We start from the raw sequence: 52067 nt of genomic DNA on the forward strand, positions 1-52067 counted from the left end.
CTGTCTTATCGCTTGACATTGTCTTTCACAGAGCAGAAGTTTTAAATTTAGTGAAGTTCAGATTGTCAATTATTTCTTCCAGGGATCGTGCCTTTGGTGTTGTATCAAAAAGTCATCATTGTCACATCCAAGGTCATCTAGGTTTTTCTCCTATTTTTCTCTTACCTTCTATTTTTTTAATCTTTAAAAATATATTTTTATTGATTTCAGAGAAGGGAGAGGAAGAGATAGAAATATCAGTGATGAGAGAGAATCATTGATTGGCCACTTCCTGCATGCCCCACCGGGGATCAAGCCTGCAACCCCCCAGCATATGCTCTGACTGGGAATCGAACCATGACATCCTGGTTCATAGGTTGACACTCAACCACTGATCCATGCCAGCCAGCCGCCTACCTTCTATTTTATCCTGTTATCTTATGGAAGTTTTATAGCTTTGTGCTTCGCATCTAGGTCTGTGTTCTATATTGAGTTAATTTTTGTGAAGGGTGTAAGGTCTATGTTGAGATTAATATTTTTGTCGATGTCCAGTTGTTCCAGCATCATTCGTTATAAAGACTATCTTTGCTCCATTGTATTACTTTTTGTACCTTTGTCAAAGCGCAGTTGACTATATTTATGTGGGTCGACTTATAGGCTCTTTATTCAGTTCCACTGATCTATTTGTCTAGTCTTTCACCAAAATCACACTGTCTTGATTACTGCAGCTTTATAGTCTTGGTGTCAGATTATGGCAGTTTTTCAATTTTGTTCTCCTTCAATATTGTGTTGGCTATTCTGGGTCTTTTGCCCCTCCATATAAACTTTGGAATGAGTCCATTGATATCCACAGAACAACTTACAGAGCTTTTGATTGGGATTGCATTAAATCTATGGATCAAGTTTGGAAGAAAAACTGAAATCTTGATGATATTGAGTCTTTATCATTCATTTTTTCATGCAACCAAAATTTCATTTGTAAATGTGAACCAACAATCTCTTTCTCACCAGGTTGTTTGAAATGTTTTTCATTAATTTATTAGTTATCTAGAGAGTACTTCAAACTCTGTAACAGTGTCCCTGCTCTCAGAGAGTTTATCTTGGGTAGGGAGATATACAATAAACAAGCATATAAATAAATTAATAATTTCAGATCAGTGAGGAAAACATGTGATAGAGTGACTGGCAGTGAAAAGGATACTTAGGGAGAAACCAAGATGGCGGCATAGGTAAACACGGGAGTTTGCTGCCTCGAACAACCACTTCAAAAATACAACTAAAAGACGGAACGGACATCATCCAGAACCACAAGAAAGCTGGCTGAGTGGAAGTTCTACAACTAGGAGGAAAGAGAAAAGCATACCGAGGCTCAGAGGAGGCCTTGATTGTTGAAGTAAAATACTTCAGTGCTGAAGTAAAATACTAAGGTTCGGAGTGCATGCGGAGCGGGCTGGAGGCTGAGGGCGTGGTTGTCGTTTTCAATCAGGAGGGAGTCTCAGGCTCTGAGCTCCAGTTCCGGGCGAGTCTCTAAGGACCCACACTCATACAGGAGAAGCGGGACTGTCTGGCATCGCTCAGAACCCTAGGGCAGCTTTCTCTCCGTGGGGCTTGCAGCGACTACTGGGACACTGAGAAGCAGAGCCTCTGAGGGCAAGACTGAGAGCAGCCATAATTGCTAATCCCGCCCTGTTGATCCCATGGGACCCGCCCCGCCCAAGCCCTGCAGGGAGGCTTTTGCTGGATAGCCTCAGGCAAAGGCTAGATTAGCACCTCCCTAGAGATCCAGGAGCCAGGAAGCCCAGAGGCCAGAGTGGGACCATCCAGCTTGCAGCTCCGTGGAACCATAAAAGACACACTCAGGGGGCAGACTCAGTGAGCACAAAAGCCCCATTGAAGCAAGTCTAGCCCCAGAGGGGTGTCTCCAGCACAGAAGTTCTCCCACCGCAGACACAGCTGATTCCCACAGCCAATTGGCCTGGAGGTCAATTCCTCACAGTGATAACTACAACAATCAAGGCTTAACCACAACAAGACTGTGCACAAAGCCCACAAGGGGGTACACCAAGAGTGTCTACCTCAGGTAATTGGGACACTTAGCACAGAAAGGCACTCTATCGACACAGTGAAGCATAAAAAATGCCGAGACAAAGAAATAGAACACAAACGACAGAATTGGAGGAAAGCAAACTGCTGGATATAGAGTTCAAAACCACACTTTTAAGGTCTTTAAAGAACTGTCTAGAAGCCGCCGATAAATGTAGTGAGATCTTCAAGAAGACTGGTGAAACCCTCGATGTTGTGATAAAGAACCAACTAGAAATTAAGCATACACTGACTGAAATAAAGAATATTATACAGACTCCCAACAGCAGACCAGAGGATCACAAGAATCAAGTCAAAGATTTGAAATACGAAAAAGCAAAAAACACCCAACCGGAAAAGCAAAATGAAAAAAGAATCCAAAAATACGAAGATAGTGTCAGGAGCCTCTGGGACAGCTTCAAGCGTAGCAACATCCAAATTATAGGGGTGCCAGAAGAAGAGAGAGAGCAAGATATTGAAAACCTATTTGAAGAAATAATGACAGAAAACTTCCCCTACTTGGTGAAAGAAATAGACTTCCAAGTCCAAGAAGCGCATAGGACCCCAAACAAAAGGAACCCAAAGAGGACCACACCAAGACACATCATAATTAAAATGCCAAGAGCAAAAGACAAAGAGAGAATCTTAAAAGCAGCAAGAGAAAGAAAATCAGTTACCTACAAGGGAGTACCCATACGACTGTCAGCTGATTTCTCAACAGAAACTTTGCAGGCCAGAAGGGAGTGGCAAGAAATATTCAAAGTGATGAATACCAAGAACCTACAACCAAGATTACTTTATCCAGCAAAGCTATCATTCAGAAGTGAAGGCCAGATAAAGAGCTTCACAGATAAGAAAAAGCTAAAGGAGTTCATCACCACCAAACCAGTATTATATGAAATGCTGAAAGGTATCCTTTAAGAAGAGGAAGAAGAAGAAAAAGGTAAAGATACAAATTATGAACAACAAATACACATCTATCAACAAGTGAATCTAAAAATCAAATGAATAAATAATCTGATGAACAGTATGAACTGGTGATTGTAATAGAACCAGGGACATAGAATGGGAATGGACTGACTATTCTTGCGGGGGGGGGGGATGTGGTAGGTGAGGGAAGAGATTGGACAATAATCGTGCACTTATGGATTAGGACACTGGGTGGGGAGTGAGGGCGGTGGGTGGGGTGGGAACTGGGTGGAGGGGAGTTATGGTGGGAAAAAAGAGTAACTAATGTAATAATCTGAACAATAAAGATTTAATTTAAATAAATAAATAAATAAATAAATAAAAAAGAAAAGGATACTTAATGCCAGGAAACTTCTCAGAGGAGGCAATGTTTGAACTATGATCTTCATGAAAAGGGAGAAATAGCCATGAGAAAAAAATTCAGACAACAAAGATGAGGGCTTTGGGAGCAGCAGAAATGAACTCGATGGATGGTTTAGAGAAGAGCATGGTGGCTATAGTATAGTGAGCAAGGGATAAATGAAGTTAAGAAAAAAACAACAGGCAGGTGTCAATGCCTATAGAGTTATTTTTATTTATTTTTTTATAAAGTTAGTTTTAAATTGTAAGTATAAAATACATGCTGCGAGGTACATAAATTTTAAGTGCACAGCTCAGAGAATGTTTACATCTGTACACATCCTTTGATATAACCTCATTCAGATCAAGACATAGAACAGAGGTCAGGAAACTTTTTTTGTAAAGTGTCAGATAGAAAATAGTTTAGACTTTGTGGGCCTATGGTTTCAGTTGCAACTATTCAGCTCTGCTATTGCAGCCAGAAAGAAGCCATAGATGCTATATAAGCGGATGCACACAGCTTTTTCAATAAACCTTTAGTGAACACTGAAATTTTAATCATATAGAATTTTCATGTGTCACTAAATACTAGTCTCATTGTGATTTTTCCTCAACCACTTGAAAATGTAAAAAGCATTCTTAGCTTATGGGCTGTATAAAAACATTAGAGGGCAGGACTTGCCCTTCAGGCCATAGTTTACCAACTTCTTATATAATTCATTTTTAGTATCCTCCTTGTACCTCCTCTCAGTAAAATCCCTCTCCCCCAAAGTTATTGCTATGATTTTGTCATCATCAATTAATTTTGCCTGCTCTGGAACTTTAACGAAATGGAATCATATGTATACAGTCTTATTAGAGGCCCAGTGCATGAAATTCGTGCATGGGTGCGGTCCCTAGGCCTGGCCGGCGATTGAAGCATGAGCATCTGGCATGGAAGAGCAGGTCCCAGCTGACTTCTTGACCTCTGGGCCCTGGGCAGCACCTGAGGCCCCATGCACTCCTCTCCGCCTGAGTCACCAGCCAGAGGCCATGGGTCGGGGCCCAGGCCACCCAGAGGTGCCACACGAAAGCCAGGTGGGCAGCGCACTCTCTCCCGGCCGGACTCGCAGACTGGCTCCTGCAAGAACCCACGGGGAGCACAACTGGCCCCTGCGGTCCCAGCGGCTGCGGCCTGGCTCACCCTGAAGAGGCCACGCTGGGACCTGAGCACGGGGCTTCCCTGGCGCAGGAGGGTAGCAGGCAGAGTGAGAGCAAGCTCCCTGGACACTGGGCATTCTCACCACACCTCTGTCCCCATCACCCCCGCCCCCAGGTGGTCAGTGCACGTCATAGCAAGCAGTCGAACTCCCGGTCTCCCAGTCGAACCACTGCCTGAGGGGACAATTTGCATATTAGGCTTTTATTATATAGGATGTTTGGCTTCTTCAGCTCATCATGTCTGTTCTGTGATGATTTAAGTGGACTAAGATGCCATTTGGAGGTCTTAAGTTTGAGAGCAACATGATCTGATTTACATGAAAAAGACACTCTGGTTGCTGTATGAATAATGGAGTGAAGGGAAATAGGAGTGGAAGTGGAAGCCCGGTTAGGAGTAATCCAAGCAAGAGGTGATGGTAACTGGACCAGGGTAATAGTCATGGAAATAGGAGGTTTGGATTTGAGTTTGAGACCACGTATCCAATACCAGTTATTTTTTAAAGTATTATAATGCAAGTAGCTCATATTAATTTCCTGAATCTTTCTGAGACTGGAATCATGAATTTGCATGTATTAACTACGTCTCTATACTTAAAGGGTTAATAATACCTTTTGGAGTGGTGTAGACAGACCATGAATCCACATACAATGCAATCAGTGCCTTAAGAAGCCTAGGAAGCTATGGGAGCCAGAATGGTGTTATACCAGCCTGGGGGTGGTCAAGAGAGATCACCTGGGGTTGTGGTCCTTGAGCTAAATTCTAAGAAGGAATAGTTTAAAGCAGCAGTCGCCAACCTTTCGGACCTCACGGACCACCAGTGGTCCACGGACCACCGGTTGGCGACCGCTGGTTTAAAGGATAAAAGGTATATGGGAAGGCCAAATGATGTGAAATCTCTTGGAAGTTCAGTGTGGTTCTATGATGAGATCTCATAAATATATGAGTCTGGCCTGGAAAAAGACTTTGAACTGGGTCTAAATGGTTGGGCATTCCACCATTTATTCAATCAAACAACTACTCCTAGGTGCTTCTATGTGCCTTGAGACTCAAGGAGAAGCCTGAGGTAGCAAACTAGAAACCTGTGGGCTGAATCGGACCCTTACATGTATTTTGCCCCACATTCCTATAGGATCACTGGAATAGTGGTTTTAACGGTGGCTATTCTTTAAGACGGAGTATATGGTCTCCTGTTCTTCACATTCCTCCTTTGCTTCTCTTCACCTTATTTACACTACTTCCTGGCCCTTTGAGGTTTTTGAGTTTTCATCCCCCGGTTTTTGTTGTAAGTAAAATAGGACTTCAAGTCAATGACACAGAGAGAATGATCAACATTTGAACAGGGAAGAGCTAACCTAAGTAGATGAAGAGGAGATGAGAGCTTTATCAGGGCTTCCTAACCTGACTACTAGGGTGGACTTTAGGTGGTGCAACCAAACATGTATATTTATTGATTTCAGAGAGAGGAAGAGGGAGATAAAAACATCAATGATGTGAGAGAATCATCGATCAGCTGCCTCCTACATGCCCCCTACTGGGGAGCGAGCCCACAACCTGGGTATGTAACCTGGAAACGTGACCTCCTAGTTCATAGATTGATTGACGCTCAACCACTGAACCACACCGGCCAGGCAGGTGGTGCAATTTGTCAGTGTGAGCATCCTTATGACTTAGACTGCTTGGCTATGAATCTTGGCTTTGGGCTCCGTCACTAGTTATAAGCCTCAATTCATTTGTAAAACGGGTGTATTGTTGAGATTAGATGAGACAATTAATGTATAAAGTGGCCTTAGTAGACATTAACTGCTATTATTATTCTATCCTGGGGTTAGGGTATCGATTTTCAAAGGGGTTCTTAACCTGGAAGTTGGCCAACAGATGGCACAGGTGTTCGGGAGCTATCTGCAATACCATCCTTCTCTAAAAGGAAGCAGCTCTATGTTGAGTGGATTGCAGTGGGAATCCGGAGGCCCTGCTCCACTGTTAACTTGTTGAAAGTACCTGACAAATTGCTTCAGCTTTCTGGGTAATCTATCAAAGGGGGGAACTGGTTCGACTTGGCAGCCGCAATGCAGCCCAGGGGCAGCTTCAGTGAGAGGGTAAAGACATTCCGCCGCGGGGCAAGCGCGGAGCCTCGGGACCAACTACACCTCCCAACCTGCTTTGCGCCTCGGACAGCGCCCTACGCTAGCACGCGAGCCTCTCCGCATTTCCAACCTCCAGTTACCGTCTCTCGCGAGAGGACGGGCCGCGCCGGCGGTAGCGATAGCTGTAGTGGTGCTGGTGCAGGTGGTGGCGGCCGAGACGGCAGCGGCCATTTTGGTGAGGCCTCGGAAACGGCGGCGGCGGCGGCGGTTCGCTGGGGCTACCGTCTCATTTTTCCCACCCACCGTCCGCACCTTTGTGGTGTGAGAGGAGGCAGTGGAAGCAAGGCGGTGGCAGTAGCCGCAGGCCCCCGGGGAATTTAAAGGCCGCGAAGGCGGCGGCCAAGAGGGGGTCCTCCCCCCTCCTCTTCTGCGGGAGGGGGGTGGTGCGTACGCCCCCGAGGACGCAGGTAAGGAGAGGGAGACAAGATGGCGGACGCTCCACAGTTCCCCCTCCCCTGACGGGTGACTGCGCGCGCATCTTTCCGCCACCGCCTTCCCTCCCTCCTTCCCGGGGTGCTGCGCGCGCACCTTCGGCCGGGGCCCCGGGGCCGGTACGCGAGGCTGTCGGCGCGCGCCCATAGAGAGACGGGCTGAGGGGGGCCAGGCCGGCCGGCCGGCACGGGGCCTGGGCGCGTCTCCTCTCCCTTCCCGCCCGTCTGCGCACGCGTGCCTGAGCGAGCGAGCGAGCCCTGAGAGGACGGACCCAGGTGTGCTCCTGCCCGCCCACCAACCCCAGCCCCTCTCAGGGGCGCGCGGGAAGAGGAAGGGGGGCGTGGGATGAGTCGTCGGGGCGTGCGCCCACCATATCCAGTCAGGGACCAGGATCTGGCTGCTCGAACCCTTCCTTATCTCGGCCTTTCGCGGTCTGGTGGTGGGGGGGTTCCCGGAAGGGCAGGGATGCGAGGCTACCCAGCCCTGCGACCCTTGTGTGCGTGGGCTTGGGTTCTGGCGGGAGCCCCCGGGCGATGCGCGCAGCCGGCTCTCTCCGCCTCCAGCCGCGCACGCGCGGGCCCCTCCCCCACTCGCGCATGTTGGGTGGGGTGTTCGTCCAGGAGGGGGCGGGGCTACCTCAGGGCTAGTGGCCACTGGGGGTAGAGGTCAGGGGTCATGCCGGGTCGGACTGTTGGGAGGGGTGTGGGACGGTCATGACGCCGGGGGTGAGGCGTCCTACCCGGCTGCCTGTGTGCCAGGTAGCTCGGGCCCTGGCTGTTGCGGAGGAGGGGGCGAGCCAGAGGCAGCACCGGGGCTGAGGATTTCCTTAAACACGGGGAAACACTTCCGGGCCTTGTGTGGATTTGCCCGCCTGTTTCCGGGCCGTGTTTCTTTGCGAGGCGGCCTTGCTCACAGGCTTGTTCCTCTCATGTTTCCTGCGGTAGCTCTAGTGTTTCGGGAAGTGTCTCCTGGTGCAGGTATGGGAGTCAGGGGCCCGGCCCCGAGGAAGGGTGCGTTCTCCTGTGACAGCGTCCTGTTCTCACTGCAAGGGGAGCAGCTGCCAGGCACCTCGCACCTTTCCAGCTTCTACATGTGACAAGTTTTTTTCTTGTTTATTTGCCCTCCATTCAGTTGTTGGAACCTTTCACCCTTAGGCTTTTTGAACTTTTTTTTTTTTTTGCTTCCCTGCTCTTCCCACTGTCAGAGTCTGGATTTGCTTTGATTTTTCTGAAATTCGAGCTTTTCCTAATACTGTAACTCTTTTTTTCAGCCTTGCACTGTTTTGGGTATATTTAAAAGCCTCAAAAGTTGGTGTAAAGAAGGCTTGGATGGATGTTGGTAAGTGTGGATTGATTCCTCACTGCTGTTTTCTTCTGTTTCAGTTGTGCTTCCCCTCAGTACGGCGGCACCGTGGAAGTACAGACTTTCACAGGGGGTGTGGTCTCAGCTCACACAGGTAAGGGTTCAGATACCATTTTGTATACTGATGCTAATGAGAGAGACGTTTGAGATAAGGAGAGAAATTATAGCTTAATATTTCTGGGTTGATGATAACATCGCAACAATAGACCTGGGACTGTGGATAGAGAAAGGTTTGCTCACCCTGGCTCTGCCAAGAATAGCATGTCCTCCATGGTTTTGGCATTAGCCTACCTAAGTTTAAGTCCTCCAACCACTTCCTTACTGTGACCTTACGCAAGTCATTTGTTGTCTTTGTATCCTGATTTCTTTCTAACTTGTAAAATACAGAAAATATTAGAATGTAAGCTCCATTTAGGCCAGGATTTTTTCTGCATGGCTTTATCCTTAGTATATAGAAGGAACTAAGTAAATAATTATGAAATGAAAAGTACCTGGTTCATAAGGTACATAAGAGGGTATAGAATACATCAAGTACAAAGTAAAGTATCTGACACATAGTAGATGCTCAAGAAATGCAGGCTATAAACAATGTTTACTTTTTAATGTTATCTTTGATTATTTAAAAAGATTCTTTAATATTTTAAAAATCCCATTTCTACTCTTTTCTACCCTACTTTAGGTGCTCCAGAGGCCAGTGGACCTGAGCGGAGGCTGGGACGCCCTAGTGGGCCCCGGGCCCTGGAAGGCGGGTCCCGGTGGCCTGTGGCCCAGAATGAGGCCAGCTCCCAGCATGCCCTGCAGCCGGACGCCAACCCCTCGGCCAGCAGCAGTGGTGACAACGACCCAGTCGTACTTCAGGCATCCAAAGAGGAGCCTGGGAGTGGGACCATGCAGAGCAGCCCCTCCCCTGCTCACCCTCAACTCCCAGTCCTACAGACACAGGTTTGAAAGTGGGGAGAGTTCCTTCTCTGCTTCTGCTTTGTGGGCTGCTGGCTCTGAGGCAGAAGAGCAGGACCTAGCCATATTTCTATGATCCTAGCTACCTTGATACTGAAGTAGGGGAGAATCTTCAGGTGGACTGGTAGACCTGTTGGATACTTACATTGTATTTGATTTTTTTTTTTAATTTAGTCTATTCTTTTTTAAAAAATATATTTTATGGGTTTTTTTACAGAGAGGAAGGGAGAGGGAATAGAGAGTTAGAAACATCGATGAGAGAGAAACATCGATCAGCTGCCTCTTGCACACCTCCTACTGGGGATGTGCCCACAACCAAGGTACATGCCCTTGGCCGGAATCGAACCTGTGACTCTTCTGTCCGAAGGCTGACACTCTATCCACTGAGCCAAACCGGCCAGGGCTGTATTTGATATTAGTGTGTCATTGATCACTGAGAGTCTGGAAACTCCTTGTTACCTGAAAAAGGTTGAAATAGGCCAGGTTGGAAATGGAGGTTGGGACAATATGCTCCCAAGACTGACTGCTTTGCAAATAGCTCAGTTTCTTTCTCAGAACTGGAATAAGTTAAGCGTTATAGATGGTGTGTGTGTGTGTGTAGTGTTCATTCCTTTTTCATACCAAGGAAGTTAAGGGAGTGGGGGAGGGGGGAATCATGGCTTTTTAAACTAGACTGACCTAAGTTTGTGTACAGTAGGCTTTTGATGGTTATGGATTTGAAATTTATAATTTTCCTGAACAGCTAGGAAACTTTGTGACATAGTCTTTTGTCATTTAGCCGAGTAGGAATTTAAGTAGCACACTGAAGCTTGTGTGCTGGAGTGAATTTAATGAGTTGTCTCACAATCCACATTTAAGTAGGACTTTGTTCTCTACTTCATATTGCTTGTGCAAGACCTTGTAAAATAATAGGTGGGTGTTTGAAGACAGTGACCAACCCCCCATCCCTTTCCCCTTACACCTCACCAGTAAAGCAAACTACCAAGACTGGTAATAAAGAGGTTTAGGTGATCTTGTGGGGTTTTTTGTTTGTTTTTTTGAGGCCTTTTGAATTTGGTGGTAGCTCAAATTTATTTGCATAGGTGAATCTGCCATACTTGATGGGAAAATAGGGATTTATTTGTGTAAGTGAAATCATTGAGGTCCTGAAAAGTTCATTAAAATTTGAAATCATCTGCTATAGTATTCTTGAATACTATAGCTATGAAAGAATAGTATATAGTATTCTTTAACACCATTAGGCTATAACTCCTCTTGTATGCCAGACTTCTAGTATAAGTTTGGTCTGCCCTCTTGAACACCTTAAAACTTTACCACGTAGGTTTTTGTTTGTAAGATGAGGTTGATACATTACTTCAGAGCTTTTTTCTTGTAAAGATAGAGTGAAATAATGTACTTTAAACTCCCGGTACAGTGTTAAGCATTCATTTTATCTTTCATTTTTCCTTTTCTAGATGGTGTCGGACGGCATGACAGGCAGCAATCCTGTGTCCCCTGCCTCATCCAGTTCCCCAGCCTCTAGTGGGGCAGGTGGCATCTCCCCCCAGCATATAGCTCAAGATTCCTCTCTGGATGGACCTCCAGGGCCCCCAGATGGTGCCACCGTGTCCCTGGAGGGGCTCAGCTTACTCCAGGCCGCTGACTTAGCTAACAAGGGCCCAAAGTGGGAGAAGAGCCATGCTGAGATCGCAGAGCAGGCCAAGCATGTATGTATTGGGAGGGCTCATGAGGATTCTTGATAATTTTCTTCCCTGAACGCCTATGTTCCATGGATATTTTACATTTCTTTTCTCATTATGTGTAAGTTCTGCCTTAACTTACATGATCTTGAGCAAGTCTCTTGAACTCTGAGCCTCTTCTCCTTTTCTATAAAATAGAGCTGGTGTAATAGTCTATAGCAGTGGTTCTCAACCTGTGGGTCGTGACCCCTTTGGGGGTCGAACGACCCTTTCACAGGGGTCGCCTAAGACCATCGGAAAATGCATATATAATTACATATTGTTTTTGTGATTAATCACTATGCTTTAATTATGTAACAATGAAAATACATCCTGCATATCAGATATTTACATTACAGTTCATAATAGTAGCAAAATTAGTTATGAAGTAGCAACAAAAATAATTTTATGGTTGGGGGTCACCACAACATGAGGAACTGTATTAAAGGGTTGCAGCATTAGCAAGTTTGAGAACCATTGGTCTGTAGGCTGTTAGGACATAACATTAAAGACATCAAAGTTCTTTGTAAGCTGTGAGGCTCTTAGGATTTACTGGTTGCTGCTGCTTATTTACCCGGTGGTGAGTGTGGTCCTGGGCCTGCAGCCTCGCACCAGCTGGACAATTGTTAGATATGCACATTCTTATTCCTCTCTTCCTACCCATTCACACTAAAGGGTGGGGCCCGCAATCTGTCTTTAAAAGTACTTCAGATGATTCTCATGCATGCCCATATTGTTCCTGATATTTTCTTCATCATATCATTTAGTTTCGTGATTCTGTCTGGCTATTACTTCCTCTGGATTAGTTTTTGTCAGGAGAGCATAAGAATAATGAGGGCAGTTGTCTTCAGTTTTTAAGTCATGTCTCTTAAATGAAAAATATTAAAATGTTTTTGTTTTTTCCCCTTATGAAATACAGGGTGGGGCAAAATATATTCATAGTTTATATGTAAAATATTACAATAAATAATCTATAATAATAACAGTGTAATATGCTAATTAGACCAGACATCCTTCCGGATGAAGCCAGGGCTGCAAGGGACGCCCGGGTCCTGGGTGCTAGAGGGAAGCCGGTGCTGGCAGCAGGGGAAAGAAGGCCTACTCTTGCACGAATTTTGTGCATTGGGCCTCTAGTACAAGAATAAAATGTTTCATGTACTTAAAACTGTAAATCTACTCTTGCTCTACCTTGTATAATCAATGTACAAACAATGTTTTTTTTTCGTTAATCCTCACCCGAGGATATTTTTTCATTGATTTGTAGGGAGAGTGGAAGAGAGAGGGAAAGACAGAAACATCGATGTGAAACACATCGATTGGTTGCCTCCTGCATGAGCCCTGACCAGGGCCCAGGCCAGGGAAGAGCCTGCAGCCAAGGTACGTGCCCTTGACTGGAATTGAACTGGACCCTTTGGTTCGCAGGCCAACGCTCTATCCACTGAGCCAAACCGGCTAGGGCAGCAATATTATTTCTTATTGTGGTAAGCACTTAGTTTTTTGGTGTATAACTTTTCAGTATTTTCACCAAAATATATTTTTCTAAAAATAGTATTTAAAACAAACAAAATTGTGTAAATTGGGCTTTATAGCATACTTCTCATCATGAACATGCTCCTGCATAAGTAGAATTCTACAGTGAGAAGAACCCTTATATCTAGAGTCAGTAAAGAAACTTGTGCTCCCTCCTTCTCTGGGAAGTACCCTTGGGATATGTTTTCCGAAGTCTTGCCTATATGTTTGTGGGGAGTGGAGATTGTGTGAAATAATGGAAAGAGCATTAAATTTGGTGTTTGGAGTCATTAGACATATTTTTAATCCTCAGCTTGTTAATACTTCCTAGCTGTGTGATCCCAGGTAAATCACATAATCTTCCTGATGGTTACTTTAATCATTTGAAGATGATATAATACCTACTTGTAGGATTGATATGTGGATTTAAGACACCATAAAACATTCAGTCCAGCCAGTTTCTATGCGTAGTTGGTGCTGAGGAGTTCAGCATGGTCATGAGGTGAAGTATATGTCCAGTAACGATTGACCTCGCTCTCCCTCAATAGGAGGCTGAGATTGAGACTCGGATTGCTGAGCTTCGGAAGGAGGGTTTCTGGTCACTGAAGAGGCTGCCTAAAGTACCTGAGCCGCCTCGCCCCAAAGGCCACTGGGACTATCTGTGTGAGGAGATGCAGTGGCTATCTGCTGACTTTGCTCAGGAGCGCCGTTGGAAACGGGGTGTGGCCCGTAAGGTAAGTCTTCCAGCTGGGTCTACTTTCCATTTCTTTTTCAGGTTTGTTTTTTGTTTTTTTGATGGGTGCGTTGATTGGAGGGAAACTAAACAGAACAATGTAGGATGCTTATTAATGCCAAGTCTCAAGAGGCAAACTGACTTCCCAGGTTTCTTGGCCTTGATTATTTTCTTTGCTTTTGACTTGGGGAGAGGGCAGGAGTCTGGCCATGGAGTGTTTCTATGCTGGTTCCTCATTTCCACAGGTAGTGCGAATGGTGATCCGGCACCATGAGGAACAACGGCAGAAAGAGGAACGGGCCCGGAGGGAGGAGCAGGCTAAGCTGCGCCGAATCGCCTCCACCATGGCCAAGGATGTCAGGCAGTTCTGGAGCAATGTGGAGAAGGTAGGCAGCAGGGCTTGGGAAAGGTAGATGCCTTGGGTTTGATTGGTGGGTAGTGTGGTAGCAGGAATGATCAAAACTTTGTGAGAGAGTGAAATTATGATTTCAAGCAATTTTAATGACATTTCTATTGTACATTGGGTCTTTCTTGCATTAAGTGTCATTAAGAAGAAAGAAATACAGTGGAAAATAGGCCCAGCCTTTGGGGATAGTTTTAAATTTTTATTTTCTAATTACAGCTGACATTTAATATATTGGTTTCAGGTATGCAATATAGCGGTCAGACATCTATATAACTTACAAAGTGATCCCTTGATAAGTCCAGCACACCCTTGACACCATACATAGTTTTTATAATATTATTGGCCATATTCCTTATGCTATACTTTACATCCCTGTGACTATTTCTAACTGCCATTTTGTACTTCTTAATCCCTTCACCTTTATCACCCAGCCCCCCAATCTCCTTCATTTCTGGCAACTATCAGTTTGTTCTCTGTATCTATGAGTCTTGTTTCTGTTTTGTTCACTTATTTTGTTTTTTAGATACATATAAGTGGAAATCATATGATATTCGTATTTTTCAGTCTCCATTCAGTCTCTGTTTCCATCCATGTTGTCACAAATGGCAAGATTGCATTCTTTTTTTATGGCAGAGTAGTATACCATTGTATATATGTACCACATCTCTCTCTCTTTTTTTTTTTTAAGAGAGGAAGGGAGAGAGAGAAATACTGATTTGTTGTTCTGTGTACTTATGCATTCATTGGTTGATTCTTGTATGTGCCCTGACCTGGGATTGAACCTGCAACCTTAGCATATTGGGACAATGCTCTCTACCTGGCCAGGGCTGTACCACATCTTTTTTTTTTTTTTCTTAATGTTTTTATTAATTTGAGAGAGAGAGAGAGCGACATCAATGAGAGAGAAACATTGGTCAGCTGCCTCGTGCATGCCCCAAACCGGAGATCGAGCCTGCAACTCAGGCATATGTTCTGATCAGGAATCAAACTGGTGACCTCTTGGTGTATGATTCAATGCTCAACCACTGAGGCACGCCTATCAGCGTGTACTACATATTCTTTATTCACTGTCTCTCCATGGACACTTAAGTTGCTTCCTACCTTGGCTATTGTAAAGAATGCTACAGTGAATATAGGGGTGCATATTTCTTTTTGAATTAGTATTTTGGAATTACTAATATTCTTCAGAAATATACCCAAAAGTGTGACTGCTGGGTCATATGGTAGTTTTATTTTTAATTTTTGAGGTTCTTAGTTTTTATTATTTTGAGGAATCTCCGTGCTGTTTTCCATAATGGCTGTACCAATATGCAATCCCACTGACAGCACACGAGTGTTCCCTTTTCTCTGCATCCTCACCAACATTTGTTGTTTGCTGATTTATTGATGACAGCCATTCTGACAGGAGTGAGGTGATATCTTATTGTGGTTTTAATTTGCACTTCTCTGATGATTACTAGCCATCTATATGTCCTCTCTGCCCTATTTTTAATTGGATTAGGGATTATTAAAAGGACTTACTGAGTCCTCTAGGCCATCTGTCTTTTGCAAGGCATTCAGCATACTTTTTCTAAAACTTATTTGTGCCAGTTACCTGTTTAAATACCATCAAAGTTCTCATTACTAAATTGTTCATATATATATTTACGTCATTGTTTCTCAAGCACTACATGGCTTTTGTTTATATTTTTAGTCTTTTGTTTTCTGCCAGCTCCTTTTGTCTTTTCCATTGCAAACTGTTCCTTCTTTTGCACATCCCTGGCCATTAATACATGGCTCTTTCTGCTGCTGGAAATGCCTTTTTCCTCATTCCACTTAGTGAAGAGCTACTTAGACTTTAAGGTTTAGCTCCAGCCCTGGCCAGTGTGGCTCAGTTGGTTGGAGCATCGTCCCGTACACCAAAAGGTGACAGGTTCGATCCCCAGTCAGAGCTCGTGTGGAGGCAGCTGGTAGATGTTTCTCTCTCATATCAGTGTTTCTCTTCCTCTCTCTCCCAATTCAATTAAAAAAAAAAAAAAAAAGATTCAGCTCCAGATACATTTGCAAACCTTTCTCTGTTGCCTGAAGCTAAGCTGGCTCTTCTCTCCCCTGTGCTCCCTTTTTGTTTTCCTCAGAAGCACCATTAAGTACATTTAGTTCATCCTCCTAAAAAGCCATCCAGGGCCTAGCATAGGCGGAGACTTCCCTAAACGTTGCGTAAAAGAGTACATGAATAAGATTATTTTGGTGAACCATCCATGTCATGCTTGTGGCAGGTGGTGCAATTCAAGCAACAGTCCCGGCTGGAGGAAAAGCGCAAAAAGGCTCTGGACCTGCACCTGGACTTCATTGTGGGGCAAACTGAAAAGTACTCAGACCTTCTATCTCAGAGCCTCAACCAGCCAGTAGCCTCCAGCAAAGCTGGCTCCTCCCCTTGTCTTGGCTCTTCCTCAGCTGCCTCTAGTCCTCCACCCCCAGTTTCCCAGCTGGATGATGAAGGTGTGTGTCCTCTTTGGCTCTGTTACTCCTCCTCATGTACCCTTTCAAGAGCTGAAAACCCACCCTGTGGCTTGCAGGGCCCCGTGGACTTTGTGACCTTGTTCTCCTGCTATAGATGGGGACTTCCAACCCCAAGAGGAGGAAGAGGATGATGAGGAGACGATTGAGGTTGAAGAACAGCAGGAAGGCAATGATGCAGAGACACAGAGGCGTGAGATTGAGCTGCTTAAACGTGAGGGAGAACTGCCACTGGAAGAGCTGCTCCGTTCCCTTCCCCCTCAGCTGCTAGGAGGGCCTTGCAGCCCCTCAGGAACCCCATCATCTCATGATAGTGACACCAGAGATGAACCTGAAGATGGTGGTGAAGAAGAGCCCTCTCAAGTGTTGAAGGTGTGGGCAGAAGGGATAGGGGGAGGGCTCAGAGTGGGGCAGGGATGGGATTCTGGTCTATAAGGTTAGATGTGGTTTTCAGGAGTTCTCGCTGTTTAAAGGTAATTTTGGGGCTCTCATTTGGGGGTAACTAAGGAAGAATCTGGGTTGGGGCAAGTTACAGTCTGAGATGGGCAGAGTTTCTAATGTCATAGTGGAAGTCTTCTGTACTCTACTCTTTAAATTACTGTGTGACCTTAAAAATACTTATGCTGGCCCTTGCCACTTCTGTGAAATGGTCCTAATACTCCCTTACTGGTTTGTAGATTTGGAGCTGGGATGGTAACCTTAAAGTCTCTTTTGGACCTAATTTCTCTGATTCTTCATATGTCTGCATGCATGGGAATGGTGTTGGGGGCCTATATTTGTTATCTAGCACTTTCACAGGTCCTCCCCCAGGCAGTGGGGCCAGGATTTGGTAGCTGGTGCTGAAAGAAAACCCTTGATTGCATCTTTGCCCTGGGATTGTGCCAGTGGCAGCTGTCACTCAATGGCACAGAGAAACTGTTCTGTAGCATTGTATTCTCATTGTGCCTTTCTCCTGTTTTAACCTTAGGCCCTCTTCCTTTTCATCCTTTGACATACAGGTAAACCCCCCACCCTCTGTTACACAGCGTAACAAACAGCCTTGGCATCCAGATGAGGACGATGAAGAGTTCACTGCCAATGAGGATGAAGGTTAGACCTATTCTCTTTATCCTGTTCCCCTTAACCCTTGAATAGTTTGGACCTAATGTTTCAGGCTTTCTTACCTCTTCCACTTAGACTGTGTCTGTGTCTCTTCCCTATTGATACGGCTTTATTCTCTTTCCTAGCGGAGGATGAAGAGGATACCATAGCAGCTGAGGAGCAGTTGGAAGGGGAGGTGGATCATGCCATGGAGCTGAGCGAGTTGGCTCGAGAAGGTGACATTCACTAGACATTTTAATGAACATCTACTTTGGTGTCTCCTCTGCAGAGTGACAGGAATAAAGAGATGAATAAGACACATTTTATCCTCCTAGAGCAGTGATGGCGAATCTTTTGAGCTCGGCGTGTCAGCATTTTGAAAGACCCTAACGTAACTCTGGTGCCGTGTCATTTATAGAAATTTTTTGATATTTGCAACCATAGTAAAACAAAGATTTATAATTTTGATATTTATTTTATATATTTAAATGCCATTTAACAAAGAAAAATAAAAAAAATGAGTTCTCGTGTCACCTCTGACACACGTGTCATAGGTTCGCCATCACTGTCCTAGAGGAACTCCTAGATCTGATGACAAAGATAGATTTATAAATGAATACTTAAAAATAGAATATGATGACTAATTATGATGGCATTTTGAACAAAGTAATGTGAGAGCTCATGGAGGGAAGAGCTGTTGTGAAAGGATTTGGGTTATGTTTTACCTAAACCTCAAAGCAGGGGTGGGGAACCTTTCTTCTGCCAAGGGCCATTTGGGTATTTATGACATCATTCATGGGCCATACAAAATTATTAACTTAGAAATTAGCCTGCTATATTTGGTCAACCATTTAACCCCTAGAGTGCCGGGGAGTGCAATCGCGCTCCTGTCTTTTGCCAAAAGTGCCGGGAGCACTATCAAAGCTTCGAAATGGCGTCCAGTTCTAAGTCTGCTTTTATTAGTGATGATGATATTGCTAAATATGTCAATGTAGTAAAGGTTTCCTTAAGTTTTTGAATATGTAACTTCATTTACTTGCAATTCATAATTTTTTTCCTAAACTGCTGTAAAATCAGCAAAAATGCCTTGGCAATTTTAGCATAGTTCCTAGGATATTGGTTGGCACTCAAAGGGTTAATTAACACACACACACACACACACACACACACACACACCCGCCCAATGCCTTGGCAGGGCCAGACCAAATCATTTTGGGGTCCGGAAGTTCCCTCCCCTGCCTTAAAGGGAGGTTCATCACATTGATATTAACCTTCCCAATGGAAGGCAGTACCATCCATGGCTCTAGCCCATGTTTTAAGACTTGGCTTTAGTAGCTGGTGCTGAAAGTAAACTTTTCATTGCCTTTCCTCGGACCTGGGCCTAGCAGTATCTACAGAGACCTAGGTAAAACAAATGGCACCCTCAGACCTCTTCTCCCTTCCCCTCGATGCATCCAAAAACGTACTCTCTCTTTTTCTTCAGGTGAGCTATCTGTGGAGGAGCTGTTGCAGCGGTATGCAGGAGCCTATGCCTCTGATGCCTCTGCCCCAGGTTCTGGGAGTAGTGAAGAGGAAGAGGAAGAGGAAGATGAGGTTGATGCTAACAGCTCTGACTGTGAACCAGAGGGGGCCACAGAAGCTGAAGAGGCGCCTCAGGAGGATAGTAGCAGTCAGTCAGGTAAATGTGTGGTTATGAGGCAGGAGCTGGGGAGGTAGGCACTGGAGGAGCAGGTATGGTTAACACTAAGCCTTGGTCTTGTGCTTTAGACTCTTCGGAGGAGCAGAGTGAGGATGAGGAAGATGAGCATTCCGAGGAGGAAGAAACAAGCGGGAGTTCAGAATCAGAGGAATCTGAGTCTGACGAGTCTGAGGAGTCCCAGTCACAGAGCCAAGCAGATGAGGAAGAGGAGGAGGAGGAGGAGGACGACTTTGGGGTGGAGTACTTGCTTGCCCGGGATGAAGAGCAGAGTGAGGCAGATGGAGGCAGTGGACCGCCCACCCCAGGGCCCACCACCACCCTAGGCCCTAAGAAAGAAATTACTGACATCGCTGCAGCAGCTGAAAGTCTCCAACCAAAGGGATACACGTTAGCTACTACCCAGGTGGTATCCCCAGGCCCCCAGCTTCTGCTTTCTCATATCTTGACTTCTCTGTTTCTCGGTGACAGATGCCTCAGTTCACCTTGACACCTCTCTTCTTCCCTACCAGGTGAAGACACCCATTCCCTTGCTCCTGCGGGGCCAGCTCCGGGAGTACCAACATATTGGGTTGGACTGGCTGGTTACCATGTATGAGAAGAAGCTTAATGGCATTCTTGCTGATGAAATGGGGCTGGGCAAGACGATCCAGACCATCTCCCTGCTTGCCCACTTGGCTTGTGAGAAAGGTAACTAGACAGGGCCCCTTCCTCTTGGGTCTCCTTGGGGGTGACTCCAGCTACAGGATAGTGAAATACTCTTTTGCTGGAATCTTAATAGCTTCATTGACTGGTCAGTAACTGTATAGCAAGGCCAGCATAAGTGCTGGGATTCTTAGGGCCATTAGGACAGACTGGTCAGGGTTAGGCGTGAGGAGCAAGAACCTTAAATTGTATATCTCCTTGACTTCTCTCGTTCTTATTTATAAAAATTCAGCTGTTTAAAATCTTTTTGCATTTTATTTATTTATCTAAATATGTGTTTTTATTGACTTCAGAGCAGAAGGGAGAGGGAGAGAGAGAAAAACATCAATGATGAGAGAGAATCATTGATTGGCTGCCTGGGGATTTAGCCTGCAACTCGGGCATGTGCCCTGACTGGAAATCGAACCATGACCTCTTGGTTCATAGTCAGCACTTAACCACTGAGCCATGCTGGGCGGGCTGAATTTTATTTTTTTTAATCATGTATTGACATGTTACTTTCAGGTGTATAACATTATTCAGTACTTGTATACATTGTGAAATGATCACAATAAACATGTCATCATACATATTACAAACAATTATTTTTCTATGATGAGAACTTTTAAGATCTGTCTTAGCAACTTTCAAATAATACAGTACAGTACTGACTATAGTTACCATGTTATACATCTCTCATTCTTTTGCTAAACAGGTAACTGGGGTCCTCATTTGATCATTGTCCCCACCAGTGTGATGTTGAACTGGGAGATGGAACTGAAGCGTTGGTGCCCCAGCTTTAAAATTCTCACTTACTATGGAGCCCAGAAAGAGAGGAAGCTCAAGCGGCAGGTTTGCTCCTCCATGTGACCACCTCTCCCCCCAGTTGATGCCTCATTTTTTTTTAGGCCCTTTTTCTTCAGATGAATTTCTTTCCCTCCCCTTTCTATTGCTTCATTCTGCTTCTGGGACTTTCTGTTTCCTCCCAACCTGATTTCTGTCCCCTGAGGACCTTAGCATGTCTTCCCTTTACCTTTTTTTTTTTTTTTTCCACCTCACTATCTGCTACTTTCTCTTGATACCTCAGGGCTGGACCAAGCCCAATGCCTTCCATGTGTGTATCACGTCTTACAAGCTGGTGCTGCAGGATCACCAGGCCTTTCGCCGCAAAAACTGGCGCTATCTCATTCTGGATGAGGCTCAGAACATCAAAAACTTCAAGTCACAGCGTTGGCAGTCACTGCTCAACTTCAACAGGTGGAAATGGAGTGGAGATTCATGGGAGGGTTGATTGGGTCTGAAGGATGCGATGCTTGGAAGGTTGAGAATTTGCTGACTATCCTCCCTTTAATTCCCTCTGTCTCTTTGCAGCCAGAGACGCCTGCTCCTGACAGGAACTCCCTTGCAGAATAGCCTCATGGAGCTGTGGTCCTTGATGCACTTTTTGATGCCCCATGTCTTCCAGTCTCACCGCGAGTTCAAAGAGTGGTTCTCTAACCCCCTAACTGGCATGATTGAGGGCAGCCAAGAGTACAATGAAGGTCTAGTCAAACGCCTCCACAAGGTAGGGCCTGCAACAGTTTGTCAGGGGTCTTGGGAATGGTGAGGAACTAAGGGCAGAAAACCTTTAGGGAGAGGGAAGTCAGACAGATAGGCTGAATTCACCCGTTTGTCAAGCTTCAGTGTTTTCTTTAATGGGAGACATGTCTGTGCGTATTCTCTGAGTAGAATAATATTACTCATCAGTCCCTGCTTGGATTTTTCTTTACCTGGCTTTCCTCAACTTTGTATTTTTATTGCGTTTCTTTTCTCTTCCCCTCTTTCTCTTCCTCCCTCTCTTCCTCCCTTTTCCTCTCTCCCTGTCTCCCTCCCTCCCTCTCTTCTCCTCTCCTCTCTCTCTGTTTTTCTCTTTCCCCCCTCACTCCCTCTCTCCTCCCTTTCTTATGTTTTTTGTCTTCTCTTTGTCGTTTTTAAATAACATCTCTCAGCATTCTGATCTTCACTTTTTTTGTCTCCCAATTTATGTATCTCACTCATAAGGCTTTAAAGACTCCAATTTGTGTTTTTAATTCCTCAACTCTGTAGACCATTTGGCCTGTATTTAAATTTGACTTTATGTCTTTAATTGAAAGTTGCTGTTGAACTCAACTCTGTTTTAGCCCAAACATCTCACGTTTTATAGCCTATTTCTATTCCATTTTGGTCAATCACACCATCATTTTGGTAAATCATAGAAACCAATAAGTCTTCCTTAACTATACCTCTTCATCTCCATTCACTTCTTCCATGTTAACTTAATGACTATGTCTTGTCAGATTTTGCCTCCTGAAATCTCACATTTGTCTTTTGTTTTCTATGCTGCTGTCACTACCCCAATTTTTGTTCTCAGCTTCTCTCGTGGACTTAACTTTCATAATCTTGTATATTTACATTTACTGTAATTTGAGTCACCCCTCCTGTGTAGGTAGTTGCTCTGCCCTCAGTGCTCTTCTTTATCACTTCTTATGTTGGGGTATTATAATAATAATGTCTGTCCTTCAGCAGATAGTAAATTCCTTGAGAGAAAGGAGGGCTTGCATCTGACTCATCTTTGTGTGATTAGTTCTGGGCATGCTACATAGCTCCATGAGTATTTACTGATCGGGCTAAGGCAGTGCCCAGCTGATCATCAAGCCAAGACCCAGCTAGAAGAGCTAGACGAGGGCTCAGTCTCCTGCTGTTCTCCTGTCAACCTCTTGATTATTTACTTTTAGGTTTTGCGGCCTTTTTTGTTGCGCCGAGTTAAGGTGGATGTTGAGAAGCAGATGCCTAAAAAGTATGAGCATGTTATCCGCTGCCGGCTCTCCAAGCGCCAACGCTATCTCTATGATGACTTCATGGCACAAACTACGTAAGGGAGAACTGAGGGTGGGTCCTGGGACTCTAGATTATAGCAAAGGTCAGAGGTGAGAGTTAGGATGCCCTATTTATTTTTCTTCTCTCCCAGAACTAAAGAGACACTAGCCACGGGCCATTTCATGAGCGTCATCAACATTTTGATGCAGCTGCGAAAAGTCTGTAATCATCCAAACCTGTTTGACCCTAGACCTGTTACCTCCCCCTTCATCACCCCAGGCATCTGCTTCAGCACCGCCTCTCTGGTCCTACAGGCCACTGATATCCATCCCCTCCAGGTAAGTAGTTGCCCCCAAGTTTATTGGCCCTATCCCAAACCTTAATTTATTTTCTTTAGGCTAAAGTGTGACCTTTTGCATCCTTCCTTCTCCTAGCATCTTAAAACTATTCCCCTGCTTTTATTATTTTTTTTAGCTGTGTCACTTTAGGCAAGCTAATTATTAACCTCTAACCCTAAGTTTGTTTGCCCTTCAAAATAGGGATTATATGGCCTATTTTGCAGTAGGTTTGTGAGAATTTTGTTAATCTTCTTGAAAGGGCTTGGCATGTTAACATTTAATTATTTTGTTTTTCTGTTTCCTCTTTTTGGCTACTTCGTACCCGCTCCCTCCAATTTTTTTTTTAATATGTATATTTTTTATTTCAGAGAAGAAGGGAGAAGGGGGTGAGAGATAGAAACATCAGTGATGAGAGAGAATCATCTATCGGTTGCCTCCTGCACACCCGCTACTGGGATCAAGCCCGCAACCCTGGAATCAAACTTTGACCTCCTGGTTCATAGGTTGATGCTCAACCATTTAGCCACACCGGCCAAGCCCATTTTTGTTTTTGTGGTAAAACACACAGCAAATTTTACTACTTGAGCCATTTTAAGCATATGATTCGGTGGCATTAAGTACAGTTAATTTGTACAACGCTTACCCACCATCTTTCTTCAGAACTTTTCTCATCTTTCCAAATTGGAACTCTGTACATATTAAATATTAACTCTTCATTTTCCCTCTTTCCCTAGCTCTTGTTAGCCACCATTCTACTTGCGGTTTATAAATTTTAGTATTTTAGTACTCTGAGTACTTCATATAAGTGGAATCATACAATATTTGTCCTTTTGTGAATGGCTATTTCATTTAGAAGAATGTTTTTAAGGTTCATACATGTAGACCACATTTTGATTACCTATCCATCATTGGACACTTGGATTGCTTCCACCTTTTGGCTATTTTGAATAATGCTGCTATGAACATAGGTGTACAAATATCTGTCCAAGTCTCTACTTTCAATTCTCTCATTTTCAAAAATTAAATTTATTGGGGTGACATTGGTTAATAACATTATACAGGTTTTAAGTATATAATTCTAAAATACATCATCTGTATAGTATTGCTTTGTGTGTTCACCACCCAAAGTCAAGTCTTGTTCTGCCACCATATATCTGACCCCCTTTACCTTTTCTACTTCCTTCCTAACCCTTGCCCTCTGGTAACCACCATACTGTTGTATATGTCTATGGGTTTTTGTTTGTCTTGTTTGTTCATTTGTTGCTTTCAGTTTTATATCCCACATATGAATGAAGTCATAGTTCTTGACTTTCAATCCTCTCTTGGGTATACAGTCATGCTCTGCTTAATGAGGGGGATATGTTAAGAGAAATGTGTCTTTAGGTGATTTCATTATTGTGGTAACATCATAGAGTGCACTTACACAAACTAATTGGTGTAATCTACTACATACCTAGGCTATATGGTGTAGCATATTGCTCCTAGGTTATATGCCTGAACAGCGTATTAGACTGAATACTGTAGGCAGTAGTAACACAATGGCAAGTATTTGTGTATCTAAACATAGAAAAGGGACAGTAAAAATATGGTATAAAAGTTAAAAATGATACACCTGTATAGGACACTTCCCATGAATGGAGGTTGTAGGATTGGAAATGGTTCTGAGTAAGTTGATGAGTGAATGGTGAGTTAATTGTGAAGGTGAAGGACATTACTGTACACTTAGGCTACATTAAATTTATAAAACAACACAAGATTAAGTGAAGCACAAGAGAAACTGATACAATCAAGAGACATAAACACAAGATGAATGGGGCTGCTGCTGGCCTAACAGCATACTGTTATATAGCAGACTTAAAAAAAAAGAAAAAGTACATTCTAAAATAATGGTAAAAACATAGTATGATAATTACATAAGCTTATAATATAGTCATTTATTATAATTGTTAAATATGCACTATACAGCTCTGGCTGGTGTGGCTCAGTTGGTTGAGTGTCATCCCATTTACTGAGAGGTCACTGGTTCAATTCCCGGTCAGGGCATATTCCCCAGTGGGGGCATGCAGGAGGCAGCCAGTCTGTTTCTCTCATCGATGTTGCACTCTCTCTCTCTCGTCCGTGTGTGTGTGTGTGTCTCTCTCTCTGTCTTCCTAAAAAAATCAATAAAAATGTATTTTAAAAACATGCACTATACATAATTATATGTACAATGCTTTTATATGACTGGTAGCACAGTAGGTATGTTTACACCAGTATTACCATAAACACATACTGAATTCCACTACAATATTAGGATGCCTAGACGTCACTAGACAATAGGGATTTTTCAGCTCCATTATAATCTTACAGGATCACCCTTGTATATGCAGTCCTACATTGACTGACATGTGATACATGATCGTATATCCAGAAATGGAATTGCTGGATTATGTAGAAATTTGTAATTCTATTTTTAATTTTTTGAGGAATCACCATACTGTTTTCCATAGTGACTGCCAACCCTGTTATTTTTCTGTGTTTTTTCAAAAAATAATATCTAAATGGATAATAGGTAGTATCCTGTGATTTTGACTTGCATATCTCTAATGATAGTGATGAACATCTTTTCTTGTGCTTATTTTGTATTTTCTTTGGAGAAATGTCTATTAAAGGCCTTTGCTAATTTTTAAAATGGGTTGTTTGTGTTTTTGTTATTGAGTTGTAGGAGTTCTTTATATGTTCTGGATATAAACCCTTATGAGACATGATTTGCAAATATTTTGTTCCATTCTATGGGTTGCCTATTCATTCTATTGAAAGTGTCCTTTGATGGAGTTCAGTTTATCAATTCTTTTTGGTTATTATCTGTGCTTTTGGTGTCGTATCTAAGAAATTATTGCCACATTGACCCCTTTGACACCATGCTTTTGTGTTCCTTCTTGTGCCAGCGGATAGACATGGGTCGTTTTGATCTTATTGGCCTGGAGGGTCGAATTTCTAGATATGAGGCCGACACATTTCTACCCCGGCACCGCCTGTCCCGCCGGGTACTGCTAGAGGTGGCTACTGCTCCTGACCCCCCACCCCGGCCCAAGCCTGTCAAGATGAAGGTCAACAGGTACCAGGGCTGAGGAATTAAGGGGATGGATTCCTAGAAAAACTGACTACAGCTGGCTGGGGGGGAATTGGGATGGCAAGGAGCGGGTTGTAGAGTAGGCTAGAATGTTTATATGGGACAGATGCAAAATACTGTGGCCATGTTAGGGGAGACAATAACTAGAGGCTCCTGGGAGGGGCCCTTGCGTTTGTCATTGATTCCCACCCCCCCACCCCCCCTTCCCTGCTTGGTGCTTTTTGGTTATAAAATAACCAAAAAGCACCCTTTCTCTTTTGGGTCTTTATCCTTTTCCCCCTTTGCTTTTACAGTCTTTGTCTTTTTGCCTTGTCTTTCTTGTTTCTTTTTTTCCTTACTCCTTATTCTCCTTCCTCAACCCCTTGTTTTTTTCTCATAGGATGTTGCAGCCAGTGCCCAAGCAAGAAGGCCGGACAGTGGTGGTAGTGAACAGCCCACGGACCCTCCTGGGTCCTGTCCCAGTCCGACCCCCTCCAGGCCCGGAGCTGTCAGTTCAGCCGACCCCTTGCCCAACCCCTCCAGTGCTGCCAGCACCACTGATGGTGTCAACCTCGCCTACCGGATCCCCACTTATTCCGGCATCCCGGCCTCCAGGCCCTGTTCTGTTGCCCCCGTTGCAGCCAAACAGTGGGCCTCTTCCCCCGGGTGAGTTACTAGGGAGCCAGAGTGTTGGGTTAGGGGGCACGTCAGGTAGATTGGTGAGATTGATTAGCAGTAATAAAAATAGAGTGAAAAGTTGGGTTAGAGATGGGTGTGGTCTTTGTTGGGCTGGAAGGGAGTATGTATGTGTGGAGGCTGCTGGGAGCTGGCTAAGGCTCTGGTCAGGGTATATTTGACAGATGTTTCCTTTGTGTTTACAGTGTTACCTTCCCCCCTGGGGGTCCTGAGTGGGACCTCACGGCCTCCAACACCAACCCTGTCCCTAAAGCCAGCCCCACCTGCCCCTGTTCGCCTGAGTCCTGCCCCACCCCCAGGCTCCTCTAGCCTGTTGAAGCCCCTGACAGTGCCACCAGGCTATACCTTCCCTTCTGCCACTGCCACTGCCACCACCACTTCTACCACCACAGCCACTGCTCCTACCACGGCAGTACCAGCTCCTACTCCTGCACCACAGCGCCTCATCCTGTCTCCTGATATGCAAGCTCGCCTGCCCTGTAAGTTCCCAGGGCTCTGAGGGTGAGGGACCTGAGAAGGGAGGAAGACTTATATGCCCCAGAGCTGGAGAAGAAAAACTCAGGAGTATGAGCGAGTATCAAATTCTAGGTAGCTAACTATATAGGGTATTTGCCAGACATTGGTGACTTATAATCAAGAGCCCTCAGGGAGTTCATAATTTAGTTGGGGAGGTGACATGTAAGCCTCATGGTAGAAAACCATGAGGCAAAAGGCAGCATAGAGGATGGGGGTGCTGAGTGATAAATTAGCTCAGTATGGTGGCAGGCCTTTGCAGCAGTCGCCAGCCGGTGGTCCGTGAGGTCTAAAAGGTTGGCGACCGCTGCTTTAGAGGATATAAAGGAAATTGTTAAGCAAATGAGTGGAATAGGAAGGAGTAGCATGTCAAAAGTTCAGACTGTAGTTGAAGGCTGAGCTTGTTGAAACATGAGAAATTGAGGGGAAGAGTTAGAGGAACTAAGACTTGTACCTCATGAGGGTCTGCAAAGTGGCATTGAGCAGAGTGATCCCTGTGTTCATTAAGCCCCTTCTTTGTTTATAGCAGGTGAAGTGGTCAGCATCGGCCAATTGGCCTCACTGGCACAACGTCCAGTGGCTAGTGCAGGGGGAAGCAAACCTCTCACCTTCCAAATCCAGGGCAACAAGCTGACTTTGACTGGTGCCCAGGTGCGCCAGCTTGCCGTGGGGCAACCCCGCCCGCTGCAAAGTAGGTAAAACCCACCCCCTGTCCTGCCTTTTTCCTCTTCTTCCTTATCCTCTTGTTTTTTTATGGCTCTTTAAAAATGTCAGCCTGTGTGTTTCTTTCCCTAGTATTTGGTGGGTGGGACCAAAGAGAATGAGTAGAGGAAATTTTTTATAAAGATAAGGATGAGGTCATTTTATTTATTTATTTAAATATATTTGTATTGATTTCAGAGGGGAAGGGAGAGGGGGAGAGAGATAGAAACATCAATAATGAGAGAGACTCATTGATCAGCTGCCTCCTGCGCACCCCACACTGGGGATTGAGTCCGCAATCCGGGCATGTGCCCTGACTGGGAATCGAACTGTGACCTGGTTCATAGGTCAATGCTCAACCACTGAGCCATGCTGGCTGGGCCGGATGAGGTTATTTTAGAGATGTTATCTTCTCTCTGTTCTTTCTCCTCTAGCCCTTGCCTCTTTGCCTCCCTCCGGCTGATAGCTACTTCTCTTTCTCTCTTCCCTTAACCCAGGGAATGTGGTGCACCTGGTGTCCGCAGGGGGGCAGCACCACCTCATCAGTCAGCCTGCCCATGTGGCACTCATCCAGGCCGTGGCCCCGACCCCTGGCCCCACCCCTGTCTCTGTGCTGCCTTCTTCGACCCCCAGCACCACCCCTGCCCCCACTGGCCTCAGCCTTCCGCTTGCTGCTAACCAGGGTGAGGCTCCTGGCCTTCCTACTTAGCTCTTGCAGGCCTTGGTCCTTCCAGGCATGTCCTGGGCTACTGTCTGTCCAGCCTTCCCTCAGTATTGTTTTCCCTTGCTGGTGTCTCCAATATCTGTCTGCTTCCCTCTCCTGCCCCCGGACTTCTTCCATCTTTTGGGTCTCTTGTTTCTTCTCTACCTTTCCCTCAATGTAGCTTCCTCTTGCAGTGCCACCAACCATGGTGAATAATACAGGCGTGGTGAAGATTGTAGTGAGACAGGCCCCTCGGGATGGACTGACTCCGGTTCCTCCGTTGGCCCCAGCACCCCGACCTCCGAGCTCTGGGATTCCAGCTGTGTTGACTCCACGGCCCACATTAACCCCTGGCCGGCTACCCACACCTACTCTGGGTGTTGCCCGGGCTCCCATACCCACGTCCACTCTGGTGAGGCCCCTTCTCAAGCTGGTCCAGAGTCCTTCGCCCGAAGTCAGTGGTGAGTCAACATGGCTAAGGCCAGAAATGTTTGCCAGAATTGGCCCCAAGGGTTTCTTTTAAAAAAAAAAAAAAATACATTTTCGTTTATTTCAGAGAGGAAGGAGAGAGAGAAACATCAATGATGAGAGAATCATTGATCGGTTGCCTCCCACACGCCCCCTACTGGGGATCGAGCCCACAACCCAGGCATGTGCCTTGATTGGGAATTGAACCGTGACCTCCTGGTTCGTAGGTCGACACTCAACCACTGAGACACCCCGGCCGGGTGCCTTAAGGGTTTCTAAGTCACAACAGATCCCTTCATTATCCAGCATACTGACTTGCTGTGCAGTGGACCCCAAAACTGGGCTGCCGAGCCCTTGCCTAATTCCAACATACATTTATTGGATTCTTAGAGGGAAAGGAAATGTTAAGTTGACAGATTCCTTGATTCTTTGATCTCATAGTGTGGGAATGAAGGTTTTCTGGGAAACAGGTGAAACTTGCGAGTAAGGGAAGGGGTGGGACAGGATAATAGGAGGAGCAAGAAAAGAATTTTGGGCCTAACTCATCCTCTGTCTCCACAGCTTCAGCAACCGGAACTGCTCCCTTGACCATCTCTTCTTCCCTTCCTGTGCCATCCTCACTCCCTGGGCCAGCATCTTCTCCAATGCCAGTTCCCAACTCCTCTCCCCTTTCTAGTCCTGTGTCCTCTACAGTCTCCGTTCCAGTGTCATCTTCACTCCCTATCTCTGTCTCCACCACGCTTCCTGCCCCAGCCTCAGCTCCACTCACCATCCCAATCTCAGCCCCCTTACCTGTTTCGGCTTCAGGCCCAACTGTGTTGACCACTGTGACTCCAACAATGGCACCTGTTGTCTCAGCGGCTCCTGGACTTCCCTCTTTGGCACCAGCTGGGGCTTCCCCATCAGCATCAGCCTTGACTCTAGGTTTGGCCACAACTTCATCCCTGTCCCCATCTCAGGCACCTGGTCACCCTCTGTTGTTGGCTCCAGCCTCTTCACATGTTCCAGGGTTGAATTCAGCTGTGGCCTCAGCATGTTCACCTGTCCTGGTGCCAGCTTCTGCTCTGGCTAATTCTTTTCCGGCAGCACCAAATCCAGCTCCAGCTCAGGCTTCCCTTCTGGCTCCAACACCTTCTGCATCTCAGGCTCTAGCCACCTCTATGGCTCCCATGGCGGCTCCACAGACAGCAATCCTGGCTCCTCCAGCTCCTTCCCTGACTCCTCTTCCAGTCCTGGCTCCATCGCAGACTCCAGTTCCAGTTCTGGCTTCATCATCTACTCCAGGAACTCCTTTAGCCTCAGCTTCTTCACTGGTGCCAGTCCAAAGTCCTGTGTTGGCTCCGACATCAACTCAAACTATGGTACCAGCCCCGATTCCGTCACCTCTCCCAAGCCCAGCTTCTACACAGACACTGGCCTTAGCCCCAGCTTTAGCATCCACTCTTGGCGGCTCGTCTCCATCTCAGACACTCTCTTTGGGAACAGGGAATCCCCAGAAGCCCTTTCCAGCTCAGACATTGTCATTGACTCCAGCAGCAGCCCTAGTACCAGCTCCAGCCCAGACACTGTCTTTGGCACCAGGACCACCACTGGGTCCAACTCAGACGCTGTCCCTGGCTCCAGCACCCTCTCTGGCTCCTGCTTCTTCGATGGGCCCAACCCCACCTCACACTTTGACTTTGGCTCCGGTATCATCATCTGCTTCACTCCTGGCCCCAGCTTCAGTGCAAACACTGACCTTGAGCCCTGCCCCAGTTCCAGTGCCCACCTTGGGCCCAGCCACAGCCCAGACTCTGGCACTGGCCCCAGCCTCAACACAGGCCCCAGCTTCCCAGGCATCCTCCCTTGTGGTTTCTGCACCTGGGGCCGCTTCCTTGCCCATCACCATGGTATCCCGGCTGCCTGTTTCCAAGGATGAGCCTGAGACACTGACATTGCGCTCTGGTCCCCCCAGCCCTCCCTCCACTGCTACCTCGTTCAGTGGTCCCAGGCCTCGACGCCAGCCCCCACCACCACCTCGTTCCCCTTTCTATCTGGTAAGTTTTACTGCCTCAAAGGAGAGGGAATGGGAAGTTGAGTTTCTTTGGAATGTTGATAGAATGGATGGAACAGAATAATGTCACTTTTATCTTGGTAAATAACAAAGTCTAGTTTTGTGGACCTGATATTTCAGTGCCATTGGACAAGTCCTTTTCCCTGAGCTTGTTGTATTTTCTGTAAAATGGGAATAATCATGTTCTACTTATAGGGGTAATGAGAACCTAATGTGCTTTAAAAACTATTATTCACTGATATGTTGAAGGCCTTATTGTTATCACTGGTCTCTTTCTTCTTGCTTACTCTTTTGAGTTAGTGTTGGCATTTAATTGCCTCATTTTACAGATGAAGAAACTAGCCTATTAAATGATGTTATAAATGTTACACAGCTTGTGAGAACAGAGATGTGCTGACTCCATTGCTTTCTCCTCTTCCCCACAAGAGGCAGTCCTTAGAGACATACTTTCTTCAGTTGCTGAAACCATTACCATCAGCAAGTATTTGAACTTCTAAGGGAGGGATGACATCATGGAATGCAGTTCCCCAAAGATCATAATCTGACTTTGATGGCCATTTCTTAAAGTTTTGTACCTCCGTGGTAATTAAGTGGCAATAAAAAGAACTCTGGCCCCGGCCGGGTGGCTCAGTTAATTGGAATGTCATCCCGTACACCAAAAGGTTACGGGTTTGATTCCCAGTCAGGGCACATACCTAGGTTGCGGGTTCAATCCCTGGTCAAGGCGCATATGGGAGGCAACCAATCAATGTTTTTCTCTCACATCAATGTTTCTTTCTCTCCCTCTCCCTTCCTCTCTCTCTAAAACATCAATAAAAACATATCCTCGGTTGTTGATTAAAAAAAAATAGAACTGTTCCCTATCACTTCCTTAGCTTTCTGGTAGCCATTGTTTTTCTATCATATAAATAGTTCCATATATGTTTGGTTAAGTTAAACTTAGAACTCAGATTCAAGTAAATAACCCAGGAACAAATTTGAAGAAAGTTCTAGTGAATCCCCCAGGCCTTCTTATATTTTGCTCATTCTATTACAGAGCTGCTGCTTATTCTTTGCCTCAGCCTCAGTATCCCACCCTCCATCAGTGCCACTAACTCCACCTTTTGTCTCTCTGGTACTGCCAAGTTGGTCTGGCTTGTTGAAAGTAAAACAGAACCTAGATCCTGGCCCAAGTGTGACAGCCCATGGTCTATGCTAAATATTGGTTGCTCTGCAAGTAGATAGCAGCTTTTTGACAGTATTTTTTCCTTAAAACAGTTTGAAATACGTCACATACCATACAGTTAATCCAGTTAAAGTGTACACATCCACTGGCTTTTATTATGTTCACAGAGTTGTACAGCCATTACCACAGTCTTACTTTGGAACATTTTTATGGCCCTAAAGAGAAACTTTACACCTTAGCCATCATCCCCAAACTTCTCTATCTCTCCTAGCCTTCGGCAACTACTTATTTTCTGTCTTTATAGATTTGTCTATTGAGTCACATAATATATGGCCTTTTGTGATTGGCTTCTTTCACTTGGCTTAATGTTCCTGAGGTTCATTCGTGTTATAGCACATATCAGTACTTAATTTCTTTTTATTGTTAAATATTCCATTTTATGGATATAGCACATTTCCTACATCAGTTGATAGGGACATTTGAATTATTTCACTTGTTGGCTGTTATGAATAATGCAGCTATGAAATAAGATCTTGTGTCTTTTCATGTTTTCCATTATACTGAATGTAAACCTAGGACTGGAATTGCTGGGCCTTATGGTAACTACGTTTAATTGTTTGAGGAACTGCCGAATTGTTTTCCAGTGTAGCTGTACCATTTTACATTCGCACCAGCAGCCTGTAAGGGTGGTTCCAGGATCTCCACAACTTTGCCAACACTTGTTATTTGTCTTTTTTATTACATTCTAGTGTGTATGAAGTAGAACCTAATGGTTTTGATTTGCATTTTTCTGATGGCTAATGATGTTGAGCATCTTTTAAGTGGTTGTTGACCATTTGTGTATCTATATATATAAAAGCCAAGCAACCTGTGGCTATGATGCACACTGCAGCGACCAACCAGCCCGATTGAGGCCCCAATCACCCCCCCTACCCCCGCCAGCCCGCCCCGTTCGGCCCCCATCAGGGCAGGCCGGCTGGACCCCACTCGTGCATGAATTCATGCCTCTAGTCTTTGAAGAAATATCTATGATCCTTTGCCCTTTTTACTTGGGTTATTCTATTTATTTTTATTATTGAGCCGTAAGAGTCCATTATATATTTTAGATACAAGCCCCTTTTCAGTTATATGATTTGCAAATTTTTCCTCTTTTGCTACTATTTGAGAACTCACCTGGATTGATTTTTCTCAGTGTTAGGATGCTTTCTCACTTAGATCACAAGGAGCCAAGAGGTTATGCTTGATGTAGCCATCAAAAAGGGAGATTTGGCCCTGACCGGTTTGGCTCAGTGGATGGAGCATCGGCCTGCAGACTGAAGGGTCCCAGGTTCGATTCCGGTCAAGGGCATGTACCTTGGTTGCGGGCACATCCTCGGTGGGGGGTGTGCAGGAGGCAGCTGATCGATGTTTCTCTCTCATCAATGTGTCTGACTCTCTATCCCTCTCCCTTCCTCTATGTAAAAAAATCAATAAAAAATATTTAAAAAAAAAAAAAAAAAAGGGAGATTTGGGCCTTGGCCAGTGTGGTTCAGTTGGCTGGAGCATTGTCCCATACATCGAAAGGTTGCGGGTTCGATTCCTGGTTTGGGCCCATACCCAGGTTGTGGGTTTGATCCCTGGTTGGGGTGTGTACGGGAGGCAACAGATCGGTGTTTCTCTCCTCTCCTTTCCTACTTTTCTCTCTCTCTAAAATCAATGAAAACATAATCCTCGAGTGAGGATTAAAAAATCTTGGCACTGCTATTTTTTAGGACCATTTTCTGGGATCCATTCTATTAACAGATTTATTGAGAGCCTACTTTGTGCCAGATACTGAGCTAGGTAGTGGGTGATTATAGTTAACAAGATCAGATATGGTCCATGATATATGGGCCTTAAATTTAGTGGGTAGAAGACATCAAAAGTATCCCCTTTCCTTTCTTATAAAGTAAAATTGCAAGTGTAGTAAGTGCTTAAAATATATACTATATATAGAGAGAGGTGGTTTTATAACCTGTGAAACTGGAAGCACAACAAATGGGGAAGGTTTGGATCAAAGTCATACAGATATCCTATCTGCCAGGCACTCCCCTTTTCTCTCTCAGAGTGATGATATTAATACCTGGTTATATTCCCATCCCAGTTCATTCCAGTCTGGCCCTTGACAGAAACCTGCTGTGGATTTGATTAGCCTCTCTGTACCCTGGTCAGTGATTTGAGGAAGGCTTTTAATACTTGTTTTTGATATACCTCAAGAAGATAAATTAATTGAATGTTTGGAGTTAAATGTTATATAGGAAAATTTCCACAAATCATCTATTTTATAAGGTTGTTGGAATGCAGATCTTAAATTTGAATATTCAGGCATTCTGCTTTGGTAGCATACAAGGAAAGATCAGTTTTCTTTTGCAGAGAACTTCACTTAAAAATTGTGAAAGGAATAATGCCCTTGATAACTTGGAAAACTAAAAGCATAATGTATTTTAAAATATTATGGTTCCCATAGATTGTTTAATTGTGGGAGGAACTGTCAGGTTTTCTATGAGGACACTGATTACTTTTTCTGGTTTTTTTTTTTCTCTCATCCCCAGGACTCTCTAGAGGAAAAGCGAAAACGACAGCGGTCTGAACGCCTGGAACGGATTTTCCAACTTAGTGAGGCTCATGGGGCCCTGGCACCCGTGTATGGGACTGAAGTCCTGGATTTCTGTACCTTGCCCCAACCTGTTGCCAGCCCCATCGGCCCTTGTTCTCGCCCCAGCCACCCCACCTTTTGGACTTATACTGAGGCTGCCCGCCGGGCTGTACTGTTTCCTCAGCAACGCCTAGACCAGCTGTCTGAAATCATTGAGAGGTTGGCAGGGCTAAGTGCTCATGGGAAGAGGGTCTTGGGGCCTCTGAGTGGATGTAGTGGTTAGGGATATTGAAGGTGCTATCTCTTGGGACTCTACAGAGTTCCATCTTTATACTGCTTGCCTTCTTCCTTTTGCAGGTTCATCTTTGTCATGCCTCCTGTGGAGGCACCTCCCCCTTCCCTGCATGCCTGCCACCCACCTCCTTGGCTGGCCCCACGTCAGGCAGCCTTCCAGGAGCAATTGGCCTGTGAGCTCTGGCCCCGGGCTCGTCCTTTGCACCGTATTGTGTGTAACATGCGCACCCAGTTCCCTGACTTGAGGCTCATCCAGTACGATTGCGGTGAGTTCATTGACCAGTGAGGGTCCCTTGACCTCTTTTCCTCTTTTCAGGGATGCTGTACATAAGGTCTTGGTAGATTTCATTAAACATTAGACAGTTTTTTTAGGTTATGCTTATGGGAAAGATGGAGAATTATAGACGTATGATGGATTCTTGGCATTCATGAATTTGACTTTGATGAAAGTTGAAAATGTGTGTTAACTCATTTATTTGTTCAGTGATTATTTTGTGAACATCTGTCTTGTTTTGCTAATCATTTGGGATTCAATGGCGAACAAGATAGCACAGGATGGAGTTTTCAGATTTATGCTGTACAAGACTGCACAGTAAATAGTAAATTTTGTTTTGTGAAAAGACAAGAATCCTTATCTTTTGGTTAGAATCTTATTGATTAGAATGCATTAGGCTGCAAGTAACAGAAAACCAAAAGTGAACATTTATTGTTGACTTAATGAGCAATTAGAATAATGGTTTGTTGTTGGTTCAGCAGATTAGTGGTGTCTTCATGTATCTAGGACCTTCTTGTCTTTCTACCTTGCTTTCTACCATCCTTAATATTTATCTTTTTATTCTCATGCTTATTTCTTCATGGTCAGAAGATGGCTGCCGTAACTCCAGGGAGCACACCAAATGCTCTGAGTAGGAAGCCAGGGGTTGAGACAAAAGACTCCTAGCAAATCTTTTTTGGGAAAGAAAGCCCTCCCAGTTGACTTTGCTTCATAATTCATTGGCTCAAATTGGGCCTTATGCTCATCCCTAGAGCAATCACTGTCAAAAGAAAATGGCAAAAAGGAACTCTGGCTTATTTAGGATCACTTATTATGATTTGTCTTCTCTGGGTTGGGTTGAGGCTTGCCTTGCCAGGTGTCCACAGTGTCACTCAGGTTCTTTTAACCAAGAGCGGCTCTGTCACAGTCCTGCACAGAGATTTCTATAGTAACATGTTTTTGGAGATTTCCTGAATGTCTTACAAGAAAGTCAGCAGAACTTTTATTACTATACGCAATATATATTTTAGTAAAAAAAAAACCACACACTTGAAATCATTCAGAGGAGATAAATTCAAAGTCTTTGTTAAAGTGTTTCAGGCTGACTTACTAGAAATGTTTCAGAAGTTAATTCTGTGTTTGATGGGAGGTTGAACTAAGATAACCTAAGATCTTGCCTCTATGGTTCTGATCTTGGTGACCTTCAATCCCTGTCTGTAAACCATGAATCGGGATTTGTTGATATTTATTCTGTGAATCTGTCCTGTGATTCAGCTGGTATAACTCATTGTAGTACTTAAAAATTTCTTGCTCAAACTACTGCAGATTACTTTCCCCCCCTGAGGGTGTATATTACCTTACCCTAGTAAGACTATAGAAGTTAAATCAAAGACAGAAGCAGACTGAAGAGGAGAACCCTTAGGGAAAGAAAATAGGTTAATTCAGATTTTTTGGTATCCTGTGCTAATTGAAATCCTGGCCTAAAATTTTGGTTACCATTCAACTACAGCCTTTCAGTGTTAAGTGTTCTCCTCATTCCAGTTTATAGCTAGCTCCCTGCACCCCTTCATATCTCTTCAGGAAAGTTGCAAACGTTAGCAGTGCTATTGCGACAGCTCAAGGTGGGGGGCCACCGAGTACTCATATTCACCCAGATGACCCGGATGCTGGATGTATTGGAGCAGTTTCTAACCTACCACGGCCACCTCTACTTGCGTCTGGATGGGTCTACTAGAGTTGAACAGAGACAGGTAATCCAGGCATTGCAGCCCTTAGAGACTCACCTCAGCTTCTGTCTCCTTTTTCCAGGCCTTGGGGGTCCAAGAAGGGGCCCTACTAAGCCTTGGGTCTATTTTGGGGGATTTCTCCCAATGTTACCTTTTTTTTCCCTTTCCCTCTAGGCCTTGATGGAACGATTCAATGCAGACAAACGTATATTCTGCTTCATCCTATCAACTCGAAGTGGGGGTGTGGGCGTGAACCTGACGGGAGCAGACACTGTTGTTTTTTATGACAGCGACTGGAATCCCACCATGGATGCTCAGGCCCAGGATCGCTGTCACCGAATTGGCCAGACCCGAGATGTTCACATCTATAGGTATTGCCTAGTCTCCCCTACCTTGCTTCCCCTTTGCTGGAAGGATTTTATTGATGTATTTGGCTGTTTACCCATGGCTTTCATCAACCCCTAGGCTTATCAGTGAACGGACAGTGGAGGAGAACATCCTAAAAAAGGCAAATCAGAAGAGAATGTTGGGAGACATGGCCATTGAGGGAGGCAACTTTACCACAGCATATTTTAAACAGGTACTACTATCTTCCAGTCTATGGAAGGTAGAACTGCTTTGCCTGTAAGAGTTACTCCTCCTTATGAAAGAGGATGCTTTGACCTCTACAGACCTGCTTCTTCAACCAGTGGCACCTGATACTTCTAAGAACCATCATCAGATTCATAGTTGTAGGCCTGGGACCAGCATTCCATTGACTCTGACATTTTTTCTTCTGTTCTTTCCAAAGCAGACCATCCGAGAGCTGTTTGATATGCCCCTGGAGGAGTCATCTGGCTCCTCTGTACCCTCTGCCTCTGAAGAGGAGGAAGAAACTGTGGCCAGCAAGCAGACCCACATCCTGGAGCAGGTGAAAAAAGTGGGCGGTCCCTGGAGGAGAGCTAATGGTTACAGTGTGTGTTGTCTTTGGATCTGTTGAGTTTGTCCAGGGGGAAAGAACTATTTCTGCTGCTTCTCAAATTACAGTTGGCCTTTCATAGTTGCGAATAGATTGTTTATTGGTTCACATGGTTTCATAGAAAAAAGACAGGATTTAGTTCTTATTTCTAACTTTTCTAAGATTAAAAGAAGCAGCAGTGCTTTTTTTAAAACAAAACAATAAATATACGTATTTATTTATTTAAATATCTTTTTATTGATTTTAGAGAGGGAGGGAAGAGAGAGAAAGAGAGAAACATTGATGTGAGAGAGAAGCATTGATAGGATCAGCTGCCTCCTGCATGCACCCCAATCCAGGATCAAGCCCGCAACCTGGACATGTGCCTGGACTAGGACCGAACCAGTGACCGTTCAGTGCGTGGAATGATCTCCAACTGAGCCACATTGGCCAGGGCCAGCAGTGCTTTTTTAGTAATTGTATTTGTTAAGCTAAGTCTGTTTAGTCTTCTGAGCCTCACTTTCCATTTTTCTAAAATGCTAATGATAAGGAAGTAACTGAGGTTAAATGACATTGTGGATTAAGAAGTGCTTTGTTGCCCGGCTGGTGTGGTTGTGGTTGAGCGTCGACCTATGAACCAGGAGGTCACAGTTCAATTCCCAGTCAGGGCGCATGCCCAGGTTGTACGCTTGATCCCCAGTAGGGTGTATGCAGGAGGCAGCCGAGCAATGAATCTGCATCATTGATGTTTCTATCTTTCTTTCCCTCTCCCTTTCTCTCTGAAATCGATAAAAATATATTTCTTTTTAAAAAAGAAGTGTTTTGTACATGGGTAGAACTCATTTTCCAAACATTGATGCATAATAGAATCACTTGGAAAGCTTTTAAAAGGATTGATTCCTGGACCTCATCTGAAAATCTAAATCATTTTAGGAGGTGAGGTCTGACCATATGTATTTTTTCAGAGCTCTTCAGAAGTAAAATGTTTAGGAACTACAGATGTAGAGTGTCATGGAAATGTTTTTCTCTACCTAGTGCCTTCTCATGGTTGACCATACTCTAGGCTACTTCCTTCAGTGACTTGGTTATAAGCTCCCATCATATCTCAAGGGAAAGATTAGATGTGGTTAGTCTATTGCCATGAGACGTCTCAGTACAAAAATAGAATTTCATTTTTAAAACTTTCTGCCTTAAAAAAATTTTTTTTATTGTTGAAAGTTTTACATATGTCCCTCTCTCCCCCCCCATTGACCTCCTGTAGCCCACTCCCCTCCCCACCCCAGGCTTTTACCATCCTACAGTCTGTGTCCATGGGTTATTCATATCTATATATATAAAAGCCTAAGCAACCTTTGCGACTGGAATGACCAGTCGCTATGACATGCACTGACCACCGGGGGGCAGACGCTCAACACAGGAGCTGCCCCCCAGTGGTCAGTGTGCTCCCATAGCCAACCTCCCGCTGCCCCTCTCCCCCTTGCCCAACCCGGTTTTGATGGGCCCCAATCAGGGGTGGGGCCAGCCAGCCAACTTCCCGCAGCCTCTCCCCCTGACTGGCCTCAATCGCTGGCCAGGCTGAGGGATCCCACCCGTGCACGAATTCATGCACTGGGCCTCTAATCCTAGCTAATAGACAGCATATGCAAATTAACTGTCACACCTTCACAAATATGGTGGCGCCCATAGCCACAAGATGGCGGCGCCCACTCCCCTCAGCCCCACTGGAGTCCCCCAGTCCTTTCAGCCCATGGGGGGGGGGGGGGGGGGCGGCAGGTGCACGGTGCAGCTGGACCGGCCCTCAGCCGCCCAGAACCGGCAAGCCTCGGATGGCAGCTGCCCAACTGCCCAGGGCCACCGAGGCTCAGGTAACCAGGGCCAGCCGTGCTGCCGGCAGTGGCAGCAGCAGAGGTGTGATTGGGGCGTCACCTTCCCCTGATGGCCAGGTTGCCTCCAGCCCCTGAGGGCTCCCGGACTGTGAAAGGGGGCAGGCCAGGTTGAGGGACACCGCCCCCCCCCCCCCTCCAGTGCATGAATTTTCATGCACCGGGCCTCTAGTATGCATATAAGTTCTTTGGTTGATCTCTTCCCACCAACCCACCCTCCTTGCCATTCCATCCTATGTGTACAACTGCATTGCTTTGATAACTTTGGGGGCCCAGATGAGAGTTGAGTTCTGTTATTTATATATATAAAAGCCCAGCAACCGGAATGGCAGAATGACCAGAATGACCGGTGGCTATGACATGCACTGTGGCGGCCAACCAGCCTGATCCGGGCCCTGATTGGCCTCCACCCTCCAGTCGCGGGCGGGGCTGGCCAGCCAACCACCTGCAGCCCCTCCCCCCGGCCAGCCCGTTCCAATGGATTCCCATTGGGGCAGGCCAGCTGGACCCCACCTATGCACGATTTTGTGCACCAGCCTCTAGTAATGTTATGAACCTGGTTTGGTATAAATGTTTTTTTGTTATTGTTTTAAATCTGGGCTGTGACCAAGACAACATTTAATTTATTCCAGAATCTACCATGTAGAGTGAAGAACCAGTTTAGTCGAGTCCTTATAATAATGATACCACTTTTATAGCACTTAATAAATTATAAACATATCGTAGGTTTAAACATAGTAAATGCCTCAGGGTAAGCAGGCAAAGTGCTGTGATGTCATTTTACAGATGAGAAAACTGCTCCTTAGAAATTTAACTGGCTTATCTATGAAAAAAGGCAAGGACAGAACCATGACTGCGATCCAGGGTTTTGGAGTCCAATGCTTTTTTATTTCCTCATTTTGTTGTAAACTTGGCCTCAAATTTTTGCCAGAATCAAATCACAGGATGTAAAGTTTGTTAATTCTCATGGATTTTCTTTCACATGCCCTTGCAGGCATTATGTCGGGCAGAAGATGAAGAGGATATTCGTGCGGCCACCCAAGCCAAGGCTGAACAGGTTGCTGAGCTTGCAGAATTCAATGAGAATGATGGGTTTCCTGCTGGTGAGGGAGAGGAGGCTGGTCGGCCTGGGGCTGAGGATGAGGAAATGTCCCGAGCTGAGCAGGAAATTGCTGCCCTTGTCGAACAGGTCAGTGTTGGACCCCCTAGTTCTCAACTCCTTCCTCTGGACTCTGTGACCCTCCTATCTTCCCTGGTAAAATGGCTGATGGGTGGGCCCTGGGCACCAGGTCCCTCTGTTCATCACCACTCTTCCTCCCCACAGCTGACCCCTATTGAGCGCTATGCTATGAAATTCCTGGAAGCCTCACTGGAGGAGGTGAGCCGAGAGGAGCTCAAGCAGGCAGAAGTGAGTAGTTCTAAGGGGAGGGATTGGAAGTGGGAGGCTACTGTTTTCTACCCATTACCATCTTGAGTGCCTCTCCCTGACCACCCTGTGGGATCTGTTGGTAGGAGCAAGTGGAAGCTGCCCGCAAGGACCTGGACCAAGCCAAGGAGGAGGTGTTCCGTCTACCCCAAGAGGAGGAGGAGGGACCAGGGGCTGGGGATGAGGTTTCCTGTGGGACTGGTGGAGGCAGCCACCGGCGCAGTAAGAAGGTCAAGGCCCCTGAAAGGCCAGGGACTCGAGTCAGTGAGCGTCTTCGTGGAGCCCGGGCTGAGACTCAAGGGGCAAACCACACTCCTGTCGTATCCACTCATCATACCCGCAGCACTTCCACGCCTCCCCGCTGTAGCCCTGCCAGGGAGCGAGTTCCCAGGCCAGCACCTAAGCCTCGACCCGCTCCAACTTCGGCTGCTGCAGATCCCATACCAATCCCTGCCCCAATCCCCATTTCAGCTCCAAATCCATTAACCATGCTTCCTGTCCATATCTTGCCTTCTCCCCCACTTCCTCCGCAGATTCCTCCCTCTTGTTCTTCTGCCTGCACACCTCCTTCTGCCTATACCCCTCCACCAGCTCATACCCCACCTCCAGCTCAAACCTCTGTCTTAACTCCTACCTCCCCTCTCTTGCTTGGTCTACCCTCTGTGCCCATATTCCCCCCAGTCACCAACCTCACCTTGGGCTTGGGGCCTGAGGCAGAGCTGTGTACACAAACATTGGCATCTAGTGAGTCCCTGGAGCTGGCTGATATGACCAGCTCTGAGACTTCCCCGCTTACTCATGTGCCCCCTAAGGATCTGTTGCCAGTTGCTGTTGAGATCCTGCCTATGTCAGAAAAGAACCTTTCTCTCACCTCTTCTGCACCCAGCCCAATCCTGGAGACTGGCAGTTTTCCCAATGGTCAAGAGCAGGAGGTACCAGAGCCTGCTGAGGGGACCATCCTCACAGTGCTGCCTGATGGTGAGGAGGTGCCCACGTGTCCGAGTGAGAACAGTGATTTGGCGCTCCCACCTTCAGCAGTATCTGATGAGCTACTTCAGTTGCCATTGGAGGCTGACAAAAACTCAGAAGAGCTAGTGGAAGCCCAGACCCCAACATCCAGCCCACAGAAGCTGCAGGAACTTGGTTCAGCTGAGGTTACAGCTCCATCAACCTCATCTTCAGCCACCTCCTCACCTGAGGGTTCTTCACCTGCCCGGCCCCCTCGACGTCGCACCAGTGCTGATGTAGAAATTAGAGGTCAGGGGGCTGGTCGGCCGGGGCAGCCTCCAGGCCCCAAAGTGCTTCGCAAGTTGCCAGGACGGCTAGTGACTGTGGTAGAGGAAAAGGAACTGGTGAGGCGACGGCGACAGCAGCGGGGAACTGCCAGCATCCTAGTGCCTGGGGTCTCTGAGACTGGTGCCAGCCCAGGAAGCCCATCTACCCACAACATGTTGGGGCCAGAATCCTCACCTCCCACCAGTGGGCCCTGTGAAGCTGCTCCCCCATCCATACTGCCCACCCCAACCCAGCAGCCCTTCATAGCTCGCCGTCACATCGAGCTGGGGGTGACTGGAGAGGTCAGCCCAGAGAATGGAGAAGGGGCACTGCTTGCCATCACCTCTCCTGCTATGAAACGTCGGAGGGGGAGGCCTCCCAAGAAGAACAGGTCTCCTGCAGATGCTGGACGAGGGGTGGATGAGGCACTTTCATCCACCTCTAAGGGAAAAACCAATGGGGCTGACCAGGTCCCTGGGGCTGACCCCCTTATTGTTGCAGAGCCTGTTTTGGGACCCCAGCTTATTCCTGGGCCCCAGCCTCTTGGACCCCAGCCAACTCATAAACCCGAGCCCATCATCCTATCACCTGTGGAGAAAAGAAGGCGCGGGCGGCCCCCTAAGGCACGTGATTTACCCATTCCTGGGACCACTTCCTCTCCAGGGGATGGCAGCTTAGAGAGCCGGACACAGCCACTCCCGATGCCACCACTCCCACCACTCCTATCCTGTCCTATTGCTACTGTCGCCAACACTGTCACCACTCTCACCATTTCAACATCCCCACCCAAGCGGAAGCGAGGCCGACCTCCCAAGAATCCACCATCGCCGCGGCCCAGCCAGCTCCCTGTCTTGGACCGTGACACGTCTTCTGTCCTTGAGAGCTGTGGATTGGGGAGGCGGCAGCAACCCCAGGGCCAGGGGGAGAGTGAGGGTAGTTCTTCTGATGAGGATGGAAGCCGCCCCCTCACCCGCCTGGCCCGCTTGCGCCTTGAAGCAGAGGGGATGCGGGGACGAAAAAGTGAAGGGTCCATGGTGGTAGCTGTAATTCAGGATGATCTGGATTTAGCAGATGGTGGACCAGGCGGGTTAGAATTGACACCTCCCATAGTCTCAGCTCCAAAACTGCGCTCCACCCGGCTACGTCCAGGTTCTCTAGTTCCCCCACTAGAGACTGAGAAGGTGCCTCGCAAACGGGCCGGTGTCCCAGTTGGCAGAGGTCCTGGGCAGGCAAAGCGGAGCTGCCTGCAGTCCCTAAGTCCCTTGGGGCCTGAGGGTTCAGTAGAAGAGTCTGAGGCTGAAGCCTCGGGTGAAGAAGAGGAAGGGGATGGGACCCCACGCCGCAGGTCTGGCTCCCACCGCCTTGGCGGAACAACCAACCAAGGGGACCAGCGCATCCTGCGCAGCAGTGCCCCGCCCCACCCAGCTGGCCCCACTGTTAGTCACAGAGGCCGAAAGGCCAAGACGTGAGTGGGCTGCCCCTCCACCTAGGCTTTCCACCATGGCCCCTCTCCCTCCACAACCAGGCCTGACTCTGTTAACCACTACTTGAAGTCTTTTGAGGGGGAAAGCCTCCAGGGAGACATAGGGGCCTTCTCCCTTCTTTCCACCAAAGTAGGGGGTAGGAAACTGGTTGTCATGGAAATGGGGCGCTTCACATATTCCCTTCCCTTCCACCCCACATGGCTGGGCAGTGTTAAGGGTGGCAAGATAGTCTCTGTCCCCACCCCCTTGTACTTGATTCCCCAGCAGTCTTTCACAGCTCTCCACCCTTAAGGAAAGGGGGAGGGACTTCTCTACAATAAGGTTTTTTTTCTTTCTTTTTTTTTTTTTTTTTTTTAAAGAAGAAAAAATAATAAACTTAGTTTCTGTATGAGCATCCGCGTAAGGAGGCTTCTGATTTTCTGGTCTGGTGGAGGGTTGGGTGGGAACTTGGGCATCTTTTTTATTTCCCTTCCTCCTGCCAAGATCCTAGTACCTCATCTCTAACCCAGAATTGCATATCTTGGAGGTAGAAATGTCCACCCAAGAAGAGGGAAGATTTGGCAAATCTGATCTGGTAGGGCACCTTTCTCTAAAGTTGTAGTTTTCAGACTCACACTTTTCCTCTCCTCCCTTCTATTCTCTCAGTTCCTGACTTTCCCTCGAGCCCTCTGATGCCTTAGACTTTTTCCTGCTTTTATCTTCCTTGCTCAGGTGCTTTTCCTTTCCCAGAAGGCAGGCATCACTACCTTGGGTTGCTCCCGTCATTTTTCCTCCCTTGCTTTCCTCCATCTAGCCAAACTGGTTTGAGTCAGCTACACCCCCATATGAGCTCCTGGGGCTCTTCAGGTGGTGACTGGCCACCCAACCCCACCCCTGGGCTTGGCTTGGAGCCCTGAGTCAGCTCCATCTCTACCCAAGCCAAATCAAACCTGAGGCAGAAGCCGAAACTCACAGTACCTCAAGGCCTATAGCCAGGTAAGAGCTCCTGTTCATTTTACATTTTCTCTGATCTCAACTCCCTGGCCCCTCTCCTTGTGTTCTCCCCATCATGTCTGTATCTGTTTACTCCATCTGAGTCCTTTTCTCAAGCCCACTTCTGCAGCTTCGTGGCACATATTCTTTGCTTTCTGCTTATCTTGACTCTTCACCCTTTTTATCCTGGGTTGTGTTCAGAGAACTGCAAATGGTTTCGTTTTATCTAGGATATAGGGGAATGGTTGGAGATGGTGGTTTGGTATCAAAGCTCAGAGGACCTGAGAAATAGGGAGATGAGAAATGATTAAGTAGGGCATCATTATGCAGGTTTCTGTGTGGGTTATGAGGTCATTCAAACTCAGTGTTAATCTGATTGTGTTGTGTGGCCTGGGTTGAAATGGAGAGGAGATGGCAGGGAGTCAGCACAGCAAAGGAGGCCCTACTGGGGAGGGATTTAAGGTCTTTTCTGGTGTTCCGTTTCCTCAACTATAAAGAGCTTAGATGGGTACTTTTTCCCTCCTTTCTTCCATCTCCAGAATTATTATCACATGAAATGGCAGTTTTGCTTGAAGTAGGGAATGGCCTAGCATGTCAGTCTCTGAGGAACTTCAGGGAATTGTAGTGCCCTTTGAAATACAGTTTAAAAATCAGACTTTGATAGTCTCCAATTCCTAGCAGCTGTTGAGATTCTATTTCCTGCTTCTCGGTGTGCACCTGTCATTCTGCTTCTCCCCACTTGTCAAACCAATAATACAGATAATGCTATGTTCACACTAGCATGTCTTTAAAGACTTGAAATCTTAGGCTGAGGAAGGATTCCAGCCACACATTTCCTCTCTTGGTCTATGAGTCATTAGAGGAATTCCCTAGTAAGGCGGCATTCTTAAGAGTTGGGCTAGGCCACAAGGACATGATTAGAGAGGGGTGGAGTCTGAGAAAGCCAGGCCAAGGGCTCAGTTTTGGGGCTTAAAAGTACCTCGACTGTATCGCCCACAGGTGATGGAGGACGAGGAGAATGCAGTGGAGATCTTGGTGAGCAACATGGAAGCTGCTCATTCTCCATCCCCCATTCGCTGCTGCTGGCTCCGCCTCCGCTGCTTGGCAGCTACTAGCATTATCTGTGGCTGCTCTTGCCTGGGAGTCATGGCCCTTGTGTTTGCCATCAAGGTGAGGAATGCAGTTCCTATGGGAGCAGGAGGGTGGGTGTAGTAAGGCAGTGGCTTCATATCTGATCTGTCTACACTGATCAAACGGTTACTAAGTGCCTGTCAGAGCTTGGTGTTGGGCCGTGTGCCTGAAGTAAGAAGACATGGTTCCTGCCATCAAAGGTCCCACAGTCTAATAGAAGAGATGGCTATGAAAATGGATAATTATTAATGGGATGTAGCCATCAGTACTGTCGTAGAGGAAGCACAAAGTATTTTGGGAGCTGGGGGAGGATACGTAGGGTGGGGCAAAAGTAGGTTGACAGTTGTAAGTACCTAAAACAGTTTATTCTTGTATTATTTTCCATACAAACAACTGTAAACCTACTTTTGCTCCACCCTTTATGTGTGTGATTAGAGTAGAGTAGGTGGCAGGAAAATAACCTTCAAGGATGAGTGAATTAGGGTGAAAGGCATTCCAGGTAAAGGAAGCAGTGTGTACGAAGGCCTGGACTATTAGTTCAGCCTAAATGGACCAGTAAGAAATAGTGAGAGATGAAGCCAGAGGGCCCAGATTCCCAAGGGCCTCCAGTGTTATGCTTAGGAGTTTTGACTTTATCTTGAAAGTACTGGGGAACCATTCAAAGGTGTTTGCAGAGGAGGGTGACATGGTCAGATTTGTGTTTCAGTAAGATCCACTCTCAAGTCCTACATGGAGAATGAATTAGAAAACTGGAGGCAGCTGAGCAGCGATGAGAGCAGTCTACAGGAGCCAGGAGAAGCTATGAGGGTTTTGAGGGGGTTCCACCATTTCAAAATATCTGTCACACAGGCTAACTTAAACACCAGGCTTGAATTTCCTCAACCCTAGTTGTATTTTAACCATCAGAAACTGTACTCCTGTCATCCTCAAAATTTCTGGGTTTCATTAAGGTACAATCATAAAAAGAATCCTTAAAAGATGAGGCCCATTGACTAATGAGAATGGGGTGTTATATGACTGGACATGAGTGAAAAATACAAAAATACTCCAAGATAGCTCACTTTTTTGTGTGTGTGTGTGTGTGTTTTAAATTTTTATTGATTTCAGAGAGGAAGGAAGAGGGAAAGATAGAAACATCAGTGATGAGAGAGAGTCATCAATTGGCTGCCTCCTGCACACCCCCCACTGGGGATCGAGCCCGCAACCCAGGCATGTGCCCTTGACTGGAATCAAACCCAGGACCCTTCAGTCCGCAGGCTGACACTATCCACTGAGCCAAACCAGTTAGGGCTAGCTCACTATTTCTTGCCAAGAATTCCAAATTTGGAATGAATATGGGATAAGTAAAAAAGGATAGGGAATAAAAGGATTGAAAAGTATTTTACCATATATGATCTTGTGCGTTAATGGCCACTCTGAAAAGTAGGCAGAGCAGAATAGATAACTTATTTTGCAGATGAGGCATGAGAAATAGAAACTAGAAAGGAAGGTAGAGGATTTGGATGTGAGGTTTTGAGCCATGACAGGGATGGAGGATTGTAGTGGGTCAATGGGCACTTTGGGACAGAAGCAGGGGGAGAACCTAACCAAAAACCTGCCCCCACAGGCAGAAGAGCGGCATAAGGCAGGCCACTCCGAGGAAGCAGTGCACTGGGGGGCCCGGGCCCGGAGGTACATCCTGGCCAGCTTTGCTATCTGGCTTGCTGTCCTCGTTCTGGGCCCCCTGCTTCTGTGGCTGCTCTCTTACATCATCGCCCAAGCTGAGTGAGTGAGGGTGGCCTCTGCAGAGAGTCAGCTGGAACCTCCTGGATCCTTCAAGGCGGCATTGCTAGGGTCGAGTGCCAGCCGTGGTCCTCCCTGGCTGGAGGATGGTGCCTCTCTCAAAGGGCTTTGGAAGAGCTCTTCTAGCCCTTTATAAAAGGAAACGGCAACTGAGACTGATGAGGGGAGGTCAGCCTGCTCTGTTCTTTCAGTGTTCATCATTCCCTGTTCCCCCCCAACCTACCCCATTCTAGGGGCCTCTACCCAGAGGTGGGGTTGAAGACCAGGCCTGATTTTATTAGAATTTGTTTTATAATAAAAGCCTTTTTTAGTGGTGAAATGCTGTTCCTGTCTACTTGTTCTTCCCCTGCTTTTCCCTGGGACCTTGGTAAGAGCCGGAGAGGGCATCTGACTGATGGCAGAAGTTTGCATCTCCCTGTGCCTAGTTGCTCCATGAGAACGAAATATTTCTTTTTCTTCTTCTGGAAGCTCTTGGAAAGACCCCAGCTTCTTTCTTATACCTGAAGAGAGACCCAGAGACCAGAGAGCAAGAGTAGTAGCACCAGCTACTATTTATTGAATGTTTGATATATTCCAAGCTGTGTTCTAGACACTTTATATTTCTTAACTTCTTCAGTTCTCATAATCACTCAGTTCTCATAATCACTCAATACCATTGTTCTCACTTTATAGTTGAGGAAACAGGCACAGATTATAATGGCACACAGCTAGTAAATGGCAGAGCTGGGATTGAACTCAAGACATTTTGGTTACAGAGTTGAGAGAGGAGTGAAAGGATTGAATACAGCAACCATCCCTTATATAGAGAGATTTCTATGATTATATTGAATTTGCATAGCCTTTATCTTGGGCTTATTGATATTTATTTTATATTTTTATTGATTTCAGAGAAGAAGGGAGAGGGAGAGAGAAACATCAATAATGAGAGAGAATCATTGATTTGCTGCCTCCTGCACACCCCCTACTGGAAATTAAGCCCACAATCTGGGCATATGCCCTTGACTGGAATTGAACCCAGGACCCTTCAGTCCAGAGGCCGACGCTCTATCCACTGAGCCAAACCGGCCAGGGCTCAGGCTGACACTCTTATCCACTGAGCCAAACTGGCTAGGGCTGATAACATTTCAAACATTTTTAATATGAGATATATCACACATACAGGAAAATATCCAAAACAAATACAAAGCTTAATAAGTTAACAAATCAAACATCTGAAAAACTACCACTCAGTCAAGAAATGAACATTGCCAGCACTTCAGAGCCTGCTTTATATCCCTTATAATCACTACTGCTTCCTTTCTTCCCACAGGTAACTATCATTCTGACTTCAAACAATGTAGTTTTCATTTTGCCTGCATTTGAACATTATATAAATGGATTCATGTATATTTTTTATCCTCACCCAAGAATATGTGTATTGATTTTAAGGAGAGAGAGAGAGAGAGAGAGAGAGAGAGAGAGAGAGAGAGAGAGAGAGAGAGAGAGAAACATCAGTGAGAGAAACATTGACAGTTGTCTCCCACACGTGCCCCAAACAGATCACACCTGCAACCTAGGTATGTGCCCTAGCTGGGAATCAAACTTGTGACCTTTCGTTGCATAAGACGATACTCCAATCAAAGGAACCACCTGGCCAGGGCTCATGGATTCTTTTTATGCCTGGCTTCTTGTTGTTTAAGAGATTTATCGATCTTTGGTATAGCTATAGTTTTCATTACTGTATAGTATTCCATTGCATGAATATATTACATTTTATATTGGTAGATTTTGGGAATGTTTCCAGTTTTGGGATATTATGAATCATTCTGCTGTGGATATTTTTTTATTTTATTTTTTATTGATTTCCGAGAGGAAGGGAAAGGGGGAGAGAGGTAGAAATATCAGTGATGAGAAAGAATCATTGATTGGCTGCCTCCTGCACACCCCACACTGGGGATCAAGCCTGCAACCCAGGCATGTGAACTTGATGGGAATTGAACCTGGGACCCTTCAGTCTGCAGGCCAACGCTCTAGCCACTGAGCCAAACCAGCTAGGACTGCTGTGGATATTCTTGTACATGTCTCTTGGAATACATATGTCTTGTGAGTGGAATTTTGGGGTTATTTTACCATAATTCTGCTTTATTTTACCATAAAGCAGAGCACCTAAAAGAATTAGAGATGGGGGGGCAGGGGGTAAGAGATCAACTGAAGGACTTGTCTGCATGCATGTAAGCATAACCAATGGACACAAGACACTGGGGGGTAGGAAAGGCCGGGGGAAGGTCGGGGGGGGGCGGAAAGGAGACATGTAATACTCTTTGTAATACTTTAAGCAATAAAACAAAATAAAAATAATAGAGATAGTGCACACTGAAGAGAGAAGATTAAAGGGGAAGACAAGCCATATGATAGTTGTCCTTAGTGTTTCAAAATGCTCCAGCAAGGAAGAAGTGAAGAGAATCCATTGTTGGTCCCAGATTTTAGAATGACAACAATGGGTAGAAGCCATACTTAGGGCAGTGATTCTCAGCCTTCAACAATGGAACCATGTCGGGAGCCTTAAAAAGTACCTATGCCTGAGCTTTACCTTTAGAGATTCTAACTTAACTAGTGTGAGGTGCTACATAGTCTTCCGGACAACACATTCTAGAGCAGCAGTTCTCAACCTGGGGGTCGAACGACCCTTTCACGGGGGTCGCCTAAGACCATCGGAAAACACATATATAATTACATACTGTTTTTGTGATTAATCACTATGCTTTCATTATGTTCAATTTGTAACAATGAAATTGGGGGTCACCACAACGTGAGGAACTGTATTAAAGGGTCGAAGCATTAGGAAGGTTGAGAACCACTGTTCTAGATTTTTAAGAAACTTAAATTTGCTAAACTTTTTTTAAAGCTAATATTTGATTAATCAGAAGCTTCAGTTTACTAGAAAAGAATATCTCATTCCCCCAAACTGATTAAACTGATTTTAACACTCTGTTTTGAAAAAGTTTCAAACCTACAGAACAATAAAATAATAGTACAATGAACTTGTACTTTTCAGCTAGGTTTATAAATTTTAATATTTCTCCACATTTACTGTATGTCTTTTACTGTATGTACATATTGTTATTACTGAACCATTTGAAATTAAGTCCAAGGCCCATCATTCCCAAATACTTCATGATCTATCTCCTAAGAACAAGGATATTTTCTCAGATAACTAGGGAACAATTATGTAATCCACAGAAAGCAACATCAATACAATATTATTTTCTAATATATAGTACATATTCAAATTTTCCAATTGTCCCAATAACCTTTATAACCATTTCTTTTCTGCTTTAAGCTCCAGGGTGGGAACACAGTCATTGCATTCAATTGTATCTCTCTTTTTAAAAAAATATATTTTTATTGATTTCAGAGAGGCAGGGAGAAGGAGAGAGCGATAGAAACATCAATGATGAGAATCATTGATTGGCTGCCTCATGCACACCGCCTACTGGGGATCACCCCTACAATCCAGACACATGCCTTTGAGTGCCCTAGAACAGAATTGAACCAGAGACCCTTCAGTCCGCAGACCAATGCTCTATCCACTGAGCCAAACTGGCTAGGGCAATTGTCATATCTCTTTAGCCTCCTTCAATTTTTAGTAGGTCCTCATCTTTTTTTTTTTTTGGTTAAACCTTACCCAAGGATATTTTTCCATTGATTTTTAGAGAATGGAAGGGAGAGGGAGAGACACAGAGAGAGAAACATCAATGTGAGAGAGACACATCAATTGGTTGCCTCCCACAGAAGCCCTGACCAGGGATCGACCCTGCAACCAAGGTACATGCCTTTGACTGGAACCCGGACCCTTCAGTCCACTCAGCCAAACTGGCTAGGGCTCATACTCTTTTTTTTTTTTTTTTGGTCTTTCATGACATTTTTAAGGGCAAGCCAGTTTTCAGAATTTCTCAATT

At 45.7% G+C, this 52067-nt stretch overlaps 2 protein-coding genes and 1 non-coding gene across 6 annotated transcripts; all 3 read left to right on the forward strand.

Annotated features, from left to right (window-relative positions):
- Positions 1 to 6912: 6912 nt before the first annotated feature.
- SRCAP (Snf2 related CREBBP activator protein) lies at positions 6913 to 44638 on the forward strand. 4 transcript variants are annotated; one of them, XM_070413581.1, is made up of 34 exons: positions 6913 to 7121; positions 8529 to 8602; positions 9188 to 9450; positions 10920 to 11171; positions 13241 to 13426; positions 13671 to 13811; positions 16087 to 16309; positions 16425 to 16699; positions 17326 to 17416; positions 17554 to 17643; positions 18891 to 19085; positions 19175 to 19509; positions 19616 to 19793; positions 20503 to 20639; positions 20875 to 21044; positions 21159 to 21351; positions 22541 to 22677; positions 22774 to 22960; positions 25888 to 26057; positions 26452 to 26717; positions 26933 to 27226; positions 27787 to 27951; positions 28460 to 28645; positions 28860 to 29126; positions 29695 to 31169; positions 34922 to 35184; positions 35323 to 35525; positions 37094 to 37263; positions 37414 to 37610; positions 37705 to 37819; positions 38030 to 38149; positions 41054 to 41248; positions 41384 to 41467; positions 41572 to 44638. In XM_070413581.1, exons 3-34 carry the CDS (start codon positions 9397 to 9399, stop codon positions 44227 to 44229), a joined length of 9672 nt encoding a protein of 3223 aa, XP_070269682.1. In that variant the 5' UTR covers positions 6913 to 7121; positions 8529 to 8602; positions 9188 to 9396; the 3' UTR covers positions 44230 to 44638. The 4 variants fall into 4 exon arrangements, with proteins under 4 accessions (XP_070269682.1, XP_070269685.1, XP_070269683.1 ...); XM_070413582.1 differs by lacking the exon at positions 6913 to 7121 and adding an exon at positions 7227 to 7265; XM_070413583.1 differs by lacking the exon at positions 6913 to 7121 and adding an exon at positions 7320 to 7421.
- LOC139009650 (small nucleolar RNA SNORA30/SNORA37 family) lies at positions 17111 to 17239 on the forward strand. Its single transcript, XR_011471372.1, has one exon. It is a non-coding gene; the product is annotated as a small nucleolar RNA SNORA30/SNORA37 family (small nucleolar RNA).
- Positions 44639 to 44712: 74 nt separating the features above from the next.
- Positions 44713 to 48686, forward strand: TMEM265 (transmembrane protein 265). The gene is made up of 3 exons (XM_070413585.1): positions 44713 to 45219; positions 46216 to 46386; positions 47954 to 48686. Exons 2-3 carry the CDS (start codon positions 46219 to 46221, stop codon positions 48113 to 48115), a joined length of 330 nt encoding a protein of 109 aa, XP_070269686.1. The 5' UTR covers positions 44713 to 45219; positions 46216 to 46218; the 3' UTR covers positions 48116 to 48686.
- Positions 48687 to 52067: the final 3381 nt, after the last annotated feature.

Source organism: Myotis yumanensis, unplaced genomic scaffold (assembly GCF_028538775.1).
Source record: "Myotis yumanensis isolate MYYU_CA2020_CCGP unplaced genomic scaffold, mMyoYum1.0.hap1 SCAF_4, whole genome shotgun sequence".
NCBI lineage: Eukaryota > Metazoa > Chordata > Mammalia > Chiroptera > Vespertilionidae > Myotis > Myotis yumanensis.

Excerpts from the sequence above, each read along its gene's own strand:
- SRCAP (XM_070413581.1), top strand. The coding sequence starts at position 9,397 with ATGCAGAGCAGCCCCTCCCCTGCTCACCCTCAACTCCCAGTCCTACAG. Across the intron at positions 19,794-20,502 it reads CCACTTGGCTTGTGAGAAAG|GTAACTGGGGTCCTCATTTG; the intron begins GTAACTAGACAG and ends TTTGCTAAACAG. Across the intron at positions 37,820-38,029 it reads CCACAGCATATTTTAAACAG|CAGACCATCCGAGAGCTGTT; the intron begins GTACTACTATCT and ends TTCTTTCCAAAG.
- TMEM265 (XM_070413585.1), top strand. The coding sequence starts at position 46,219 with ATGGAGGACGAGGAGAATGCAGTGGAGATCTTGGTGAGCAACATGGAA. Across the intron at positions 46,387-47,953 it reads CCCTTGTGTTTGCCATCAAG|GCAGAAGAGCGGCATAAGGC; the intron begins GTGAGGAATGCA and ends CTGCCCCCACAG.